Below are 72,089 nucleotides of genomic sequence, written 5' to 3'. Positions count from 1 at the left end.
CACTACCAACTCTCCTCTATGGGAGCGAAATTTGGGTTCTGAAACAAAGAGATATCAGCAGATTAAGAGTAGCTGAAATGAAATATCTGCGACGAACTGCAGGATACACACTTCTGGGCCACAAGAGGAACGAGGATATACTGCAGGCACTCAACATGCAACCATTAGAAGAAAAAATTACAGAATATAGAAACAGATGGCTTGAACACATTTCTCGTATGGAAGCTGGCCGGACACCCAAGAAATGCTGAAATACCACCCTCGAGGACGACGACGACGACGACCTGGACGTCCACAGAAACGTCTATTGGATCCTGTATAGCTGGAACCGAAACAGGACTACAATGGCCTAATTTCGTGCCTGGAATAGGATGATGATGAATAATAATACTAATAATTAATATTAATAATAATAATAATAATAATAATAATAATAATAATAATAATAATAACAGGGAGCATCCTAAATTAAATGAAGCACGATCACTTAAAATAACATTTAAAGGAAATCTAATTTGTATCTTAGCCCTAAGTTCCAACTAAAACCCACGAGTATGATATGTTCATACCTGGACAAGTACCTTTCAACATTACACTCATTTCGCTGTCAACTCACTCACTGCACTGGAACTACGACACATTTCACTGATTCTATCCTGATTTCATTAACACTTCAAAAACATTTCACTGTTCAAATACTTTGCACTACCACTATAAACTATAAAGCTTCACTGACAGAAACACACTTCACTTACACAACACTTCACACTTCACTGATACAACACACTTCACACTTCACTGATACAACACACTTCACACTTCACTGACACAACACACTTCTTCACTGATACAACACTTCAATAACAAACATCAATTATACCCTTTAAATAGTGTGTATAATATACTACCCCCTATTAGTAAAGTAAAGGAAAGTAAAGTAAAGTAAAGGGGATTCGGTAAAAACGTGCAAAAGTTAAACAGGAAATAAAGGATGCACTACACTGTCCAGGTTCAATTCCCGGTAAAACCCAGAATTTTTTCACTTGTGGCGCACAAAGTTGCAGTGGGAGTTTTTCTCGGGATTCTCCCATTTCTCCATATTAGGCATCTACACATTAGTACGGGTAATTTGTTATAGAGTTTAACAAAGAAAGAAGTGGGGAAACAGTACGGACTTACGCATAAACTGCGGAGAGGGCTGCATCATATAGAAATATGTTTGGTGCGGAAAAAAGAAGCAAATAATAGATGGAATGTATAGCGTAATGTGAAGATGCGTTTGATATCGAGAGGCAAGAGATTGAACTCCAAAGTTCGGAAAAATGCTCACTGCATTTACAATCAGATCTCATGCTTAATTGGGAGAGGTGTGACTATATAAATAATTGTAGCAAAAATAGTAGAAAGGGTTTATCTCAGTTAAGGTTGGGTGCATAGAAGGGTCATAGAATTTTTACCGCAAATATCCATTTGTGTAGTAAAGGAGTCATTCTAGGGCACTGTAGGAAAACAGAGATCTTCGAAGAAAATATCTACCACCCTCGATGCTAGATCGGAACAGGGGTTTGCTTGAATGGCTTCTCCTGATGGGGACTAGAGAATACGAACAAAAGATTGGGTTGAATAATTTCGAGGGAAAAATTGTTCCGGAGCCGGGTATCGAACCCGGGACCTTTGGTTTAACGTACCAACGCTCTACCACTGAGCTACCCGGGAACTCTACCCGACACCGATCCAATTTTTCCCTCTATATCCACAGACCTCAAAGTGGGCTGACAACAGTCAAGCAACCAACTTCGAGTACACACTAACTCCGTGTGACTTAAATTGTGGTTTTCTGTTAACGAACAGTGACGTGTATTATGCAAATCAAGATTTCAGGTATAACTCCCTGTAAAGTTGATTTGAATAATTTCGAGGGAAAAATTGTTCCGGAGCCGGGTATCGAACCCGGGACCACAATTTAAGTCAAACGGAGTTAGTGTGCACTCGAAGTTGGTTGCTTGACGGTTGTCAGCCCACTTTAAGGTCTGTGGATATAGAGGGAAAAATTGGATCGGTGTCGGTTAGAGTTCCCGGGTAGTTCAGTGGTAGAGCGGCTCCGGAACAATTTTTCCCTCGAAATTATTCAAATCAACTTTACAGGGATTTATACCTGAAATCTTGATTTGCAAAAGATTGGGTTGTTTCTCTTGAATGTGAGACAGCTTAGAATAAAAGCTGTAGCAGTATATGACACGAACTGACGAAGGTATTACACGGATAATGTTAACTACTGAATTATTCACTTTTATATTTGTTAATAAGTTAGGAGCCACCGGCGTAGCTCAGTCGGCTAAATCGTTTGTCTACAATACGTGGGCATAACTCAATTATAAACAAAACGGTCTTTAGAGAGTTTTGAACCTAGAGAATTCATATCTTGAGTAAAGTAAATTATTTTTTCTGTTCATTTTTGTTGTTCCTTTATCTCTAATATGTTATATGAATTTTCTGTAATATGTTTTACTAGAAACAGTGTGTGTTCGATATAAGTGAACTGAAAATCAAGAGCAGAGTCGTATAAGTGTAAATTTTGAATGATCTAAATTAAGTTGCTAGATTTTAAAGGTGGGAATACTGATCAATTTAAATGGGGTCGAAAGTTAAATTATAAGAGCGTCTACAAAAGGTAGCCTATATCTGTAATGACTGTAATTGTGGCACCGGATACAAAATTGTGAGGTCCACATTACATGGATGTGAATGTTGACCTCAGATATATATCACATCATATCATATCATATCATATCACATCACATCACATCATATATCATATCACATCACATCACATCACATCGCATCGCATCGCATCGCATCGCAACACATCACATCACATCACATCACATCACATCACATCACATCACATCACATCACATCATATATCATATCATATCACATCACATCACATCACATCATATCATATATCACATCACATCACATCATATATCATATCACATCATATCATATCATATCATATCATATCATATAATATATCATATATCATATATCATATCATATCATATAATATATCATATCATATATCATATCATATCATATCATATCATATCATATCATATCATATCATATCGTATCATATCACATCATATATCATATCATATATCATATCATATCATATATCATATCATATCATATATCATATCATATCACATCATATCATATCATATATCATATCATATATCATATCATGTCATATCATATCATATCATATATCATATCATATCCTATATCATATCATGTCATATCATATATCATATCATATATATCATATCATATATCATATCATATCATATCACATTATATCATATCATATATCATATCATGTCATATATCATATCATATCACATCATATCATATCATATATCATATCATGTCATATATCATATCATATCATATCATATATCATATCATATCATATATCATATCATATCACATCATATCATATATCATATCATATCATATATCATATCATGTCATATCATATATCATATCATATCATATATCATATCATATCATATATCATATCACATCATATCATATATCATATCACATCATATATCATATCATATATCATATATCATATCATTTATCATATCATATCGTATCATATATCATATCATATCATATATCACATCATATCATATCATATATCACATCATATCATATCATATATCATATCATATCATATCATATCACATCATATCATATATCATATCATATCATATCATATCACATCATATCATATCATATATCTTATCATATCATATCATATCATATCATATATCATATCATATCATATATCATATCATATCATATATCATATCATATATCATATCATATCATATCACATCATATCATATATCATATCATATCACATCATATCATATCATATATCATATCATATCACATCATATCATATCATATCACGTCATATCATATCATATATCATATCATATCATATCACATCATATCATATCATATATCATATCATATATCATATCATATCATATATCATATATCATATATCATATCACATCATATCATATCATATATCATATCATATATCATATCATATCATATATCATAACTTATCATATCACATCATATCATATCATGTCATATCATATATCATATCATATATCATATCATATCACATCATATCATATATCATATCATATCATATATCATATCATATATCATATCATATCATATCACATCATATCATATCATATCATATATCATATCATATCATATATCATATCATATATCATATCATATCATATCATATCACATCATATCATATCATATATCATATCATATATCATATCATATCATATATCATATCACATCATATCATATATGATATCATATATCACATCATATCATATCATATATCATATCATATCATATCATATCATATATCATATCATATCACATCATATCATATCATATATCATATCATATATCATATCATATCATATCATATCATATCGTATATCATATATCATATCATATCATATCATATATTAATAAGCTGAACCTTCCTCCTGTGACTCTGAATAAAGCGATCATTCCATTCACTTCAACTGTAAAAAACCTGGGAGTTCATTTTGAATCTAACCTTACCTGGGACACGCATATCAAACACACATGCAAGAAAGTATTTTCCACTCTTCACTCATTAAAAAGATTGTACTACTATCCAGCTAAATTAAAGCAGATTCTTATTATGCCTCATTTCGATTATTGTGACGCTTTATTCAGTGATCTCAGGGTGGATTTATCCCAGAAACTGCAACGTGTTCATAATGCGTGTGTTCGCTTCATTTGTAATGTCCGCTACTACGATCACATTTCGCCTCCTTTCGATAAATTATTGTGGCTCAGGTTAAATGAGAGAAGAAAGTTACATTCCCTTTCTCTCTTATACCGAATTTTGCACATCTCTACTCCCTCTTACTTATCTGTCCGATTCCACAGTCTTTCTCGGTATCATAACTTAAGTACTCGGTCACAATATGATAACACGCTAGAAATACCACTGCACACATCATCTCTTTATTCTTCATCTTTCACTGTTGCTACTTCTCGTCACTGGAATTCTGTGCCGCCTGAAGTCAAGGGCTGCAGAACTTTAATTTCCTTTAAATGTAAATTAGAAAAATATCTTATGATGAGATGCCAGACCTAACGCGTTGCAAATATTTAATGGAATGTGTTACACTGTATTTTTTTTTTTTTTTTTTTTTTTTGCTGTGTAATCATGTAAATCGTGTTCATTTATCACTTAACGCCAATATGTATCCCACTGTGCTTTTTTTATTATTAATCTATTTTTGTGTACATTTTATTCAATTGTCGGTTTCTGGTTTAATTATGTAAGTCCTACTTAATTGTAACCTAATACTAATATGTATTCCAATATGTTTATTTTTATTTCTACTGTGTACATTTTTTATGAATTATCGGCTTCTGTTTTTATGTGATTCGTATTTGATTCTAACAACATTAATATGTATTCCACTATGTTTATTTTTATTTTATGAGATAAATTTTTATGTAACTACCTCTTTTGATCTCATTATGTACCTAAATTGTATCAGTATGTAATTACTTAATTCCGATCCAGTTTTATGTTCAGCTATGTAAGCAAGTTTTGATCCTGGTTGAGTGTAAGAGAAGGCCTTACGCCCTTAACTCTGCCAGGTTAAATAAAGCCATTGTTATTATTATTATTATTACTTACTTACTTACTTACAAATGGCTTTTAAGGAACCCGAAGGTTCATTGCCGCCCTCACATAAGCCCGCCAGCGGTCCCTATCCTGTGCAAGATTAATCCAGTCTCTATCATCATATCCCACCTTCCTCAAATCCATTTTAATATTATCCTCCCGTCTACGTCTCGGCCTCCCTAAAGGTCTTTTTCCCTCCGGTCTCCCAACTAACACTCTATATGCATTTCTGGATTCGCCCATACGTGCTACATGCCCTGCCCATCTCAAACGTCTGGATTTAATGTTCCTAATTATGTCAGGTGAAGAATACAATGCGTGCAGTTCTGTGTTGTGTAACTTTCTCCATTCTCCTGTAACTTCATCCCGCTTAGCCCCAAATATTTTCCTTAGCACCTTATTCTCAAACACCCTGAACCTATGTTCCTCTCTCAGAGTGAGAGTCCAAGTTTCACAACCATACAGAAGAACCGGTAATATAACTGTTTTATAAATTATAACTTTCAGATTATTATTATTATTATTATTATTATTATTATTATATATCATATCATATATGAATTTTCTTCACAGCATTTGTATTGTTGTTTCTACCTCTAATACACTCCATTATTTATTGAAAATTGCTTTGAGTTTTGTTTATGTTATTTTATCTCTCTTTTTTAAATTTTAGTCAGATACTTAGTGGCTCTTACATCGTCGTCTTCCTAACAAGTATTAGGCCAAGTGGCCTCTTAGGGTCTCAAACTAGAATTTTCAGTCCAACTTAGTGGCTCTTACATAAATCTTTAATTAACAAAACAGTGTGAAGTCTCTTCAGACCAGTGCAAATATTCCTTGCATGGTCTGCCACTATGTCTCTTTGTAAATACACTCTCCAAACAGTGAATGCTTCTACGAAAAGTGTAATAGGGATTGACATGCAAGGTATGAAATTTTAATTAATAAAAAGTGGCTACTTAGTGACAACTCATGTATGTGTTTTTGTTTGAAACATAATTATAGGATATGGGTCACTGCGCTTGTCCATGCAAGCATACAATGCAATATGCAACTCTGAAGCCTGAGGGAATGTTTCATTTACGGATAGAAAGCCAGGGATATAAAGAGCAGCAAAGCGACACACGTGAAAAGTAAAATAATGCACGAGGAACATCAAAGGAGATATTTTATACCATTTAACAGTGATGTTTCATTCCTCAGTCACGACGCAGTAACTGGAGTTGTGTATATTTCTTTCCCCGGAAAAGATTTACAGTAGAGTAAAATACAGCTACATTACGGGCATTATTTACAACACACTTCCTTCTCTGAAAGTCTACACATTTTGTCACATGGTCAAAAAAATAGGGGACGTGAAGTTTTAAAATGGAGTTCCAGATTCTAATACCTAATATCATAATCGTTTCTTTCCCTTTCACACAATAAGATGGATGGGAGCCTATAGAAATAGCCCATAATTGGGTTACAGGTAGCATTGGAACAAACTTTGTGCATTTAGGTACCCACAAGGGTGTATTGTTTCTTCTAGGAGTTAAGACGGGAGTTATACCTTTCATTTATTCATTCATCGTGTTCTCACCAAAGGCAGGTCTTTCACTGCAAACCCAGCTTTCTCTAATCTTTCCTTTTTTCTGCCTTTCACTTTGTCTTCGTATATAATCCATATGTCTTAATGTCGTCTATCATCCGACATGTCCACACCTGTGTAGTAACGGTCAGCGCGTCTGGCCACGAAACTAGGTGGCCCGGGTTCGAATCTCGGTCGGGGCAAGTTACCTGGTTGAGGTTTTTCCGGGGTTTTCCCTCAACCCAATACGAGCAAATGCTGGGTAACTTTCGGTATTGTACTCCGGACTCATTTCACCGGCATTATCACCTTCATTTCATTCAGACGCTAAATAACCTAAATGTTGATACAGCGTCGTAAAATAACCAAAAATTAAATTTAATCATCCGATATCTTCTTCTGCGCCGAACTCTTCTCCCGTTCACCATTCCTTTCACTGCATCCTTTAGTAGACAGTTTCTTCTCAGCCAGTGACCCAACCAATTCTTTTTCCTCTTCCTCATCAGTTTCAGTATTATTCTTTCTTCGCCCATTCTTTCCAACACAGCTTCATTTCTTATTCTGTCTGTCAACTTCACACGCTCCATTCTTCTCCATATCCACATTTCAAATTCTTCTATTTGCTTCTCTTCACGTCGTCGTAATGTCCATGTTTCTGCCCCATACAATGCCACACTCCATACAAAGCACTTCACTAGTCTCTGCCTTAGTTCTTTCTCCAGAGGTCCGCAGAAGATGCTCCTTTTTCTATTAAAAGCTTCCTTGGCCATTGCTACCCTCCTTTGACTTCCTGGCAGCAGCTCATGTTTCTGCTTATAGTACACCCCAAGTATTTGAAGCTGTTCACTTGTTCTACTACCTCATTTAGAATTCGCAAGTTTACTGGTACCTTCTTTATTTTTTCCAATAACCATGGTCTTCGTCTTGTTTGCATTTATCTTCATCCCGTACTGCTCACAGGTGTTATTTAGCTCCATTGGCAAATCCCTCAGTATCAATATTTATAGGTACACACAGTGAGGAAAACTATGATTAAAAAAACTCAAGTTATCACATTATAGATATACCATTATCGGGAAATATGATGAAACGAAAGGATAAATTAAGTTAAATATCACTAGAATATAAAAAAAATGTAGTGAATACGTAGAAACATGCAATACAACACTTGTTATAACAGTAAGTTAGTTTAGTCATAATTAATATTTAAGGAGAAAAATTCGCTCCGGCGCCGGGGATCGAACCCGGGTCCTTGGTTCTACGTACCAAGCGCTCTGACCACTGAGCTATGCCGAATTCAATCCACAGTACCGGACCGAACCCTCCTCCTTCAATGTTTCCCTTTCTGGCCTGACTCCAAGTTAGGCATATATGTTGACGTGTATGTCCAATGTCAACTGTCATTACACTAAGAGCACACTCAGCTGCAGTGCATATATTTGTACATGTCAGTGTGAACGTAACTGCGGAATCCCGGCCAAACAAGTCACTCAGCTGAGTGCGCTCCTAGTATAATGGCAGTTGACATTGGACATATACGTCAACATATATGCCTAACTTGGAGTCAGGCCACAAAGGGAAACATTGAAGGAGGAGGATTCGGTCCGGTGCTGTGGATTGAATTCGGCGTAGCCCAGTGGTCAGAGCGCTTGGTACGTAGAACCAAGGACCCGGGTTCGATCCCCGGCGCCGGAGCGAATTTTTCTCATTAAATATTAATTGTCAGTATTACAGATATTATTCTGTAGGACAAATTAATAGACTTATAATAAACTCGTCATAAGATAATTTTCTAACTTGGATTTTGAAAGATTTAAAGTTTCGGTAGCCCTGGACTTCAGTGACGAGAGCTAGCAACAGTGAAAGCTGAGGAATACAGAGATGATGTGTGGAGTGGTATTTCAAGCGTGTTATCCCCGTTGTGAATGAGTATTTATATTATAATAGCGAGAGTGAGTTTTAAAACGTGCGAATAAATAAGAGGGGGATGAAGTGTGTATAATTCGATATATTTATTTTTATTTTATTGGGTTATTTTACGACGCTGTATCAACATCTAGGTTATTTAGCGTCTGAATGAAATGAAGGTGACAATGCCGATGAAATGAGTCCGTGGTCCAGCACCGAAAGTTACCCAGCATTTGCTCGTATTGGATTGAGGGGAAAACCCCGGAAAAAATCTCAACCAGGTAATTTGACCCACCGGGATTCGAACCCGAGCCACCTGGTTTCGTAGCCAGACGCGCTGACCGTTATCCACAGGTGTGGACTAATTCGATATAAGAGAGAAAGCGAGTGCAACCAAGGATTTACTGTTTTAACTATGCTGCAAACATCATCCAGCCTAAATGGAAAGAACATCCACAATTTTTTTATCCTTCCTGTCAAATTATTGAAAATGGACTTCACTTGTTTTGAGAGAAAGCTCTTCAATTATTGACATCGTCAGTTAGAATATTTCTACTGTAATTATTTCGGAAACTCTTCTGAATAATAGATTTGCTTACTTACATTCTTTATTCCAAATAACATTATATTTGATCTCGTAGCCCTTTTGAATCACTCGGTATATATTATTGTGTGCTAGTACACAGGGAGCCAGAGGCTCTCGACAGCGTAATGGCCAATTAATTTGCCGATAGTTCCGTGTGTTGATTCTACTAGTTGCTTGAATAATGTGGTTTACATTGTGATGAACTGACTTGGAGAACTTGCTGAGTAAACAAATAGCGAGAACAATCATCGTGTTATCGTTTGCTACTTGAGTTCTGAAAATTAACTCTTGCACTAAGTCGTTAGTCAACACTAACAAACAATCGCAGGCAACCCAGGAAAAGTGCTCTTGACGAAATGACCAACAATCACTTCAGAGTACATTTCAGTTAATTAAATTGTGTTCATTAGGTTCATAGCTTCCTACAAAACATCAAAGGCCAGTTTGTTATCAGTCAAGAGCTATTTCATTCTGCTTCTTTCGTTCTTTATTTCTTCTGACTGTCCAATTCACTCTGCTATCAGGGCTGGATGTAAATATAGTGCTGCCCATAGGCAGTGTTAAAATTTACCGCCCCCCACAAACATTTTATGAGAAGCTATTATGCAGGTCATGTTTAATTTAAATTAGTTTTAATTGAAATGTTACAATTGTGGAGGTCAGAAGCAAAAGGGTGTAAGTTCACTTAAATATTTTTCTAAATTATAGACATCAGCTCAAAGAATTTGAGTGATCACAAGGGTCCTGAATACAATAAACATGTACAATAATGTGATGTGATACATTAAGAAAAAAGATGTTAAGTGGATTAATTGAAATAGAGATGATTATGTAATATTTGAAGAGAAACCTTGATAATATTTATAAGGATAGGCATTACATAATCAAAAGGGATGTGAAGTTCCTTAAGATAATTCCATGTGAATTTTGTAATAATGCCAAACAGCAAACCAATGACAGACCATTGTTTAAGAGGGACGTTGTACTTTTAAGAAAGATAAGACAGACAAGGTTCATATATAGACTTCTTCTCAATATCAACTTCGGTGGCCTGTCGTTTCATTATATATTTTTTTAGAAAACATGGTTGAAAGTATTTACGCTTTTGTAAATTCCGTCAATTTTTTTTTTTTTACTGTGTGATGTGGTTAATAGTAATATGCGTTACAAGAGCGGTATGTTGAAGTTTTCATGTTCGAGGAAAAGTTTGAAAAAGCGAAACGTAGTTGAGCTTTTTTAATTTCCGAGAATTGAAAGAAAACATACCGATCGTGTATCGTACATTATTTTGTGCGAAGATCGTTTATTACATACCTGAAAGAGGAATTTCTAATTAGTTGCAATGAAATCTCCATCTTGGTTTCTGTTCAATGACGGCAAATTTGCAAAACAAAAATATCTATCTTCAACATTGTTGCTTTAAAATGTTTTCTGTGTTTACTATATTCCACCAGGCCGTGATATACGTCTGTCTTTTTTTCCCCCCAGTCTATGGAATCTTGTTGATTTTTTCACGGCTTCCTTAATGTTACTTGCATCACGAATGCAGTAACTTTAGTGGAGTTGTAGAGCTTACTTAATTTTTGCAAATATTTAAAAACAATAATTAACAGTGCAATTTAGGTGAAATTGCAGTGGTAAGTTTCCAATTTATAATTATTACTATATTGAAAGTCTCTAAAAATAATATGTTACAAGCCTAAAGCAGTAAAATCAATATGTCATTTAAGGTTGTAAGAAGAGGGAAATTGTTATGTGTGTTAGGTTGGGAATACTGAATGTGGAATTTTAGACTTTCCGCGGATTGGTTTTGTGCGGAAACCAAGCAAATACGCACGATCTCGCACAAAAGATATATTCATATGCCACTAAAATTTGAGATGTTTTAGCCTGCTCTGAATGCACTTAACTCATGTTCTTAGAAATGTCGCTTGTACCGTTGTACCTCTTTGCTTCTGACCCCCTCAATTCAGAAAACAATAAATTACTGGAATCAAAATACATGCTTCTTACTTGTGAATTACATATAAAGATTTTCTTCGCACTTTCTTCACTGATGATGCCATCAAGTCGATCTGACGAAGCACATCAGACTCGATGCAAAGAGACATAAATTCAAACTTATTCATTATTGAAACAAACTTGATTTGTGAAAGTCAGGCTGTGGTTTATTCTTAAGCATTGGTTTTGTTGGTGGTATAATTATTACGAGTGGGGGAGAGTCGGGTAGTATCGGACATCGGGTAATATCAGACAGTGAGTTTCTTTCATGTACCACACGATGATAGTACCTGATTGACATGGTTACGTTTCTGTGATGTCGCATAGAGAAACGTAACCATGTCATTCAGGTACTACCATATGGTGGTAGATGAAAGAAACTCGCTGTTCGATACTACCCGATGTCCGATACTACCCGACTCTCCCCTATTTCTTACTTCGATAGCAAGTAGACCTCTGATCCCGGTCTAGCCCTGGCCGACTCATTCTGTAGCATTGGACTCTAAACCTTCAACATGCTCTCCTGTAAAATTTTGTCTTTGTGGCTTAGGACTATATCATTCTCACCCCTTCATTTGTCTAATAAAATATGGTTTCGTTTCGTTAACATGTGAATTAGATATACATATTTTTGCGTAAGGACATAATTTATTTTATGCTCGACCATGCCGAAATGTAGTAATTATACACCTGGTAGCAGCCCTTTAATTGACCTCATTAAAGTACACCTATTCATTAAAGTTCAGGTGTTCCACCAATCAGAAAACACCATTGTAGCAATATGAAAGTGCAAGTATCGATTATTCTCGGATATGCAATCGAAAGACAACTAGAGAAATGTCACGCAGGCTGGAAATCCAATACTGTCGCAGAAGGTTATGTTCTGTTACTATAATAATTAGCTTTAATTGTAAATAATATTCAAATAAAAACAATTTGTCATCTCGTTTTTCAGTGTCTAAATCAATTTCAAGGTTATATCAAGATTAATGTTCATTTTACTCTCTAGATTATATCAAGTCAATGACATTTGTTCCTCGAAAAAAAAATCAATACTTTTGCGTCTGCGCACATCTCACAATTTACGAGATATTGCACAAGGTCAGTTCCGCTCCCCAGTTAGATAAGAATAACATGAATACTTCTGAATAATTTCAAGTTAGAAATATGGTCGATCTTAAAAAGTCGTATGAAACTTGCCCATAATGGTAATTAAGACGCTCGTATGAAAAGTATGAAACTCGCTTGCACTCTTTTCATAAACATACTCGCGTCTTAATTACTACCATTATAGGCTCGTTGTATAATGTACTATAATTTAAGAGTACTTTATTAAAACGTTTGTTCCGATCTTTGTGTCCCGACGTCACATCGCACCCCGACCTCCTGATTGAGGCGGCCGTGTCATAAACAAGCAGATGTGGGAAATCTCCGAGGAAGCGCTGCAGCACGTAGCGGCCAACCAGCACGCACAACTAATTATTATTCTCCGAGGTCCATTCTTGCAAGATAGAAGCTGCAGTCATTGTTTCAAATCGTGGTGGGGGGAATTGCCTTTACTGGATGTCGTTCAGCAGAGTGGACAAGTGGTTCCCATCCTCCCTCAACATGCATCCATTCACGTCCTAAAAGGATTTCAACGTATAAAAAGTTCCCGTTGCGGTACGACGGGGTCAGCGTACAGACTAGAACAAAAGTTCGGTCCTGTCTCAAGACTGAAAGCGTGTTTGGAGAAGAATTATCTTTATGTTATGTGTGTTCAGTATTACGGAGAATAGGTTAATAAATAAGCAAAATAAATGTCAAAATAAATAACTGTATATCCGAAAGAAAATTAGTTAATCATGGAGTTCGACAAGGTTGTCCACTATCACCAACTTTATTTAATATTTATATAAATGAAATTATTTTAAAATTGAACCAAATCTACACATCAGGAATCAAAATAACCAGTGCTCTAACATTAAATACCTTACTCTATGCCGATGATCAAGTCATAATTTCGAATTCAGAGGATAATTTACAAAGAGGATTGTATACATTAAATAAAATATTAAAAGATTTTGGGATGGAAATTTCAGCACAAAGATCAAAAGTAATGGCATTTTTAGGACAAGACCCAGTCAGAAGTAAGATAATACACAATAACCAATGCCTCGAACAAGTGCAAAATTTCACTTATCTGGGTTGTGAAATATCTTATCAAAATGAAAAAGATGTGAACAAGAAAATTACCAAATTTACACAAATTCTAGGAATAATAAACAATACATTAAAAGCTAAATTAGTACAAAAATCTACAAGAATAAAAATATATAATACACTAGCATTACCCTCCCTTTTATACGGAAGCGAGATTTGGACATTAAAGAAAAAAGACATGAACAGAATCAAAGCAACGGAAATGAAATTTTTCAGGAGGACAGCAGGATATACTCTTTTAGACTGAAAAAGGAATGAAGAAATTTTAGAACAATTAGAAGTAGAGTCAGTAGAAGAAAAAATCAGCAGATACAAATTCAATTGGCTAGATCATGTAAGAAGAATGTAAAATTCAAGAATCCCAAAAATTATGATGCAGTATAAACCTAGAGGACATCGTCGACCAGGAAGACCTTTAAGAAGACTGCTAGATGGGGCCGAAACAGGTCTACAGAGGCCTAATTCGTGAAGGATGAAGATGATGATGATGATGATGATATTTTTTGTGCGAGATCGTGCGTATTTGCTTGCTTTCCGCACAAAACCAATACGCGGTAAGTGTGAAATACTACATTCAGTATTCCCAACCTAACACACATAACAATTTCCCTCTTCTTACCGCTTAAGCGTCATATTCATTTTACTGCTTTAGGCTTTTAACATATTATTTTTAGAGACGTTTAACATAGTAATAATTATAAATTGGAAACTCACCACTGCAATTTCACCTAAATTTCACTGTTAATTATTGTTTTTAAATATTTGCAAAAATTAAGTAAACTCTACAACACCACAAAAGTTACTGCATTTGTAATGCAAGTAACATTAAGGAAACCGTGAAAAAATCAACAAGATTCCAGACTCATCATAGACTGGGGAAAAAAAAAGACAGATGTATATCACGGCCTGCTGCAGTATAGTAAACACAGAAAACATTTTATAGGAACAATGTTGAAGATAGATATATTTGTTTTCCAAAGTTGCCGTCATTGAACAGAAACCAAGATGGAGATTTCATTGCAACTAATTAGAAATTCCTCTTTCAGGTATGTAATAAACGATATTCGCACAAAATAATGTACGATACACGAGCGGTATGTTTGTTTTCATGTTCTCGGAAATTAAAAAAGCTCAACTACGTTTCGCTTTTTCAAACTTTTCCTCGAACATGAGAACGTCAACATACCGCTCTTGTAACGCATATTACTATTATGTGTGATTCAAATCATAACGCTTTTAGTTTCTGAGTTTAAGTCTCAGAAAGGAAGTTTAAATTCATTAGATTGATGCATAAGTTTGTAGCGTGTTTGTCATGACAACACTGCGTTGTTAGGAGATTGTTTATCGTTTGTCATTTGTCATTTATTACTTGGAGTATTACGCTTGTAAATACGCCTTGAATTTTCTCGATTTCAAGAAAGTTTGTGCTATTTATGGATTAAAGAAGATGGAGTGTCAACTGGAAAAAAAAAACGCTTCCGGCATATTTTCTGTTTGAGTTTAATAGAGGAGGAAAGGCAGCGGAGGCGACTAGAAATATTTGTGCTGTGTACGGCAAGAATGCCATCGGAGAAGGCACTGCAAGAAAATGGCTCTGTCGTTTCAGCACAAAACACCCCGTACAAAAGTTAGTACATACTGTAAACAGTGCAGAAATCTGGTAACATTGTAAGAACGGACATGTCCACACCTGTGGAGTAACGGTTAGCGCGTCTGGCTGCGAAACCAGGTGGCCCAGGATCGATTCCCGGTGGGGGCAAGTTACCTGGTTCAGGTTTTTTCAGGGGTTTTCCCTCAACCCAATATGAGGAAATGCTGTGTAACTTTCGTACTGGACCCCAACGCACTTCACCGGCATTATCACCTTTATTTCATTCAGACGCTAAATAACCTAGATGTTGATACAGCGTCGTAAAATAACCAAATAAAATTTTAAAAAAATATTTCTACCCAATGCTAATACTCCTAACACTAATACTGCTACTTCTACTACCGCCACTAGTACTACTGTTACTATTACTAGTCTACTACTATTACTACTACCACCACCACCGTTACTATTCCTACTACAGCTGCTACTAACAATATTATTTCTACTACTACTACTGCTACTACCACTAGTGCTGCTGCTATTATTACTATTACTACCACCACCACCATTACTACTACTATTGCTACTACTACTGCTACTACTACTACTAGGCCACTACTATTACTGCTACTACTACTGCTACTACTACTACTACTACTATTACTGCTACTACTACTATTCCTACTACTACTGCTACTACTACTACTAGGCCACTACTATTACTGCTACTACTACTGCTACTATTACTGCTACTACTACTATTCCTACTACTACTGCTACTACTACTACTAGGCCACTACTATTACTGCTACTACTACTGCTACTACTACTACTACTACTACTATTCCTGCTACTACTACTATTCCTACTACTACTGCTACTACTACTACTAGGCCACTACTATTGCTGCTACTACTACTGCTACTACTACTACTACTACTATTACTGCTACTACTACTATTCCTACTACTACTGCTACTACTACTACTAGGCCACTACTATTACTGCTACTACTACTACTACTACTACTACTACTATTCCTACTGCTGCTACTACCACCACCACCATTACTACTATTGCTACTATTACTACAACTAATACTACTACTGCTACTATTACTACAACTAATACTACTACTGCTACTACTACTACTACTACTACTATTACTACTACTATTGCTACTATTACTACAACAATACTACTACTGCTACTATTACTACAACTAATACTACTACTGCTACTACTACTACTACTACTATTACTACTACTATTGCTACTATTATTACAACAATACTACTACTGCTACTACTACTACTACTACTACTACTACTACTATTCCTACTGCTGCTACTACCACCACCACCATTACTACTATTGGTACTACTACTACAACTAATACTACTACTGCTACTACTACTACTACTACTACTATTCCTACTACTGCTACTACCACCACCACCATTACTACTATTGCTACTATTACTACAACTAATACTACTACTGCTACTACTACTGCTACTACTACTACTATTATTACTACTACTATTGCTACTATTACTACAACAATACTACTACTGCTACTACTACTAGTGCTACTACTACTACTACTACTAGGCCACTACTACTACTGCTACTACTACTAGTGCTACTACTACTACTACTACTAGGCCACTACTACTACTGCTACTACCACCACCACTGCTGGACCCCGGCACACTTAACCGGCATTATCACCTTCATCTCATTCAGACGCTAAATAACCTAAGATGTTGATAAAGCGTCGTAAAATAACCTACCAAAAGAAACGGACACATTGAGAAAAGGGGAATGTATGAGAACAAAGGCAATACATGAGAACGAGGCAAATACAAGAAGAACAAGGGGAAGTCAAGGAGAGCAAGGACAATGGGCCTATATGAGCAGAAAGGAGCCACGGGCGTGGCTCATTCGGTTAAAGCGCTTACCTGCCGGTCTGAAGTTGCGTTCGGGCGCGGGTTCGATCCCCGCTTGGGCTGATTACCTGGTTGAATTTTTTCCGAGGTTTTCCCCAACCGTAAGGTGACTGCCAGGTAATCTATGGCGAATCCTCGGCCTCATCTCGCCAAATACCATCTCACTATCACCAATGTAATCGACGTTAAATAACCTAGTAGTTGATACAGCGTCGTTAAATAACCAACTTAAAAAAAGAAGAAAGGAAATACACGACAACCAGGAGAATACAAGGAGAACAAGGGAAATATATAAGAAAGAATAAAATACACGATAACAAGGAGAATACTAGGAGAACAAGGGAAATACAAGGAGGACAGGGGGAACACAACGAAAGGAAGGGAAATATATGAAAGCAAATGGAAGAGAAGAACAAGAGGAAGGCAAAGAGAACAAGGGATCATAACGAATACAAGGAGAACAGGAGGAAGAGAAGGAAAACATGGGGAACACAAAGAGAATAACGGGGAATATATTATGAGAACAATGGGAAAACAGGGATAGCAAGGGGAAGGCAAGAGTAACTAGGGGAAGACAAAGGGAATAAGGGAAATGTAAGAAGAATAAGGGGAAGGCTAAGAGAACAAGGAAAATTTAAGGAAAACGAGGGGAATATATGGAGAACAAGGGTAATACAAGAGGACAAGGGAGATGACATTTTTATATGACGGTGAATTTGCAAGTTAACCCGTAAGTAAGAAGAAAAACGTAGTTGTATGTCAAAATATACACACGCCAATAGTTAACAGGCAGGTAAAACATTCTTCAAGAAGTGATATTAAAGGATTTTTGCGACTGTGAATGCATGACATTGAAATACATTAGCATCGTGATTCAGTACAGTCTGCAGAGTACCGCGACATGCATCTCGTCCTGCGTTAGTTTCCAGAGTCGCTGCGATAGACTACGTAGGACGTCGCCATACACGCCAGAATAGACAAGAAAATTAATCTGTGTTACATCTCCTTTCTTCTCCAGTGCTGTTCTTGGGAAGCATTTTCCGAAAACTCTGTATATAAATAATGTGCAAATACTGAGTGTAGATTTTTATTTTATTGGGTTATTTTGCGAGCTGTATCAACATCTAGGTTATTTAGCGTCTGAATGATATGAAGATGATAATGCCGGTGAAATGAGTCCGGGGTCCAGCACCGAAAGTTACCCAGCATTTGCTCGTATCGGGTTAAGGGAAAACCCCGGATAAAACCTCAATCAGGTAACTTGCCCCGAACGGGATTCGAACCCGGGCCACTGCTTTAGCGGCCAGACGCTCTGACCGTTATTCCATAGGTGTGGACCTGAGTGTAGATATGTACTTACAGTTCGTCTCTTCCATAGGCCTTCTCGTCCCTGAACAGCGCGACGATTTTCGTCACTGAGACGATGAAAGCTGGCACTCCGTAGCCTACGAGCTGGTACCAGCGTCGAAAATCGCGGCCGGTGTCGAACACACGCACCACCATCCGGTACAGGTGGTGGCCCTCCACAGTCATCCAACAGAAGGCGGCCAGGAACAAGTAGTGCAGGACAGCGGCCACCAGGGAGCAGGTGACCTGCAGCACAAGGAAGTCAGCACTGAAACTTATTGCGAGGTAAGGAACGAGGAATGCATCAGATATTGAGACATGTGTATAAAGTTTGAGTTAATTCTCCGAGAACCTACACCTAAACTCGCTTTCATAAGTGAATATTCTACTTTTAAGATGAGAAATCAATATACGAAAAATCCTATATGTTATCGAGTAATTTACTTTCGTTTAAGAGGCTTTGAACATGTAGTTGATAGAGAAGATTATTAATAGGGACTGTATTCTGGCTCAGTCCGTACGGAGATAAAGTTAGTGCTTCATAGACTACATATATTGACGTGCGGTTATGTTTGACGCGTGGCACAGGTACTATCAGGAAACACTTGAATCTTGCTTGTGCTGCAGTTGACGTTCTATTCATAGTTCAAAACTAGATGTCGCGATTGTTCACAATGCAGTACAGTGACAAAGCCTGATCCTACGATGACTTTTTGTACATTTTAAATTATTTATTTATTTATTTATTTATTTATTTATTTATTTATTTATTTATTTATTTATTTATTTATTCATTTATTTATTTATTTATTTACTTATTTACCTATTTACTTATTTACTTATTTATTTACTTATTTATTTATTTATTTATTTATTTATTTATTTATTTACTTAATTATTTGCCTACTTACTTATTTATTTATTTATTTATTTATTCATTTATTTATTCAATTGATTTACTTTTACTGGTAGAGTTAAGGCCATAGGTCTACTCTTCCACTTAACCAGCATAAAAATACATAGCAAATATTATAAATAACAGCAATACAGAAAACAATGCATTATAATAATAGTAATAATAACAACAACAATAGGCCTAATATTAACAATAATAATAATAATAATAAATAAAATGATAATTATAAAAAAGAGCAAAATGTATAGGTAAATATATATATATATATATATATATATATATATATATATATATATATATATATAGTTACATGTAATTCCAAGAGTTAAACAATTACAATTTACTGTTAAATAAGACAATATGAACCAAAAGAATTATTAAAATAATAAAGGAAAATTTATATATTAAAAATAAAAATCATATTCTATTAAAGTATTGAAGAAAGATAATATTCTAAAGACGAAAAAGTCTTTTTGACATGAATAATTTGAAGAGAGAAATTGTTCCGGGACAGAGTATCGATCCCGGGACCTTTGGCTGAGCACGCCAACGCTCTACCGACGGAGCTACCCAGGAACTGCACCCGACACCGTTTCAGTTTTTCCCTACTTGAGATGTGTGGATATAAAGGGAAAAATTGAGACGGTGTTGGGTGCAGTTCCTATATTGATCAAATACTATTTTCGTTTACTTGCTATGCACTTTGTAGCTTTGGACCATTACTGCTGACGTCACACCCGACTATTTAGTCAGCTTTCTAGTTCACTTCAGCTATAAATGTAGCTTTTGGACACGGCCTAAGCGAACGTCAATTACTTGGAAGAATATGGACCAGATATTTTCTCTTTTAGAACTCCAAACTCTTCACCAGGTTCGAACTACGACTCTCGAATCTAATGCAGGGTATGATAATCTCTGGATGAGTGAACCGACTGACGTTCACTTTTCGTGCGTTTAAACAAAAAGTGGTTACAATGCCTGCCTGACGGGGTTAGTTGTGGCGCTACAAGGATAACGAGCGGTTCGCACTTGAACTTGAATTAGACTATTAAAGTGGACAGTGCAGGGATATTCCAAAGGAACTTCAGGGGCTATATTTCGACGCTAATAGCTTGTAAGGTTTAACGTGCCATTGGCCACATCCACCCCACAAAACTTTACTAATTGCCTAAATCCTCCCTCTCTCACAGTCCATGGTCGGAGTGTTGTGGTCAACGAACTTCCGCTTCCAACAGACCACTCAATCTCTTTTAATTACAGATTCCGGGAGAAAACGCGCCAATTGTGTGGCAACACATGGCACTAGATGTGATATCAAAGATCATTTTCTAAATGTCTTCGCTTTAACTCTCTCTTTGCACGAGGTATGAGAGGAAGTGTTGAGATACTCCAAGGAATCGATTTGGAGACTTCGCAGAAGGCTTCCATGTTATCAGCAACACTATGTATGTATATATTTATTTATTTATTTATTTATTTATTTATTTATTTTTATTTATTTATTTATTTTACGACGCTGTATCAACATCTAGATTATTTAGCGTCTGAATGATATGAAGGTGATAACAGCGAATAGGGATTATAAAGAATGGACACTGAGCGTTTTCCTGTGTTTTGTTTCTATGTGCGCCAGCGGCTAGTTCCACTTTCAAGCGCTAGAGGTAGTGTAATCGAGCATACGCTAAGATAACAATTGAGAATAGAATTAAGGCACAGGATCCAAACATCGCCTACCTTATTGCATAATCCAGTAACGCTTTGCTTCAAATAAATTCAAGTTAACAGCTTTTCCTTATTTCTCAGTGACAAACTAGTTGTAATAATAATATTTTATATTTCAGATATCATAAATTATATTGTAAAATAATATAATACATTATAAAATTAAGTATCGAATTCGTTTAATATTTGTATATAATATAATATAGGTATATGGTTTTACTTCTCATAAGAGTTTTGTTTTTCCATTTTCAGCGCTATCAAATCATTACATATTTTAATTGTTGTTGGGTTCAACGTCTCAACTCTCATTATAAAGGAACTCTAGAGTCTAGACATTACAGTTAATGAAGGATTTATTATTTTATGGATTCAATTTATTTTATTTGAGTACATAATGTACCTATATGTATTAATTATATGTGTTATATTTCCGCTGTGTCGACTGCTAGCTGGTGTGATGTCAGCGCCAACTCTAGGGAGAAAGCAGAATCTGACGCTCTAGCTGGCTTGAAGGTCATTGAAATCAGTCCGGCTACATCAAAGGTACCGACGCGAAGTGTCCATTCTTTATGATCCCTATTCGCTGGTGATAATGCCGGTGAAATGAGTCCAGCATTTGCTCGTATTGGGTTGAGGGAAAATCCCGGAAAAATCCTCAACCAGGTAACTTGCCCCAACCAGGATTCGAACCCGGGCCACCTGGTTTCGCGGCCGTTACTCCACAGGTGTGGATGTATGTATGTATGTATGTATGTATGTATGTATGTATGTATGTATGTATTTACACTGCAAATGGGTAAATACCCTGTAACAATGGTAATTAATTACACTCAATAATGACAATTAATAATAAACACAATTAATAAACACATTTAATAATAATACAATTAATAAATTACAATTAATAATAAATAATAATAATAAAATAACAATAGTATAATAATATTAACAAGAAGCATCCTAAATTAAACGAAGCACAATCACTTAAAATAACATTTAAAGTAAATCTAATTTGTATCTTAAGTCCGAATTTAAACCCACGAGTATATATGACATGTTCATAGCTGCACAAGTAGCTTTCAACACTACACTCACTTCGCTGTCAATTCACTGCACTGGAACTACGACACATTTCACCGACACTATCCTGATTTCACTAACACTTCAAAATCTGCCACTATAAACTATAAAACTTCACTGACACAAAACACCTCACTGACAGAACACACGTCCCCACTGATACAACACTTCAAATAACAGAACTATAGTGAGGTTCGTGTAAAATCAGTTCCTAAAAAATAATATGGCCGTCTTTTCAATGTTGCCAACTGTTACCATCACCAAAGCAGGTGAAATCCCAATGCAAGTGTGAAAAATCTGGGTGTCCATATCGATGAACACTTAAACTGGGTCACAAGAATAAAAAGAAGTAAGAAAAAGTATTTTGTGCGAGATCGTGCGTATTTGCTTGGTTTCCGCACAAAACCAATCCGCGGAAAGTCTAAAATTCCACATTCAGTATTCCCAACCCAAACACACACATAACAATTTCCCTCTTCTTACCGCTTAAGTGACATATTGATTTTACTGCTTTAGGCTTTTAACATATTATTTTTAGAGACGTTCAATATAGTAATAATTATAAATTGGAAACATATCACTGCAATTTCACCTAAATTGCACTGTTAATAAATGAAAAATCATTACATAACCTTACCGTTTGTTTTAAGTTCGCATTTATAGACTGGGGGGAAAAAAAGACAGACGTATATCACTGCCTGCTGGAGTATAGTAAACACAGAAAATATTTTAAAGCAACAATGTTGAAGATAGATATTTTTGCTTTGCAAATTTGCCGTCATTGAACAGAAACCAAGATGGAGATTTCATTGCAACTAATTAGAAATTCCTCTTTCAGGTATGTATGTAATAAACGATCTTCGCACAAAATAATGTACGATACACGAGCGGTATGTTTTCTTTCAATTCTCGGAAATTAAAAAATCTCAACTATGTTTCGCTTTTTCAAACTTTCCCTCGAACATGAAAACTTCAACTTACCGCTCTTGTAACGCATATTACTATTCTATACTGCAGTCACTTCGAGGAATAAAAAATTTATTTCCTTTTAAATTAAAACAAATCTTAGTCCATACACCTTTGCCACAGTTCGACTATTGCGACGTTCTATTAAGATATCTTAGTTATTACCTGACTCAAAAATTATACCGTGTCCATAATGCCTGTGTTCGGTTTATATGTAATATCAGTCTCTATGATCATATCTCACCGTCTTCCAATGAATTGTCTTCGCTCCAGCTGGTTGACAGACGCAGTTTGCATTGCGTTTCTCTTCTCTATCATATTTTGCATACATAAACCTCTGATTAACTTGCATCACGATTTCATAATCTGTATACCCGGTCACTACACGACACTCTATTATCAGTCCCTTTCCACAGAACTTCCACGTATTCTTCGTCATGTAGCACGCATGGGCGAATCCAGAAATGCATATAGTGTGTTAATTGGGAGGCGTGAGGGAAAAAGACCTTTGGGAAGGCCGAGACATAGATGGGAAGATAATATTAAAATGGATTTGAGGGAGGTGGAATATGATGATGGAGACTGGATTAATCTTGCTCATGATAGGGACCAATGGCGGGCTTATGTGAGGGCGGCAATGAACCTCCGGGTTCCTTAAAAGCCAGTAAGTAAGTAAGGAATATTATTAATTTTATCACCATGCAATCTCACCGCACTTGTTGTTTGAAACTTTCTTTCATTCTCTTTCCATGATAAGAATGTTTCTCTTTTCAAACTTGAAAATTTATTATTACCTACCATTATTATTATTGTCATTATTAATATCTTTATATTTTTTAGTATTTGGGTAAAATATAATTTCTCTTCAATAGTTCATTAATCATTTTTTGGGGAAAAAAGAGGATTCTAAAACATATTTTTCCAACAGAGTTATGGCTGTGGAAATGTTATGAACCCCTGACATCTAGCAATACCACTGGTTTCTCGGAGACAGTGATAAGTATACATTTATGTCGACTAGGAATATTATTAATTTTATCACCGAGCAATCAACCGCACTTGGTGTTTCAAACTTCCATTTGCCCTCTTTTCATGAACTGGGTAAGTTTCCCATGGCAGACCGTTTTTGTGGTCCACGCTCCATTATTCCACTCAATAATTACAGCTCGTGAGTGTGGTACAATGTCTATTTCTCTCCGCCGCTCTGCGTTTCCGCGTAAAACGAAGTTTGAGAAATTGCATTTAAAACGAAACTCCACTTCATAAAGGAATAGATTCCGAGAATTCTCCAGAACGCAGGCAGGCTTTGTAATTCGATCTGGCTAACTGATACTTCGTTCACATCGCAACATCAAATTGAGCACTTTGTTATATAATGCAAGTTATTTTCTACTCCACTTTCTAGGGTGCTGCTACTTCGTCTACTGATTCGCTACAAATTCGTGGTCCTGTTTCTCTTCTATGAGGATCCAGATGCTGAAAACAGTGGCTTGAAAGCTTTAATTAAAGTTTATCTAAATAGAATGTATATATATAATTTGAACTGGTAATGGAAATTACGGGAAAACGGCTGAACGGATTTTAATCAATGAGCCCTCATTTTGAAGCTTGGAACTAAACGTTTTTCAGAAAAATAGTAGTTTTCAGTGAAATGTCAGTTTTTCAACATAATTTTCCTATTTTCCAAAATCCATCTATCGTCAGTTTTGAGAACTAGCTAATTGCATTTCAGAATAAAACAAAACACACACTTCGGTAAACAATATTACACGAAGGCCATGATGTGCAAGAATGCTGACATATTTATAGCTCAAATTAAAATGGTTATTAAAAACTTAACTTACTAAAAATAATTTACAGGTCTGATTCTGTGGTGTGTAATTTTCTGGGTACGGCTGTGTATTGGATATTAAAAACTACACAATTTGAGGTGGTTTGATGACATTATTACCATTAGAAATGAAATATTATTGTAGTTAATGCCATGATGTGACTATTTTTCATTAATTATACATATCAATGCTATAATGATGATATGAAAGTGAAACGTTTTGGGGTTATATAAGTAGACGTAGAGAATAACTTAAATTAGATTTTGATTTCTATGTTTTACTTAGTGGCGGCTATATAGTATATATATATATATATATATATATATATATATATATATATATATATATACTCGTAGTATATGTTACTGAAAGCTATAAAACTTACGTAAGATAATAATATTATTAAAAATCAAATATTTTTATAGTTATTAATCAAGTGGGGTTGGACCTTTTTCATATATTTAATGGCGGTGTGGTGTAGATATTTATATGCGTGGTTCTCTTCAGTATTCGCTCGAGAGAGTGTATCTTTCATTATTATGTAAGCAAATAACTTTCAGGATGTCTGGTATTCTTCATTGAAAATAAATCTGAAAAATGTTTATTTGAACGTCTAATGAACTTAGTTTGCAGCATTTGCTGCACAAGCCACTAGTATATATGTAATTTTATGAAATTTTAAATAATATAGAACAATTGTAGTTTTCCTCGTTGTGTACAGTGATTACCAGAGACTGGAATTTCTCTCCCTAGGTATGTTTTGGGTTATCATGTAAACGCTCCCCCGCTGAAAAAAATCTAAAAATGTTTTCATAATTTAAAATAATAAGTACTGGGTTTTCAAAAACATTAAAATTATTTATTGATGTACAGATTATATATATTAAGCATGCCAAATTTTGTAAGAAATGCTGCTGGTTTACTGTATTAATATTTTTTCCATGAATGAAACAACATCTAAAATTTCAAACAAATTTTTGGAAGTGAATAAATTAGATATTTAATAAAATTAATGCATAGAAATGTTTTTCTATGTCTTATGAATATAAAAACAAAAAGGGTAAAGGTAACGCCGCAACATGCCATGAAGGCAGTTGGGGGGCATAGAGGTAGAGCCCCATGCTTTCCATGACCTCGACACTAGAATGAGGTGGTGTGGTCGGCACCAGGCTCTGACCGCCTTTTACGCCCGGGAAAGACCCGGTACTCAATTTTATAGGAGGGTGAGTGAACCTCGGGGCCGTTCTGAAAGTTTGGCAACGAGAAAAAATCCTGTCACCACCTGGGATCGAAGTCCGTAGCCAGCTGCTATACCAACTGAGCTACCCGGCCACCACGAATGTAGCCCAAAAAAATGAAGGAAGCTTAAGAATTGAGATTTTTACTCAAAACTTGGGTTTGAAAATATTTCTAAAATAAATAGAAAAAATCAACAATCAAAAGTTTAAAACATTTGGGAGTTTAACATTTGGATTTTGTCAGTCCTTTACATAGTAAACATCTCTCAAAATATGGTTGAAAAAATATGATCAAAAAAAAAGTTATCGTTTTAGTGGAGTGTTCCCTTAATATACTATCTTAATGAAACATTACATGCATGTAAAATTCTCTCATGTAAACAACACAGTAAAATCTTTAAGATAGAATAAATTATTTATTTCTTAATAATATTGATCAAAATTTTTTGAAAATATATTAGTGTAGAAAATTTTAAATGTTTTTAAAACTAACATGTTAGGTAGGCTTATAGATTTTACTATATATTGTATAAAACTTACTTACTTACTTACTTACTTACTTACTTACTTACTTACTTACTTACTTACTTACTTACTTACTTACTTACTTACTTACTTACTTACTTACTGGCTTTTAAGGAACCCGGAGGTTCATTGCCGCCCTCACATAAGCCCGCCATCGGTCCCTATCCTGAGCAAGATTAATCCATTCTCTATCATCATATCCCACCTCCCTCAAATCCATTTCAATATTATCCTACCATCTATGTCTCGACCTCCCCAAAAATCTATTTCCCTCCGGTCTCCCAACTAACACTCTATATGCATTTCTGGATTTGCCCATACGTGCTACATGCCCTGCTCATCTCAAACGTCTGGATTTAATGTTCCTAATTATGTCAGGTGAAGAATGCAATGCGTGCAGTTCTGCGTTGTGTATATATTGTATAAATGTTTATTAAAAATAAATATAAAGAAAAATTACATGATAATTCAAATATTTGAGTAATTCATCATTCGAACGCTGCCCGGCTAAAAAGATTCTGAAAAATTTTTCATAATTTAAAGAAAAAATAACTGGGGTTTTCAATATAACATAAATAAATAATTTTAATGTACAAATAGTGTGTATTAAGCAAGCCAATTTTTGTTTCCAGAGGATCTATAGATTGTGACAAAAAAAATGTTGAAATAGAGTAAAATTATTCTAGCGAAAGGTCTACCTACCCCTTTAAGCTGTTTAGCTTTTGGCACTACAAAAGACGTCGCGGTGATATCCCTGACATCAAACCAAGTCTGTGAAGAAGATTCTGGCAACAGGATGCTGCAACGTTTTCCAAAGTAGTGAAGGAACCACGGAGAATACCATAAATCATCATTCAGAAATCCGATCGGCTGACAACATACCTCGACGCCATGTTGTAACACAACTTTCAGTCAGCACACAAAGTTTAAACTGTTCTTGTCGCTATAAATACTTGCACAAGATATATTTCTCACTGCCTGGGCTTGCATGCTGCCAACTGCAAGGGTTTCCATGGTTACATATTATTATTTCATAGAATATTTTCCGAACGAATTTTATCGGAGTTGGTGTCAGGTCACACCGCTAGCTGTGGGTTCCAAGGTTGTACCCTCATAGAGAACTGAGGACTATGCATTTTAAAGAGCGATAAAATGTTTAACATTGTCTTTCTCCGGAATGAAGCAAAGCTGGGAGGTCTATAGCGTAGATTTACGATAGGTGAAAGACTCTGATCCTGATGAAGGGCTACAGGAAAAATTTGTAGGTCAATTCTTGCCCGCGTTAAATTTCGATTCTGAACAACTTCTACGATCAAAGGCCCCGACATATGAAATACTACTATTACTACTACTACTGCCAATATGTCTACCCAATGCTACTACTTCTAACACTATTACTGCTACTTCTACTACTACTACTACTACTGCTGCCTGCTGCTACTACTACTACTGCTACTACTACTGCTGCTACTACTACTACTGCTACTACTACTACTGCTGCTACTACTGCTGCTACTGCTACTACTACTGCTAATATGTCTACACAATGCTACTACTTCTAACACTACTACTGCTACTTCTACTACTACTACTACTGCTGCTGCTACTACTACTACTGCTGCTGCTACTACTACTACTACTATTACTACTGCTACTACTACTACTGCTGCTACTACTGCTACTACCACTGCTACTGCTCCTACTACTACTACTACTACTACTACTACTACTGTTACTACTACTGCTGCTACTACTACTGCTACTGCTACTGCCCCCACTACTACTACTGCTGCTACTACTACTACTACTACTACTACTGTTACTACTACTGCTGCTACTACTACTGCTACTGCTACTGCCCCCACTACTACTACTGCTGCTACTACTACTACTACTACTACTACTACTACTACTACTACTACTGCTGCTGCTACTACTGCTACTGCTACTGCCCCCACTACTACTACTGCTGCTACTACTGCTACTACTACTACTACTACTAATACTGCTACTGCTCCTACTACTGCTACTACTACTACTGCTGCTCCTATTACTACTACTGCTACTACTGCTACTGCTCCTACTACTACTACTACTACTACTACTAATGCTGCTACTACTACTACTGCAACTGCTCCTACTACTACTACTACTTCTGCTACTGCCACCACAACTACTACTACTGCTATTGCTGCAACTGCAACTGCTGTTACTGCTACTACTACTGCTACTACTATTACTACTACTACCACTACTACTACAACTAATACTACTACTAATACTGCTACTACAACTAATACTACTACTGATACTACTACTGCTGCTGCTACTACTACTACTACAATTAACACTACTACTGCTACTACTATTACTACTAAGACTACTACTCCCTCTACTAATACTCCTACTACTACTACTACTACTACTTCGCTGCTGCTACTGCTAATATTACTAGTACTACTACTCCTGTTACCATTACCCTGTACTACTACTGCTAGTGGACGATACAATTAATACATGACGGAATATGTCAAGCAATCATTTTAAAATTGATAACAGTATACTGCAGTAGAATGAACAATCTTTATTTGCGGATTACCAAGTAATAATGTCTGATTTGGAGGACAATTTACAAATTGGTGCATACTATAAATTGTACAAAACTGCTAAAATATTAAAACTTAGTTCTACTGTACCGTCTTAGGAAACAAAAATTTTTAATAGCCTCCCTATCGATATAAAAAATGAAACTCAAAACATAAAATTATTTAGGGCCAAATTAAAGAAATACCTAATTTCTCACGCCTTCTATTCTGTGGGTGAATTCATGACAATCAATAACACTTCATGAAATTGATACTAGAACTTTGTTTTGTACTAGTAGACTATATTGTAAATCTCGTCTGTACAGTATATATTTCATCTAGACTGTGACTATAAATTAAGATTTTATAATAGTATTAAGTTTCTTGACTTGTTCCATATTCTAGCGATGATATAATGTTGTAAGTTAATTCTATCGTGTTGGAAAACAAAAGCAATACCGTTGCTCTCAAAGAGAACCAAGAAATACGATAATATCCAAAACAATAAAATTCAGGAAATGTCCATTTCGGAAATTTGGCTTTCTGAATTTGCATTTCGAAAATTGTATTCGGAAGAATGATCGGGAATTTAGTATTAGATATTGTATCCTCATTAAATAATTTACTAAAAAACCTTCCACATAAGGAAGCCATGAAGGACATTTTATCGTGTTTTAAAATCCATTGGCTTTGGTCGTGAACCTCGGACTCAGCAGCTACCATGGTAACTGCCAGAGGTTTGCATCGGACGTTTTCGCTCGAGCGCCAAGTAGTTCATAGCATAATCCGATAGGTAGCGTACATGCGTGATGGGTAAAATTGTCACGAGCTATAAATCCTCGAACAGTATAAGCCGAGCGTTAGATATTCGTTCTTGTTACAGTGATGAACTGTGTAGTAACATCATAAATGTTTATCACTTCAAAACTTTGCAGTGTTTAACTAACCTCTCCATAGTACAACTACAAAATTTGCTTTAAAATGTAATATAAATGTTGTAGGTAAATGTGTGTTTTTTTTTTTTTTTTTCACACAGGAGTGATTTTGTTTTTGCCACATCTGATAGATGTAATTGGATGTAAATGTAATTATTATAAACGGAGAACACAATCACGATAATGCAATAACTGTATCAAGTTTTCTAGTAATAATAATAATAATAATAATAATAATAATAATAATAATATCTAATAATTAGTGTATCAATCTTTGCGTCTGTAACAGTTGTGCAGCATGATTATTCGTTTTATTATATTTTCTGTGACGTTATCTCTGTACTAATATTCTTATTAATCTACTGTTATATCAATAATATTTTGTAAAACTTTTCTACATTGTCGCAGTATATAGGCGGAACACTATGTATGGACCTATCATATTATATATGTGGTAAATCAAATATTGAATAATTATTAATTAGCAATAATAACTGTATATCATACTATTTTATTTATAACTTCATGTTCCTGTTTTGGTACGTTCCATTGACTGTTCCATTAAACGTTTGTCATAAACGCAGAAAAGAAAGCCTTATTTTTACCGTGTGAGCAAAACATATGTGTATCTTATCTGTCGCCTTCCATACAAGATAAGACATGTCGGTGAGATGACCTTGTACTGTGCTTCTATTTATTACGAGCGTATCATGACCGATCGTATCTCACTCGAGGGTGCGACACTCGTCCAAGTTCAAGCGAGCGATTTAACTCCAATGCAGCACTCTTGTAACTACTAGACTACGAAGAACAAGTCAAAGTTTACACACCGCTATCTAAAGTCCACTTGAACTTACTTACAGTTACTTGATTATAAAATGGGTCCTAGCCACGCCTAACCTGTGGATGGTGTTACGGGATTCGTGATGGCTTAATCGATCCTGGAACTGCTTTCATTCCAGTACTTTGGTTGCCTTTGATCCTATTTCTCGTAGGCGCTATTGAATGCTAACGCGTCATTAACAATTAACTATGTAGGGACAGACACTTGCTGCATAGGGCGGACGAGAGCTTTTCTGTAAGAAGTTTACGGTTGGTTGGACGGCGATAGAAGAAGACAGAAATTCCTAAATTTTCTAAAGATCTCCTTCACTTACACGCCCTTCTGCTAAGATTGATTTGATCTCCCTGTCTCAAGGGTGGTGCACCTTCTCCATCATCAACTTCAAGACCTGCTCGCGGCTTCTAAAATTACTTTCCAAGGCTTGCTAACACAAGTAGGGTCTCCGGCGAAGAGAGGATTCGTGGAAAACGCTCGCCTGCTTTACACAACACAAGCTTTGCCTTTCTGCTGTGTTTTACTTTGATGTTTATTTTTAATTATATCATTTGAAACTCGATTCTGTTTTGTACTTACTTACTTACTGACTGTTAAGGAACCCGGAGGTTCATTGCCGCCCTCACATAAGCCCGCCATCGGTCCCTATCCTGAGCAAGAAGAATCCAGTCTCAACCATCATATCCCACCGCCCTCAAATCCATTTTTATATTATCTTCCCATCTACGTCTCGGCCTCCCTAAAGGTCTTTTTCCCTCCGGCCTCCCAACTAACACTCTATATGCATTTCTGGATTTGTCCATACGTGCTACATGCCCTGCCCATTTTCAAACGTCTGGATTTTATGTTCCTAATTATGTCAGATGAAGTATACAATGCGTGCAGTTCTGTGTTGTGTAACTTTCTCCATTCTCCTGTAACTTCATCCCTCTTAGCCCCAAATATTTTCCTAAGAACCTTATTCTCAAACACCCTTAATCTCTCTTCCTTTTCAAAGTGAGTGTCCAAGTTTCACAACCATACAGAACAACCGGTAATATAACTGTTTTATAAATTCTGACTTTCAAATTTTTTGACAGCAGACTAGATGACAAAAGCTTCTCAACCGAATAACAGGCATTTCCCATATTTATTCTGCGTTTAATTTCCTCCCGAGTGTCATTTATATTTGTTACTGTTGCTCCAAGATATTTGAATTTTTCCACCTCTTCGAAGGATAAATCTCCAATTTTTATTGTTCCATGTAGTACAACATTCTGGTCTCGAGACATAATCATATACTTAGTCTTTTCGGGATTTACTTCAAACTCTATCGCTTTACTTGCTTCAACTAGAATTTCCGCGTTTTCCCTAATCGTTAAATGAAATTACGCAGCAAATGAAGCCTTTGTAATGAGGAATATGTCCACCTATCACTAATTTTATTTTAAAGGTACTCACCTCATCGAAATTAATTATGCTTTTGTCCAAAAAGAAGAGCGTCACTAGATGGCCAGCAACAAGACAAGAACACAAGTTCTTCCCAATGCTCGTTCTTTCTCCCTGGATAGAGCTGAAAAATAAAAAACAGTGTCAGCACTAAAGAATATTTACATAAATAAATAGACTTTTTTCTGACATTAAAGATGTATACTCAAGAAATAATTATCTGATGTTATCAACAAGAATCTCACCAGAAGTTTTGATTTATCTAGAGAAAATCAAAACTCGAGTGGGATTTAATTGACTATTACACGATTAGGAGAAATTATATAAAGATTAGAAGTAACAAAGTACTCCAATACAAAAAAAAAATGTTATTTGACTTACGAAAATACAACTGCCTTCAAATGTATTATTGTGCCATCTCAACATTACAAATATTACGCTAGATGCATGCTAGATAGCAGTACTGTGTTATGATTAGCTGTTTTCTTGTTATCAGTTGTGCCAACTATGGAATCTTCATTGAACTTTGTGGACGGTTACTAGTCAAGAAGGCTTTGTTGATTCAATTTCATTTTTATTAAAATAGTTGCATTCCACTTCAATTATCCGGATTCCAGTAATCAACGTCACTTGACAGATGATTTTCAATAAATCTTAGTATTAAACAATCTCTGATACGTGACTATCCATAATATCATATAGCAGAAGCTACAACATAGCCTAAATGATATAAACAAGTGTTAGAAAAGTTTTAATTAGGGATGATGAAATAAACAAGTACATGGTGTATTCCTCAACTTATTCAGGATTTCCGAATGGTGCTCTTCATTTATTTGTAAATAGGGTTTCAGGGAAGATGCATAGCTATGACCAGTGATCTTTATTAATTCTTGTTCTTGAATGCCAATGCGAGTCATATTTGAAAGTGCTGTGTATCGACTGGAGTGGTTTGTAATATTCTGTTTTTTTTTTCCTTTTTTTTTTTTTTTTTTGACGTCCAGACCAGCGCAGTTTGAAATGTTGGCAAACAAAGAAACAAATGCTAGGGACGCGATAAAATTAAACAAATGCTAGGGACGCGATAAAATTAAACAAATGCTAGGGACGCGATAAAATTGTGCGATAAGCAGCCATGATGGTTGAAAGACGTCCTTTCGTACCGTTTTATTGGTCAAAAGTAGTATGACGTAGTAAAAGTGTAATAGTCTATATAAATGCTTTTCTGTTTGCGGATGATCAAATAATAACTCAACAAAACGAAGTACTACAGTTACAGAAGTACATGGATATTTTAAACAATTTTATGCTCGACCATGCCGAAATGTAGCAATTATACACCAAGTAGCAGCCCTTTAATGGACCTCATTAAAGTACAACTATTCATTAAAGTTCAGGTGTTCAGCCAATGAGAAGTCAGCTTTGTACCGTTATATCGATTATTCTCGGATATGCAATCGAAAGACAATTAGCGAAAAGTCACGGAGGCTGGAAATCCAATACTGTTGCAGAAGATTATGTTCTGTTACTATAATAATTAGCGTTAATTGTAAATAATATTCAAATAAATTCAATTTGTCATCTCGTTTTTCAATTCTAAATCAATTTCCAGGTTATATCAGAGTAATGTTCATCTTATTCTCCGACAAGGTCAATGACATTCGGCCTCGGAAAAATCAATACTTTCGCGTCTGCGCACATCTCACAATTCAGATCAGTTCTCATATAACCATAAGAAGATCTTATTTTAAATAATTTAAAGTTAGAAATATAGTCGAGCATAAAAAGTCGTATCAAACTTGCCTATAATGGTAATTAAGACGCTCGTATGAAAATTCTGAAACTGCTTGCGCTCGTTTCATAAACAATCATACTTGCGTCTTAATTACTACCATTATAGGCTCGTTGCGTAATGTACTATTAAAATTTAAGTTAAGAAAACGAAAATATTGATCTTTAAAGGGAAATATCTAATCAGATCAAATAATTGCAATAGAGAACTTATAACATGCATCAGATTTTGGCTGTAAAATAAGCTACAATAATGACAACAATAACGATTAAATTATTACGAAGTGCGCCAAAGAAACTGGAGATTTTGATTTTGTTGTTGATAATACATGGATTATTTTAGTATGCCTAGAGTTATTGTCATTGTTTAGACTGATTGTTGCAAGTTATTTAACATGGAGCATTGGACTGGTGAGCAACGAGGATTTGCTGTAAAATCTTATCTAAATTGTTCATGCGCAGAAGCTGTTCGTAGGGAGTTCCCAGCTTTAGGTGCTGACGCTTTATTCACTAAGAGCGTATTCCGAATCTCAGCGCTGAGCAATCTGATGGCATCACGATGTTTCGAATTTCAACGATGACGTCACTGATGCTCCACCGGTGTCGCACCGGCGCCATCAGTTTGCAGAGGTGGTGGCAGTCTCCATCAGCCGTCATCAGTGAATCTGATTGGTTCTTGTATAGGGCGGGAATTAGCAGACGAATAACATCGTGCACTGTTGTGTCATGGCTGTGTGTTCTACTGTATTGTTTGTAATGAGCACAACGTAAAAACAATATGTTAATGGCTTATGAGCGAACATGTCAACAGACCAGTTATTACTACCGGTTCAAGAAATAAATTGTTTATGCTATGGCATAACGAGATGGCAGTACGGAAATTTCGTAAAATCTTGCTAGCGTAGCACAGACAACTTGTACAGCCGTCATGATAGCCATCGAACCTTCCACCAATTTTGTTCCCATTTCGCTGCAGCGTGACGTCATTGTTGTCCACCAGTCCGGTGAGATTCGGAATACGCTGTAAGCCACACAGTTCCGATGACGGATGGAATCTCTCTCATTTTAAGTTCTATCTACTGTGCTCGTCTCTGATGGCCTAGTCTCACGTACCATATCACTCACCCTAGTACACGACATAACTCTTCACAGATACACGTCATGCATAGAGTGGCTTGTCGAAAAGGTGTACAATTTGAAAATGGGTTACAGTCCTGCCATCTATCCGCAATATGTGGAACCCGAATCACGTAAGTGAAGTGGGTAGGCATTAGATACACATAAACTCATTTCGAATAAACCACGCACTCGTAATTGTACTTGTATATTTCGCGAAAAAAAAGTGCGCGGTATATTCGAGAAAATACAATAATATCCCAAATTTTCGCTTTTGTAAGTAACTTATTGCAGTTTCCATAAACTTCGAAGCAATTTCATAATATTTGTGCCAATTTTTGTGTGTCAGTTTTCTGAGTACTGATTATATAAAGGATTTTCAATGTATTCTTATTACGAGCTCTAACTTTTCTTTCTAGAAGAAAGCGTCAAATAGATTCTAGCTTTATATTATCACAATCATTACCACAATGTCCCTGATTGTAATGGTAGCTTCCCCATAATGTGTTGACATTAATTTTAAATGTGTCTGAATTGATATGACTATAATACCCTATTATTGGAAATCGCTTTTGGAACTCAGACTTGAAATAGCGACATTTACTGCATGAAGATATATTTAATAAAATTTTATAGCCAATAACTCCAGCATAACTACGCAAATAAAATGTTTATGTTTCCCTAGAAACGGCTGTATGGGTGCAAGAGAAGAAAACAGTGTCTCCTTTTCTGTACATTATGCTTCGTATTACCAATAGAACAAAGTAAATAGAAACGTCTAAACATTTTTATTATATTGTCATTGTCCCAGTCTACCGGCGACGTTCGGGAGTAACAAATTTGACTCGTAATCTGATGATTAGGCTTCGAAACTTCGGACCCAATAGAGCAGTTCAGTGGGAAATCCGCATAACGGCGTACTGAGTATAGTGGTAAAGCGTACAGTGGCTGGGGGTACTGTAGATTGAATGCCAACAAATACGCAAAGAAAAAAGCTCTGGATTTGAAGGTTCTGACGAATAATTTGGTTTTCATACAAACCTATGTTAAAACTGTGTCTGAAACTATTACAGGGTTAGAAAAGTCAGAGCAAGAGATGCCGGAAGCCCTCAAATTAGTTGAGGAAATGACATACAGAATTAATGAGACACCAAGTACACCGGTTACTGAACGTGTAAAACAGAAGTGGCAATCAATTTCATGTAAAAATATCGGATATGGAACATTGTGTAATATAAACAGCAAATTAGTGGACAAGAGTCACCCGAGAATAAAAGACTGTCTCTTAGAGACTGCAATGATGTTAGGTTTCTTAGTTTTGTTCCTATCACATCATGCGACGTAGAGCGCAGCTTTTCACAGTACAAACTGTGTTTGGCAGATAACCGAAAAAGATTTACGTTTGAGACACTGAAAATGTATCTTGTAGTACATTGCAATTCGGTACTGTAACTGCATTTCCTAAAGACGACCAATAGGATGAATGAAGAAATTAAAATTGCTACATGCTTATTTCGACCATTAACACTGTGTATAATTAAACAGAAATGCTTATAAAAGACAGGAGAATAAATGCTTTTCACATCCTTTGACATTGTCATTGTGTAATGTATATTTACTTTCAGAATATCCATATGTGTGTTTTTCCCCAAACTACCGTACTCTACTCTAAATATCAAGGTTGTTACCTCAACACATCTCTATCTTTCACTACCTGCAGCAAGTCAATAATCTATAGTACATGCACAGTAAACTTATTGTATCGGGTCCCAAGTCTCGAAGCCTGCTTATGATGCAAATGATCTTGTTTTGTCTGTTTACTTGCATGGGCATTTCGACGTTTACCAATCAATTATAAGGCGAATGTCAGATAATCTTATAGAGAATCATGTCTCGTCTATCATCAATTCATCCGATAGTCAACCGGTGTTACACAACCTTTACATTGACACAGTAAAATTAAATAACCGTAAAAAATCTATGTATGCAGTCATACGTATAGTTAGGTAAGTTTAACATGTTTGTAGAAATGGAAAAATTAGATATGAGCCAAGGAAAGGCACTTCCTTCCTTCCTTCCTTCCTTCCTTCCTTCCTTCCTTCCTTCCTTCCTTCCTTCCTTCCGCTGACCGCTACAGAGGAGATGATACCGTGTTCTACTGCGCATACCAATGTTTGGCTCACGTCTTACTTACAGGTCTCTCAGCAGACGAGTAGACTGATATGCCCCTAGTTCTTCTCATATCAGTATTGGAAACCCGAACTAACCTTAAGATTTCGCCACAGTCTATTTTTAACATTTGATGATGATAGATGAAGTGAGGGGGAGGTGAAGATTGTTGGTGGGATTATAGTGGAAAACGGGAGTACCTCTAGAAAACAGTCTTGTTATGTCCACCACAAATTTCATCTCGTCCTTGCCGCCAATCGAACCCAGGTCGTCTGGATGGAAGACTAGCGCTCTAGCACTTAGCCACAGACGCGGGCAATACACAGATACGATATTGACTGCAGAGAAACATGCACGGTCTAGATGAGATTCGAACTCTCCGTCGTGAATTCCGCTCAGCGTTAAACTGAGGACATTAGTCGTTACATCGCGACCGGCTATATCTGTTATAATCAAATATTCAATAATGTAATGTACAACCTCATCAATTGATACAACGTCGTCTATTATCTGCATTACTCGTACTACTACCCCAGTAGGTTGTGCGTATCCAGAGATTCACGGATTATGTGTAATTAGAGCCCCGTGCATGTGCGACCACTTCTCCTACACCTTTGCTGTGCGGGTAACAAGAACAATAATGTGCAGGCGTTCTCTGACTTGGACAATAGTAATATGCGTTACAAGAGCGGTATGTTGAAGTTTTCATGTTCGAGGAAAGGTTTGAAAAAGCGAAACGTAGTTGAGTTTTTTTAATTTCCGAGAATTGAAAGAAAACATACCGCTCGTGTATCGTACATTATTTTGTGCGAAGATCGTTTATTACATACCTGAAAGAGGAATTTCTAATTAGTTGCAATGAAATCTCCATGTTGGTTTCTGTTTAATGACGGCAACTTCGGAAAATCAAAATATCTTTCTTGCTATAAAATGTTTTCTGTGTTTACTATACTCCAGCAGGCCGTGATATACGTCTGTCTTTCCCCCCCCCCCAGTCTATAAATGCGAACTTAAAACAAACGGTCAGGTTATGTAATGATTTATTTTTCATTTTAATATTTTAACAATATTATTCATATAACATATTGCAGTAATAACATCGGCATTTGGAATCTTGTTCATTTTTTCACAGCTTCCTTAATGTTACTTGCGTCACGAATGCACTAACTTTAGTTGAGTTGTAGAGTTTACTTAATTTTTGCAAATATTTAAAAACAATAATTAACAGTGCAATTTAGGTGAAATTGCAGTGGCAAGTTTTTAATTTATAATTATTACTATATTGAACGTCTCTAAAAGTAATATGTTAAAAGCCTAAAGCAGTAAAATCAATATGTCACTTAAGCGGTAAGAAGAGGGAAATTGTTATGTGTGTTAGGTTGGGAATACTGAATGTGGAATTTTAGACTTTCCGCGATTTTGTGCGGAAACCAAGCAAATACGCACGATCTCGCACAAAAGAACTTTCTTGTCCTTGCCGTTGCTACTTCTTCTTCTGCAAGGTTAGGCTATAAAGTCTGTTACGTTGCTACTTAATAAATAATATTCATCATCATCATCATCATCATAATTATCATTGCCATTATCATATTCATTTCGGCATTTAGTACAAATGGTGTTGCCTGTTGCATTTGTTTAAATGAGCGCTTCTACGATTTTAATCATTACTAACCTTAAAGTAATGTTATAAACTTCAGTTATTACTGTACATGTTTAAAGACAGGACATGGGAAATTCATGCACGAGGAATCAGTTTTTTTTTTCAAAATGACCACCACGAATGACAATACAATGATTTAAACATTCTTTGAAACTCTCAATAACTCTCTGGCACATGTTGTCAGATACAAACTCAATGAAGTTTCTTCTCCACGTCTCTCTTCAGCTCACAGATGATTGTAAGGGTCCCTTCAGATGAGGGTGCTAACGCGCGTTATGACGCTCCTAAATTTTTGTAGAAAATGTTTCACTCTTCCAGTGTACATGGACGTAGAATTTTGGTAAATTTGCTCATACGTAGAAAGAATAGACATGGATAAATATATAATAGGATGCGAACCTGCGGTCAGCACCATCTGGCGGTGGGGGGGCTGAAATAAGATGATCAGCGCCCAACATCGTAGGTGGTGAACATTAGAACTACGTGTTGGATACATTACCCAGAGTGCTCTATTTATCCGTTCGAGATATTGCTCGAAGACTCGACGAGGAGCCAAGATGGCAGACAGAAATTTGCTAATAAGTGAACATAAAGTGATACGTGTGTGTATAAGCAGTGTATGTTAAACAGTGATGTTTATGGACGTTGTAAAAATAGTGTTGTTGAAGTTATTGTAAAGTAATAGGAATATAATAAATTGAACTATCTAAGTAGTTCTTGCAGACTTTTCCATTGTGCTGTACAATAAATACCCAAAGAATACAATCCCAATTATCTAACCTTTTGCTTTATTTTTTGTCTCTGTCTGGTTATATTTTAATTGGGTAGTGTAAAATAGGTCGTCTCTTTTATCTTCCTGTTGGCTCTGGTAAGAATTTTCAATAGAAGGTCTTTTTTTTTTTAAATTCGTCAACTTTTGGATACAGTATCGAAATCTTGGGTGATCTCCCGACTGTTCCTAATTACTGAAGGTCCTGTGAGGAATAAAAATGTAAATGTTTTATTTTAAAGTGGGTTAGTTTTGAATATCGATGAGGGTGGGAGGGAATACTTTCTGCACAGTTTAACATTTTCGTCACCAGGTGCGCTGCTAAATGCATGGAGTAATTACTCCTTTCGCTACTTGATGAGCTGCTAGTTGTAATAACGCCCCTCCCTCCAGCAGGTGGCAGCAAGATTATTTTCTACAACAGCGCCTCTAGTATGTGTTACGGGGAAACTCGGTAAGTTTCGCATCCTATTATATATTCATCCATGGAATAGACGTAAAAATAGAAGAAGAGTTAGAGTCCGTCCATTAGTTTTGTAAAGACAGAATCGAGGACTATTCCATAGAGTGTTTGATGATTCACATCAGGACAATAAAAATATTAATTCAAAATTACGCAAATGAGGAACGATATGGCATAAAACATATTTTTTCTTACTTTTTAAGAATTCAAAATTAAATATAATAGGCACCAAACATGAAACCAATTATAGCACGTACGAATAATTCAATCAATATACTAGAAATAGGTGTCTGTAGTGTAATGGCAAAGTCAAAGGCCGTGATGTAATTGAACTCAGGTTCGAACCTGAGATCAGCTAATTTTTCGTCTCTTTGTTAATATTTTATTTAGTACATTATTTTAGATGCGTTACTTTATTGTAACGTGAAATAAAAAGGATTTTACTACATAAATAATATATCGTAATTCGCACTAGCCCAGCAATTTTGTAGTCTATGGTTATATTATTATTATTATTATTATTATTATTATTATTATTATTACTGGTATTATTACTATTATTATTATTATTATTGTTATTATTATTATTATTATTATTATTATTATTATTATTATTATTGAATTTCCAAGTTTATAGAACCCTATTTTACCCGAAGGTATTATTATTATTATTATTATCATTATTATCATTATTATCATTATCGTCATTCTATATTATTCTGTCGTAACATATTTTTATAATTAAGCCTCTACACTGTCATGACGGTGTAGGGAATTGGTGGCCTAACAGTCGTCCGTTAGCAGCGCCACTAACGAGCCATTAAAAGTGGTCTCGCCTGAAAGGACATTAAAACTATTAATGAATGAATGAATGAATGAATAAATAAATAAGTTAGTAAATAAATAAGTTAGTAAATGGGTAAATAAATAAATGGGTAAATAAATAATTAAATAACTAGGTAAATGAATAAATAAATAAATAGATAAGTAGATAAATAAATAATTAAATGAATGACTGAATAAATAAACAAATAAATACATGAATAAATAAATAAAAAATACGTAAGTAAATAATTACAAATACTAAATAAATAAATAATAAATAAGTAAAGAAATAAATAGGTAAATAAATAATTAAATAAGTAGATAAATGAATATATAAATAGATAGACAATTAAAAAATAAGTAAATAAATAAATGAGTGAATATATAAATAAAGTTAATTAGTACATAAATAAATAAGCAAGTAAATAAATAAGTTAGTAAATAAGTAAATAACTAATTGATAATAGATAAATATTATATAAGTAGGTAAATGAATGAATAAATAAATAGATAAGTTGATAAATAAATAATTAAACGAATGACTGAATAAATAAACAAACAAACAAAGAATCAAGTAAATAAATAAATAACATAAACTCCCAATCTTGCTGTGTTCTCCAACAATACCATGAACAAATGACTAATAGCTTCTCAAAATTAACAAAATAAAATCGTTCCTATTTTATTGGCGTTCTCTGTACTACATATTTTGATTTATTTGTGTTTATTTGTAATAATAATAGTTGTAATAATAATAATAATAATAATAATAATAATAATATAATAATAAATCAATAATAAAGGTGACACTAACAATAATGTTAACATCCTGTACTGAAATCTCTGCTGCTAAGCCTGGACTGAAACATTTGAAATCTGGATAGCGTGCGGTTGAATCAGTGCTTAGCTTAACCTGACAAATTAATCAGTTATTTACAACATAACTATTTAGGTCGCAAATTCGGATTCTATTAATTAAATAATAGACTGAATGAGACCGTTAACCACATTGCACATCGCCGCAGGGCAGGGCAGGGGTTAATCGCCCAATTATATCTGTTATCGATAGGTCAGGTCCCTCGCGACAGCGGGGATCAAAGTGGCCGAATTAAATTACATGAGCACTGTGTCATTGGCGCTTTGAGCATCTTCCGTCGACAAGCGATTATATTACACGCTGTTTGTGTCATTCACCAGCATGCGATCAGCGTCATTGAACATCGATGTTACGTGAACAGAGTATGTATAGGAAGAAAACATATTTTCTGCTTTTAATGAAAATCATATATGAATAGATGAATAAACAACTTATTTATTTATTTGTTTATTTATTTAATTACTTATTTACTAATTAACTTATTTATTTATGCACTCATTTATTTATTTACTTATTTATTTTTTATTTATTTACCTATTTATTTATATATTCATTTATCTAGTTACTTAATTATTTACTTATCTACTTTTTTCTTTACTTATTTACTTATTTATTATGTATTTATTTAATATTTGTAATTGTTTACTTATTTATTCATTTATTTATTTGTTTGTTTCATTGTTTGTTTCTTTGTTTGCTTATTTATTTATTCAGTCATTCATTTAATCATTTATTTACCTAATTATTTATTTATTTACTTACTTATTTACTAACTTATTTATTTACTTATTTATTTATTTATTTATTTACTTATTTACTAATTAACTTATTTATTTATTAATTTCTTTATTTACTTATTTATTTTTATTTATTTATTTAGCTATTTACATATTCATTTATCTGGTTATTTAATTATTTATTTACCTACTTATTTCTTTACTTACTTATGTATTTACTTATTTATTATTATTTAATTATTGATTTATTTATCTAATTATTTATTTCATTATTTATTTACTTATTTATTTCTTTATTTATTTACTTATTTATGTATTCATTTATTTATTTATTTATTTATTTGTTTATTCATTCAGTCATTCATTTAATTATTTATTTGTTTATTTATTCAGTTATTCATTTAATTATTTATTTATCTACTTATCTATTTTATTCATTCATTCATTCATTTACATAGTTATTTAATGATATATTTATCCATTTATTTATTTACTTTTTTACTAAATTATTTATTTACTTGCTTATTTATTCACTTATTTATTTATTTATTTATTTATTCATTCATTCATTCATTCATTCATTTATATAGTTATTTAATTATTTATTTACCTATTTGTGTATTTAGTTATTTATTTATTTATTCATTTATGTATTCTCTTACTTATTTACTGTTTATTTATTATTTATTTATTTATTTATTATCTTGTTTATTAGCAATATTATCATTACCATTATTTTATTATTATTATTATTATTGTTATTATTATTATTATTATTATTATTATTATTATTATTATTATTATTATTATTATATACATTCAATCTTTTGATACACAGAGTTCTGTGTCATTCTGTCATAGAAGTCACGGTTCATGAAATCGTTCCTTAACAATCTCTAAATTCTTGGAAGGGTTTATATCTCAGACAGTGCCTCAGTATTGAGTTTCTCTCAACAGGCAGAATTCCCACTCAAGGTAAACCTGATACTGATATTGGATGCCACCGTAAGTAGGTCAGTGTGAAAGTGGGTCTATAAAGCCGAACTTATGTTACAGAGTGCATAAAATAATACTGTGACGCCATGTAACTCTTCAGCGAATATTCTTTGTTTGTCGGTAGAGTAGGACGAAAGAGCCGAATCTGAGCATGTAATATTAATATTTTGTATGCTAATTTTTTTTTATCTTTGTAGAGTTTTGCTTCTGTTTAAATGATTATTAATGTATACTTGAGTACAAAATATATTGTTTTTGCTTGTTTCATGGCGACACGTCAATAGCAAACTAAGGAGATCCCAGTGGCTACTTGCTATTTAAAACATTTCTATATGGCGTAATTGATTTCGTTTCCTTTGAAATTTGCGATGGTAAAATGATTGGTAGGTTCAGTGGTCCGTCAGTTCGTCGATTGTTCGTGGTCAGTTGGACTGGTCAATTGATCGGGTGCTTGTACGGTTAATTGGTCGATTGATCGTTCGGTTGTACGGTGGATTGTTCGATTGATCGTTCGGTTGTACGGTGAATTGGTCGATTGATCGTTCGATTGTAGGTGAATTGCTCGATTGATCGTTCGGTTGTACTGTTGATTAGTCGATTGATCGTTCGGTTGTACGGTGGATTGTTCGATTGATCGTTCGGTTGTACGGTGGATTAGTCGATTGATCGGTTGGTTGTATGGTGAACTGGTCGATAGATTGTTCGGTTGTACGGTGGATTAGTAGATTGATCGATTGATCGTTCGATTGTACAGTTGATTAGTCGATTGATCGTTCGATTGTACGGTTGATTAGTTAATTGATCGTTCGGTTGTACGGTGGATTAGTCGATTGATCATTTAGTTGTACGATGGATTAGTCGATTGATCGTTCGGTTGTACGGTGGATTAGTCGATTCATCGTTCGGTTGTACGGTGGATTAGTCGATTGATCGTTCGGTTGTAGGGTGGATTGGTCGAATGACCGTTCCGTTGTACGGTTGATTAATCGATTGATCGTTCGGTTGTACGGTGGATTGGTTGATTGATCGTTCGGTTGTAGGGTGGATTGGTCGATTGGTCGTTCCGTTGTACTGTTGATTAGTCGATTGATCGTTCGGTTGTAGGGTGGATTGGTCGATTGGTCGTTCCGTTGTACGGTTGATTAGTTAATTGTTCGTTCGGTTGTATGGTGGATTGGTTGATTGATCGCTCGGTTATAGGGTGGATTGGTCGATTGATCGTTCGTTGTACGGTTGATTAGTTAATTGATCGTTCGGTTGTACAGTGGATTAGTCGATTGACCGTTCGGTTTTACGGTGGATTGTCGATTGATTGTCGGTTGTGCGGTCGATTGATCGGTTTGTTAGCCGATTAGTTAGAGGTAATATAGATAGAAGCACATTGAAAACACCTGTAGATTGTTTAATCGAAGAACAAGAAAAAGGATAAAATAAGATGGATTATGAAGTGACTGTCGTATTTCGAGCAAGCTGCTGAAAACAGTTTTTCATACTGTAAATCTGGCTTGAGCTTCCTGGCGTTGAAAGATATGGCACCATCCGTTCTGACAGTACTTTCAAGTCGCCCAGTGGCACGTTCGAGTCGATGAAGACGTCGATACGGACTTACAAAAATAGTCGTTCATTAGAAAGGAGTTGCCGCTTTGCGTGCTTGTTATGCTGTAAAGAAAATTGAATAGACTGTCTGAGCGGGAATGAACTAATAGGATTAGGAAATATACGGAGCCGTGGAATGGAGACATAAGTCTGGAAATTGATGCGTTACCGCTCAGCCAAAAATTGTGTTGCGCTCATTTAAAATGGAGGCCTTTGCTTCTTAAGTACAGGGTGTCCGCGAATGTAGTAACCTGCCATTGCTGTAATTTTGCCATTATATTTATTACCATGTACTTTCTTATTTTTCTTAACATGCAGTGACCTCTACTGGAATATTAAGCATATTCAGCTTTTATTAGTTCTTCGTAACGACTGGCTTCTATGAGGTTCATAAATGTTCAATTCTGAGGTGAGCTGTGGAATTTCAAAATGTTACATTTGTGCGGATAAAATTTCTGTATATATGAAGGACAAAACTAAAGTTCTTTATATAATTTATTATCATAATACACTGCTCTCTTAAATTGACTGAGCATATTGGGAATTAAATGAATTGCTTTCCCAAAACACGCTATGAATTTCTTCATATAAAACAATTTTTATCACGAAAAGGAAGCAAAAACGAGCAAAATTGCATTAAACTTTTTTGTTTGAAATATCTCAAGGAATAACCCCCTGAAATTAATGACATTACGTACGGTTCACCTGTATACTAGATGAGTAAAACGTGTGACACACTCTTTGTAATAATAATAATAATAATAATAATAATAATAATAATAATAATAATAATCAGTGGCGCTACAGCCCGTGAAGGGCCTACACCGACCAGCCGGCTGCTGACCTCACGCCCACATGCCGAAGCAGAGGTGGGGATCATCCAACCAGAATGGAGGTATCGTGTGGTTAGCACGATGATCCCCCCAGCCGTTATAGCTGGTATTCGCAACCGGATTTCGCTACCTATCGTAGCTCTCCAAGTGCATCACGATGCTGGGTGGGCACCGGTCCCATACACTGGCCGAAATTTCATGAGAAAATTTCTTCCCCCATGAGGATTCGAACCAGCGCGCATTCCGTAACGCGAGTCCTAGGCAGGATGCCTTAGACCACGACGCCACGGCGCGGGTCACACACTGTTTGTAGCATTCCTATTTTTAAATTCTCAAAGAAAATGTACATAAAAGTTATCGGGGATGGAACTTGTTTTCAAAAATTAAAACTTTCATTTATAAACAGTGTACCAAAGAGCTTGTTTTCCAATGGTAGCATGCACTTACTTTTTTATTTTTTAATTCTTCAAGTACAAGACGTACAAAAAAAATATATTTTTAAAAATAGATTATTATTTTGTAAAACTTGCCTCAAATTCATGATTCGAATGTAAGTGTACATAATAAAGAAGAATGCTTTACTTACTTACTTACTTACTTACCTACTTATCGCTTTTAGGGAACCTTAAGGTTCATTGCCGCCCTCACATAAGCCCGCCATCGGTCCTTATCCTGAGCAAGATTAGTCCAGTCCCTACCATCAAACCCCACCTCCCTCAAATCCATTTTAATATTATCCTCCCATCTACGTCTCGGCCTCCCCAAAGGTCTTATTCTCTCCGGCCTCCCAACTAACGATCTATATGCATTTCTGGATTCGTCCATACGTGCTACATGCCCTGCCCATCTCAAAGTATATGAATTTATCACTAAGGAGAATGATGTAGTCACGAATTATTTTAGGTAATTTTTACACTTTATGAACTAAAAACAAAGTGGGAAGTATGAGGATATTAACAATAATATAATAGGCTGTCTTGATCCTGGAGCTGAATATCGGACTTAAGGGAAAAATTAATTAAAAGGACATTTCCTTTTCTTCTATGGTGGTAATAGACTAGACTAGGTTAGATTAGATTAAATTTGTTGCATCTACCTTTAGGGCTTGCGAAAGTCATTCTGCACTGATACCAATTTTATTAAAGTGTGAAATATATTTTGTTGTTAATTCGAACTTGAAGAGCTCATTTAGGACCGGTTTCACCAAATTTACTTAACTTTAATTGTTACTTAAAGTCTTCTTAATTGACACTTAAAGGGACAATGCATTTCACCAACACAAATTGGGCTTTAAGCTGTCATTAAACCACGTTTAAGTAATTGGTCAATATTTGGTCATTTAAATAAATAATCCTGCATTAACGACAATAATTGTTATAATGACGAGGACAAAGATGGATCGGTGTCGGTTAGAGTTCCCGAGTAGCTCAGTGGTAGAGCGTTGGTACGTTAAACCAAAGGTCCCGGGTTCGATACCCGGCTCCGGAACAATTTTTCCCTCGAAATTATTCAAATCAACTTTACAGGGAGTTATACCTGAAATCTTGATTTGCATAATACACGTCATTGTTCGTTAACAGAAAACCACAATTTAAGTCACACGGAGTTAGTGTGCACTCGAAGTTGGTTGCTTGACGGTTGTCAGCCCACTTTGAGGTCTGTGGATATAGAGGGAAAAATTGGATCGGTGTCGGTTAGAGTTCCCGAGTAGCTCAGCGGTAGAGCGTTGGTACGTTAAACCAAAGGTCCCGGGTTCGATACCCGGCTCCGGAACAATTTTTCCCTCTAAATTATTCAAATCAACTTTACAGGGAGTTATACCTGAAATCTTGATTTGCATAATACACGTCACTGTTCGTTAACAGAAAACCACAATTTAAGTCACACGGAGTTAGTGTGCACTCGAAGTTGGTTGCTTGACGGTTGTCAGCCCACTTTGAGGTCTGTGGATATAGAGGGAAAAATTGGATCGGTGTCGGTTAGAGTTCCCGAGTAGCTCAGTGGTAGAGCGTTGGTACGTTAAACCAAAGGTCCCGGGTTCGATACCCGGCTCCGGAACAATTTTTCCCTCGAAATTATTCAAATCAATTTTACAGGGAGTTATACCTGAAATCTTGATTTGCATGAAAGATGGACTTCATACTTGAAAATGATTTCTTACCAAGATGGGCGAGGATAATTTCCGAAAGAGAAGATTATTTTAACACAATGGACGAAAAAGATTTGCAAATGCGGTTTAGGCTAAGCAAGACGTAACTATTATATTTTCAATAGTGCTGAACGTGATTTAGAATTACCAACTGATAGTTAAATACTTCATAATATTATTTAAATAAAGCTTATTACAAGAAAAGTTTAATCAATCCTCGGTTGCCTGAAATACTTCAACTAGGCCTATATGAATAAAAAATGTATCAAGTAGGCCCAGTATTACATTTGAAGGCTTTGGAATAGCGCAAATCCATGAAGTCTTTCTATTTTCCTAGTTGAATGATATTTCCTTGCATCTACGAGTATTTTCAGATTATCCCGTTTTGTCTTCAATATTGCTGAAGACACTGGGATGAGGTTTTTTGTATTGAAATCTCCTTTTTACTTATTTTCAATCTTTTTGCTTTTCTTCTAAAGTCTGCCCATCCGTCTTTTTGTTTTCGATGATTTTAATATGTTTTGAGGTTATCTCTGTTTATGAAGACATTTTATTGTTGTAATGTAACAAATGAACTCACAATAAAGTTAACTGCTTGCATTAACAAGGCACGTGGCCTTCGAAATTAAGATTTTACAATGATTCCGAAGGCCGTGGTGACTTAATTTGGAATTAAATTAATTGAATTTATTTTAAATGCGTATTAGTTTGGTGAAATGCAAAAGAATTAAATATGATTTAACTTCCGTATATAATATATATTATTTTAATGTACCGAAGTACATATGATATTTCCATGCAGATATTCTGCGTCATCATACGATGAAAGAGTAATGGAACGGAGAAAAATTCTCTCCGGCGCCGGGATTTGAACCCAGGTTTTCGGCTCTACGTGCTGATGCTTTATCCACTAAGCCACACCGGATACAACTCCGACGCCGGTTAGAATCGTCTCAGATTAAGCTCCAACTCTTGGGTTCCCTCTAGTGGCCGCCCTCTGCACTACGTCATAGATGTCTATGAACGCAGGACCGAAGTCCACACATGTGCTGAGGTGCACTTGATATGAGTGACTAGTTGACCGGGATCCGACGGAATAAGCGCCGTCTTAAATCACGAAGTGATTTACGCATATCATATATATTATTTTAATGTACTGAAGTACATATGATATTTCCATGCAGATATTCTGCGTCATCATACGATGAAATAATATATATGATATGCGTAAATCACTTCGTGATTTAAGACGGCGCTTATTCCGTCGGATCTCGGTCAACTAGTCACTCATATCGAGTGCACCTCAGCACATGTGTGGACTTCGGTCCTGCGTTCATAGACATCTATGACGTAGTGCAGAGGGCGGCCACTAGAGGGAACCCAAGAGTTGGAGCTTAATCTGAGACGATTCTAACCGGCGTCGGAGTTGTATCCGGTGTGGCTTGTGGATAAAGCATCAGCACGTAGAGCTGAAAACCCGGGTTCAAATCCCGGCGCCGGAGAGAATTTTTCTCCGTTCCATTACTCTTTCATTCCGTATATAAGCTAAATTACAATTAATTAATTGTTGATTAGTAACATGTTGGTGAAATCGGCCCTAAGTGTCAAAAATGAAAACTCTTTACTGTGTTTAACGCACGGCCTGCTGGATCGCATGCTATGGCAAGATGCGATCCAGCAGGCTGTGGTTTAAAGTTCTCATTCAAGTATTAAATGTGGAACATTTTCGTCTCCCTTTCAAGAGGAGAAAGCTCTTCTTTCTCAGTATGTGTAAGGAATTTCTCACTCCACAGTGTTACCAACTGAGCTAACTCGATCCCAAAACAAATTGGTGGTATGCGGAATCATTTGACACTAATAAATTGATTTGTAATCCAGCCGTTTAGGAATTTCAATTTCACTGCTCTTATATTTCTCGAGCAATTATCTCGTAGCACAGTAAATCACGCGTTACATTGGGTTTGCCGGACCGTCGAGCAAATACTGAACGGATATCATTACACTATCAGAAAGCAGAGGTGAAAAATGGTGGAATGGCAGCTTCCTCCCCTCCAGACATCACTGCCAACGAACATGTCCATCAGCTGGAAAATGTTACTATTTATTATATCTCTTTAGTTCACTGAGATCATATAGGCGAATAAAATTTTGTAAATACAATAATAATATTTGTGCGAGATCGTGCGTATTTGCTTGTTTTCCGCACAGAACCAATACGCGGTAAGTGTGAAATACCACATTCAGTATTCCCAACGTAACACACATAACAATTTCCCTCTTCTTACCGCTTAAGCGCGACATTCATTTTACTGCTTTAGGCTTTTAACATATTATTTTTAGAGACGTTTAACATAGTAATAATTATAAATTGGAAACTTACCACTGCAATTTCACCTAAATTGCAATGTTAATTATTGTTTTTAAATAGTTGCAAAAATTAAGTAAAGTCTACTACTCCACGAAATTTATTGCATTCATGATACAAGTAACATTAAGGCAGCCGTGAAAAAATCAACAAGATTCCAGATGCCGATGTTATTACTGCAATATGTTATATAAATAATATTGTTAAAATATTAAAATGAAAAATAAATCATTGCATAACCTTACCGTTTGTTTTAAGTTCGCATTTATAGACTGGGGAAAAAAAAAGACAGACGTATATCACGGCCTGCTGGAGTATAGTAAACACAGAAAACGTTTTATAGCAACAATGTTGAAGAAAAATATTTTGGTTTTCCGAAGTTGCCGTCATTAAACAGAAACCAACATGGAGATTTCATTGCAACTAATTAGAAATTCGTCTTTCAGGTATATAATAAACGATCTTCTCACAAAATAATGTACGATACACGAGCGGTATGTTTGTTTTCATGTTCTCGGAAATTAAAAAAGCTCAACTACGTTTCGATTTTTCAATCTTTTCCTCGACCATGAAAACGTCAACATACCGCTCTTGTAACGTATATTACTATTATATCTCCCACTAAATGTGGTGTATCTTAGTAGTTTCAACTGTACTGTGTAGATGGCAGCTCCTGCCAGTATTTTGTGAGAGATATAACAATTCAAATATGTAATCTCTGTTGGGCCAAAGTTATCCTTAATGGGTCAGTGTTATCCGTTGACGGTACTGCATATCTAATCAAAAATATAGTAAACGAGAATTGCGCACAAACTGTGCAAAGAGTAGATGTAAATATAATCTTAGTTGTCCTTGCTATAATCAAAAATGAACTTCTTGTATACATCATAAACGAAAACTGTAAGAAATTGTACTAAACGAATTTGTTAAACAAAATAGTGTTTAATAATAATAATAATAATAATAATAATAATAATAATAATAATAATAATAATAATAATAATAATAATAAATTATTATTCCTATACTTAAGCACAGAATTTATCGTAATTCTCAATCTTTCACAATCTATACGTCTCGAATCTAGAATCTTTCTCCTGCAGATATTAAAACATGTCAGATGCTATCGTCTTTCAGAATGAAAATGCACAATTACCTATTCAACAGGAATAGTGAATTGCATTCGACATACTATTATAATTCATAAGCAATATTTAATAATTTGACTTTTTCTCAGTCTAGTTCACTGAATTGATTTTCTCTTAATGTGTTAAACAGTGATTATGCTATATTTAAATACGGTATCTAAATAATTGTTTTTTACAAATGATAGTTCTAAGTAATTATCTTCACATTTCTAATATATTCCGATTAACTACTACATTAGATAAGTTTCAATAATAATTTTTGTTCGTGTCTATTAGTTATGCGGTAAGTCTATTAAATAATTATTATAATTTAGAATGCATAAATCAAAATAGGAATAATTGTATTAGTTAATACGTAATATGTTCTTGTTTTTCATACTAAAAAAATATGTATTTTTGGAGAGAAGGTGAATATCAATAATACGTGTTCCTTATTTTCCGTCTTCAAATCCGTCAATCTACTCTAAGAACGATATGTAGGTAGAAGCAGATATTGAAATACGGACAATAATTGACTCTTATACATACCATAAATTGAAATAATTGCGCCCACACCTGTGGAGTAACGGTCAGCGCGTCTGGCCGCGAAACCAGGTGGTCCGGTCGGGGCAAGTTACCTCGTTGAGGTTTTTTCCGGGGTTTTCCCTCAACCCAATATGAGCAAATCTGGGTAACTTTCGGTGCTGGACCCCGGACTCATTTCACCGGCATTATCACCTTCATCTCATTCAGACGCTAAATAACCAAAGATATTGATAAAGCGTCGTAAAATAACCTACTAAAAATAATTGCAAATAGTCTAGTTGTAATACAACACACAGGAGACCGAGTAACATAGTCAGTACAGCAACTGGCTATGAATTGGAAGGTCCCGGGTTCAATTTCGGGTGATGGCGGGATTTTTCTCGTAACCAAAAATTTCAGAACGTCCCCGAATTCCACTGAGCCTTCTGACAAATTGAGTGCAGAGTCTTTTCCGAGGCGAAAAGGTAATTAAAGAGTGGTGACGACGAGATTAGCCTTTCTCATTCAAGTGTCGAGGTCATGAAAGTATGGATCTCCACCTCCATGTCCCTCAACCGCCCTCTCGGCATATAAAAACTCTAACTACAAACCCTGTCGATTACTATACTATACTGCAACATTCCATAGTTTTCCAGAAACATTTTTATTTTCCACTTATTTAGTCGTCATAAACAGTTTTTGATAAACTTTTACATCGCACTACAATTGGACAATCCAAAACATAGGCATGATCATTGACCAAGCACCAGTGCCGGATTTAGGCCTAGGAAACCTAGGTATTGTCGGACCATCAGATCTATGCCCCTTCAGCGCTGTCGTCGTTCTTGGAAAAGTTAACGCCACTACTCACCCCATTCCACCCGTTTCTCTCCCACTACGTCAAACAGCAGGCCACGAACCTTGTCGAATAGGGATGTTGCTAAACTTCCGTCAAACAGTGCCATGTCTCTTGAATATTGCTTATAATACTGTAAGGTTAATTATTACTTATTCATAATTTAATTTAAGTAGTCTAATGACGCTGATTGACTTATGCAAAATGCTATTACTTGCTTAATAATATTTCTTTCGCCACTCCGTGCTACAGTATTCATGTTGAGTTGACAACACTGGACTGCAAGTGCAAATAAACTGTCCCGCAAGAAGGCTCAAAATTGTGAGTAGTGGGGGAGAGAAAGAGAGAAATAGGAATACAGGGAGAGAAATGAATTGCCGAGGCTGAAAAGGAATTAAGGTTCAGTTCGCATATCTTACGGGGGCACAGATCCGATGGTCGGACTATAGTTCCCTAGGACGGTAATTTCCAGGGAGCGGCATTTTCTCTCTCTCTCTCTCTCTCTCTCTCTCTCTCTTTTCTCTTTTTTTTTCATTTTCATTTTACAATGAAATTTGTTTTTAAAACACTTGTTTGTAAACCTTTTCTTAAGTTTGTTCTTGAACACCTTGTGGAAGTCGGATATTCTTCTGTTATCGTTTTGTCGTAGTCCTGGCGAGAGTAAAAGGAAAGTGTGCAGCTGCATAGTTATGTTGTAATGCCGGTATCACTGCTTAAATTTAACTGCTTGTGTAAGCTTGAATGTATTGTTGAAAATAAAATTGGATGTGTCGTTGCTATATTAGCCATATGAATAGTAACCAGAACTCTCAGTTACATTTCCAATATAATATATCGTCAACAATACTATTTATTCACTTTCTAACATGTGCACTATATAATTCGATATGAAAGGTTTATTCTGCAAAGAGTTGGAGTTTATTCTTCAATTTACTTTATACTTCCTATCAGGGCCGAATGCTAGTCACGAAAGTTAGGCTTGCTCTGTTATCCATAGGGGAAGATGGGAGGATATAATAATTCATAATTCATAAAAATAATCAGACCCACATAGCATAAATAATTGATTTTATAATTATGAAATCATGATGAGTCATGGATCATATTCGCTTATCAGATGTAGAAGTTCGATATAATATAACAAACATGGCCAACAAAACAGTTTATTTAGCTTTTTTTCGACCCTGCCAACTAATGCATATTGCTGTGTTGAGATGCACTGAACGAGCGCACATATTCTCTATTATGTATGTCTTCTCTTGAATAGTTCTTCGTGAAAATGGATTTAATAATAAGGTTTCAATAACACACAATTCCGAACTCATTCCAATACTTCAAATTAATGTTTAAGAATTAATAATACATGCAGCAGCTAACACATGCATTCCGCTCATACAATTACATTGCACTCGCAAATCATAGCACATTCCCGCTGTCAATACTGGTCTGTGTAACGTTAAATAGTCGTTGGTGTAGCTCTCGGACCAGAGCTTCAAACAACACATAACAGAAGCATGTGCGCCTAGGACGGACTAAGGAGGAAGGCACTTGCGCGCGCATCACATTCTCGCTATTTCTACGTCTTTCCTGTAGCTCCGAGAAACGAGCAAGTGTTGCGATACTTGCGGTGTGCAACCTGCGGATAGTATTATGCCTATACAATGTTCCAAAAATCAAAATAAATTTTAATATACGTAATCCCATTTTGAGAAATACACATTCTACGAAAATATTGGACTTGCGCAGCAAGCATAGCATGCCCTGAGAAATCGCCCCTGCTTCCTATTGATGTAAGGAATACTCGTAATAATTATACCATCAACAAAACCAATGCTTAAAAATAAACCACAGCTTGCCTTTCACAAATCAATTTTTCTTCAACAATGAATAGCTATATCACTTCTGAGGTTCAGACCTGTCTTCGGACAGTTGACTAAACAACAACAAAATGAATAAGTTTGAAATATTTTTTGCATCGAGTCTGATGTGCTTCGCCAGATCGACTTTGATGATATGAAGAAAGTGCGAAGGAAATCTTTATACTTCACAAGTAAGATAAAAGTATTTTTATTCCAGTAATTTATTGTTTTCTGAATTGTAATATTTCATTAAAACTAATCTATACTAATAATAAATCTGTAGCCGAAATTTTTCTGGTAATTTTCGATTTTCCAAAAATAATTGGTCCTAACATATATAATTAACCACCCTGAAACCGAAAATCCCTTTTTTTGAAATTTTTGTTTGTATGTCTGTCTGTGTGTTTGTTACCTTTTCACGCATTAATGGCTGAACGGTTTTCGATGAGAATTGGAATATAAATTAAGTTCGTTGTAACTTAGATTTTAGGCTATATGGCATTCAAAATACATTATTTAAAAGGGGGTTATAAGGGGGCCTGAATTAAATAAATCGAAATATCTCACTTATTATTGATTTTTGTGAAAAATGTTACATAACAAAGGTTTCTTTAAAAATAATTTTCGATAAGTTTTATTCCTTGAAAAATTTTGATAGGACTGATATTTAATGAGATAAATGAGTTTTAAAATTAAAATAACTGCCATCTAAGGCCGTGTAATGAATTAAAAAACAAATGACTTCGTCTATAAGGGGCCTTGGACAGCAACAATCGAAAGCTATGAAAGATAGCCTACAGAGAATGTTTCTGTGTTTGTATGACGTAATATCGGAAGCTAAATTAACCGATTTGTATAATTAATTACTATTTCACCATTGGAAAGTGTAGTTTCTCTAGATGGACATAATGCTATAATGTTATTACAGTAACTTCTGCTATAATATAATATAATATAATATATAATATTATATAATATAATGTAAGTTATTTGAAGGGTTCAGAACCATAGTGGGCCAAGCGCCATTTACTGAATACGTAGAAAACAAGGGTTAAAATTAAGTTATTACAATAATTCAATGGAAACCTTAACAAGTAAAGTAAAATAAAATATACACATTAAATCTAAATGGTGTCAATCTTCATTAAACTATGGTTGCATGTAATAAAAATTAAGAAACAGGTTAAAGGAATTGTCATTGCACCAAATGAGTTACTCTGGACCAAAATGATAGCATTTTAATTATTTGGATGCAATTTAAATTAAGTAACATATTAAACGATTTATCCTTCCATCAAACACGAATGTTCCCTGGATCAAATGTCCTATTTTAATTATGTAATTACTTTATATTTATTTCTAAAGGGTGCAGCGGAGCGCACGGGTACGGCTAGTTTAGACTAAACATGACCTGTATAACAGCTGCTCATAAACTGTTTGTGAGAGTTGGGGGCGGCACTATACCTAAACCCGGACCTGCCAAGCACCTTGAAACTACTTGTCGAGGAATAACAGGTGAATTGAATTTTTGTTGATACTGTACCTGCAGACTCGGAAGACTAGGAGCGTGAGGAAGAGACATAAGACGCTGGCCCCACTGCACGTCCACGACAGAACTTGCAAAGTCGTGTCTTTCCCCTGGGAAAAACAGTGACAGGTGAAAAAAAATCACTTATTGTTAGGAATTTAGTGTCGTGACCAATACTCACAACGCCTGCACAGCGGTCAGAACTTTGGCACATCTCAAGCAACTTTATGGCGTTACAGAAATATCGCCCTTTCCTCAGAATGTAACCTTTTTATTTATATTTTAATATTAGTCACAAAAAAGGATTACTGAAGATGGGAAGCTATCTATCTACTCAACTCAGTATCGTGGAATAGGAGATAAGAATTAATTAATAAAGCAAAGTACATAATATGCATATCTAGATACTAAAATGACTAAAATCAATCCAGAATACTTAGATATAATATTATAAATGTTCTCATTTCAGTCTGATGATAGAAAAAAATTGAAGTTTCCCTCTTGTAGTGAAATCCTGAACTACAGATATATATTTCAGTTCTCGCCTGACCAGCGAATAGGGATTATAAAGAATGGACACTGAGCGAATTGTCCTGTGTTTTGTTTCTCTGTGCGCCAGAGTGTAGTTCTACTTTCAAGCGCTAGAGGTTAGTGTAATCGAGCATAGGCTAAGATAATAGTTGAGAATAGAGTTGAGACACAGGATTCAAACATCGCCTACCTTATTGCATAATCCAGTAACGCTTTGCTTCAAATAAATTCAAGTTAACAGCTTTTCCTTATTTCTCAGTGACAAACTAGTTGTAATAATAATATTTTATATTTCAGATATAATAAATTATATTATAAAATAATATAATACATTATAAAATTAAGTATCGAATTCGTTTAATATTTGTATATAATATACGAGTAATATAGGTATATGGTTTTACTTCTCATAGGAGTTTTGATATTCCATTTTCAGCGCTATCAAATCATTACATATTTTAATTGTTGTTGGGGTCAACGTCTCAACTCTCATTATAAAGGAACTCTAGTGTCTAGACATTACAGTTAATGAAGGATTTATTATTTCATGGATCCAATTTATTTTATTTGAGTACATAATGTACCTAGATGTATTAATTATATGTGTTACATTTCCGCTGTGTCGACTGCTAGCTGGTGTGATGTCAGCGCCAACTCTAGGGAGAAAGCAGAATCTGACGCTCTAGCTGGCTTGAAGGTCATTGAAATCAGTCCGGCTACATCAAAGGTACCGACGCGAAGTGTCCATTCTTTATAATCCCTATTCGCTGGCCTGACGGTGAAAAATCAAGTACCGGTACTTATTACAAGTCAACCTATTGCCGAAAAATTAATTTATGTAGTTAAAATAGGGTAAGCGAAGGTATTAACACCATCAATTCAAAAAATGGCTTACAACTCACCTTAAATGCGGACAATAATATTGTTTTTTAGATATTGATCATTTTATAGCCTTTCCTATAGTTCAGTAAAGAAATAAATAAAATACGTAATTATGTAGAGGAAACATCTGAATAACACGACCAAATAACATATCATCTCGTAATTGCTATGGTAACGAATCGTTATTTAGTTAACTGAAATAAATCGTTGTAAATGTGTAATATACTGAGATTGTACATTAAAAAGTAGTAATTGCGATAAGGTTTTACAACAGTACAAGTAAATAAAAGCATGACGCATATTGGCGCTATTATCTGCAGCGAAGGTAATAACGCCACTGTCGTTGAGTGGCGCAAAACCGTCTTCACATAGGCTAGTGAACAAAGTACAGTTTTCTTTGTGCTACTCATGTGACAGGTTTCATCGTACCCAAGTCCTGTCGAGTATCCATAAATTAGACACGATTAAATTAACCGCTATTATTACATACTAAATCAAAGTTTATTTTTACAGCGAGATAGCGTTTTTACCTGCAGTCGCAAATTATGTTTTAAATAGGTAATTACTGTAGTATAATATTATACATTTAAGCAACACCTTTCTACTGTATTTAATATTGCCTGAACATATGAACGAATTTCTCATAACATTTTATCATTCACTATATTTCAAGTTTATTAGTAGCATTAGCAATGGTATTATTATTATTATTATCATTATTATTATTATTATTATTATTATTATTATTACTATTGATCAGATATTTTTTATTCGACAGATAATGGAGAAAAAATGGGAGTATAAGAGTACAGTGAATCAGTTATTCATAGATTTCAAAAAGGCATATGACTCGGTTAAGAGAGAAGTTTTATTATGATATTCTTATTGAATTTGGTATTCCCAAGAAACTAGTTCAATTAATTAAAATGTGTCTCAGTGAAACGTACAGCAGAGTCTGTTCTGTCAGATGCGTTTCCAATTCACTGTGAGCTAAAGCAAGGAGATGCACTATCACCTTTACTTTTTAACTTTGCTCTAGAGTATGCCATTAGAAAAGACCAGGATAACAGACAGAGCTTGGAATTGAACGGGTTACATCAGCTGCTTGTCTATGAGGATGACGTGAATATGTTAGGAGAAAATCCACGAACTATTAGGGAAAATACGGGAATTTTACTTGAAGCAAGTAAAGAGATAGGTTTGGAAGTAAATCCTGAAAACACAAAGTATATGATTATGTCTCGTGACGAGAATATTGTACGAAATGGAAATATAAAAATTGGACATTTATCTTTTGAAGAAGTGGAAAAATTCAAATACCTGGGAGCAACAGTAACAAATATAAATGATACTCGGGAGGGAATTAAACACAGAATAAATATGGCAAATGCCTGTTATTAATCAGTTGAGAAGCTTTTGTCATCCAGTCTGCTGTCAAAAAATCTGAAAGTTAGAATTTATAAAACAGTTATATTACCGGTTGTTCTTTATGGTTGTGAAACTTGGACTCTCACTTTGAGAAAGGAACATAGGTTAAGGATGTTTGAGAATAAAGGTGCTTAGGAAAATATTTTGGGCTAAGAGGGATGAAGTTACAGGAGAATGGAGAAAGTTACACAACACAGAACTGCACGCATTGTATTCTTCATCTGACATAATTAGGAACATTAAATTCAGACGTTTGAGATGGGTAGGGCATGTAGTAGCACGTATGGGCGAATCCAGAAATGCATATAGAGTGTTAGTTGGGAGGCCGGAGGGAAGACGACCTTTAGGGAGGCCGAGACGTAGATGGGAGGATAATATTAAAATGGATTTGAGGGAGATGGGATATGATGGTAGAGACTGGATTAATCTTGCTCAGGATAGGGACCGATGGCGAGCTTATGTGAGGGCGGCAATGAACCTGCGGGTTCCTTAGAAGCCAGTAAGTATTATTATTATTATTATTATTATTATTATTATTATTATTATTATTATTATTATTATTATTATTATTCCGTAATTCTATGAGAATTTGCACTAAGCTCATATTCGTGCATTCATGGACTACACACTAGAACACATGATTGAGCTCCCATGACAGAATCATCACAGTGACGGCTATTGATGTTTCACAACATAGACATCACATTCAGAGCTGACAAATAGACACAACCTAAATCCGATTAGAACACTTGACGGTGAATTTCATGCAAAGTCGAAACTATATTCTGATCGTTACGTATAATACGGTGGATTAATAATAATAATAATAATAATAATAATAATAATAATAATAATAATAATAATAATGATAATAATAATAATAATAATAATAATAATAATAATAATAATAATAATAATAGTAATAATAATGCAGTAATAGTAATTTTAATTTTAAATATAAATTATTTCTGGTGATCGAACTGCAGACCACGTAGTTTACAAAAGTCATGCTATTATTGCACGCTCGAATGGAAATATATTCGCTGCAAAACTGCCTCAACATTGTCCCAGGGAAATACAGAATTATAGGTTTACGAAAGACTACTCTACCGGAAACTGTGCACATTTTGTGAAAATGTCAACTTTAAAATGCAATTCGAACTAATGTGACAATTTTCTGTCATTATGGTTCAATAAACCTGTGCCAGACAATAACCACTTTCAAGAAAAGGCTAAACGATTTCTTACGGGCGCAGTCAAATTGAAATTATACTTGTGATCGAGCTTAATAATTTAATTTAATTTAGATATGACTATCATTACTATTACTATTATTATTATTATTATTATTATTATTATTATTATTATTATTATTATTATTGTCATTTTTAGGACAAGACCCAGTGAGAAGTAAGATAATACACAATAACCAATGCCTCGAACAAGTGCAAAATTTCAATTATCTGGGTTGTGAAATATCTTATCAAAATGAAAAAGATGTGAACAAGAAAATTACCAAATTTACACAAATTCTAGGAATAATAAACAATACATTAAAAGCTAAGTTAGTACAAAAATCTACAAGAATAAAAATATATAATACACTAGCATTACCCACCCTTCTATACGGAAGCGAGATTTGGACATTAAAGAAAAAAGACATGAACAGAATCAAAGCAACGGAAATGAAATTTTTCAGGAGAACAGCAGGATATACTCTTTTAGACCGAAAAAGGAATGAAGAAATTTTAGAACAATTAGAAGTAGAGTCAGTAGAAGAAAAAATCACCAGATACAAATTCAATTGGCTAGATCATGTAAGAAGAATGGAAAATTCAAGAATCCCAAAAATTATGATGCAATATAAACCTAGAGGACATCGTCGACCAGGAAGACCATTAAGAAGACTGCTAGATGGGGCCGAAACAGGTCTACAGAGGCCTAATTCGTGAAGGATGATGATGATGATTATTACATAATTATTTTATTGGTGTGAAAACGAAAAGAATTGTCATTGTATTATATTAATCATGTATTATATTATCTTGTATTTGTAGTATTGTATTGCTTTGATTATTGTATTGTATTGTATTGTATTAATTATGTTATATTCATAGCACTGTAATAATTTTTTATCATACTGGTTGAGTGGAAGAGAAGGCCGAATGGCCTTAACTCTGCCAGTTAAAATAAACCATTATTATTATTATTATTATTATTATTATTATTATTATTATTATTATTATTAAATAGGTTTTAATTTGAGAACTGTATGACCAAAAATATTAAAAGCAAAGTGATCCCGAGGTTCGTGAGAAAATTATTTTTATAACCTATACGGATAAAATTGTCATATTTACTTGTAAAACGATGTCGTCAGTCGTGATACCATGGAAACAGAAGTGTAAGTAGTTTTCTATGCGGTCCGTCCCTTTCTATTATTTATTTAATGTGTCTTGATGTTTTCCACACAACAGTCACGGAAATATTGGGTACTGTACCGCCAAGGTGGTCCAGTGACTAGAGCGCTTGACTTAAAATCCTGTGGACCTGGGTTCTATCGCCGGTGTACCCCCAATTTATAAATTGTGTTGGGCAAGCCCGTGGTCCACGTAACACAGAGGTTTTCTCCGGGAGCTCCGGTTCCCCTGTAGCATCCCAACAAATATCCATTATCATATCAACTCATCGCGGATGTAGCGTAGACCAGCCTCTTTTGACGCATCCTGGGTAACGACTCTGTCGGTAAATTGGTCTGAATAACTGGCTTTACCCAGGTATATGTGTGAATGACGAAAAGTCAAATTCCCGCTATTAGCTAAAAAGAAATCTTCTTTTGCCCCGAACTCTTCTACCGTTCAAGCCACCGGCGTGGCTCAGTCGGTTAAGGCGCTTGCCTGCCGATCTGGAGTTGCGCTCAGGCGCGGGTTCGATCCCTGCTTGGGCTGATTACCTGGTTGGGTTTTTTCCGATGTTTTCCCAAACTGTAAGGTGAATGCCATGTAATCTATGGTGAATCCTCGGCCTCATCTCACCAAATACCATCTCGCTATCACCAATCTCATCGACGCTAAATAACCTAGTAGTTGATACAGCGTCGTTAAATAACCAACTAAAAAATCTACCGTTCACCATTTCTTCCAGTACATCCTTCAGTAGGCAGTTTCTTCTGAGCCAGTGACCTAACCAATTTATTTTTCTCTTCTTAATCAGTTTCAGCATTATTCTTTCTTCACCCACTCTTTCCAACACAGCTTCATTTCTTGTTCTGTCCGTCCACTTCAACGCTCCATTCTTCTCCATATCCACATTTCAAATGCTTCTATTCGCTTCTCTTCACTTCGTCGTAATGTCCGTGTTTCTGCCCCATACAATGCCACACCCCATACAAAGCACTTCAGTAGTCTCTTCCTTCGTTCTTTTTCCAGAGATCCGCAGAATATGTTCCTTTTTCTATTAAAATCTATTGAAATCTAATCTATTGAAATCTTTCAAATCCAAGTTAGAAAATAATCTTATGACGAGTTGCCAAACTAACTTATTATAATGACAATGTTGTATTGTATGTTTGTTTCCACGTATTCACATATGTATATATATTCTAGTGGTATTCAACTTATTTTATTTTCTTTTTTTTTTTTCATCATATTTCCCAGTAATGGTATATCTATAATGTGATAACTTGAGCTATATATAATCATAATTGTCCTTATTGTGTGTACCTAAAATTATTGTGTTCATTGTATGCTTTGTACTGCACTATTTTGTTGTCATTATTATTATTATTATTATTATTATTATTATTATTATTGTTATTATTATTATTATTATTATTATTATTATTATTATTATTATTATTATTAGTTTATACTATACATTGGTTAGATCCAAGCTTGAATATGCATCTGTTGTATGGAACTCCATTACTTCCACTGACTCGGCTAAATTGGAGAATATTCAAAGAAAATTTATTTCCTTGTGTTCTTATAGATTTTTACCAAATTCCGATGATTATAAATATGAGATTAACTGCAAATATTTTAACTGCTGCAGTTTATTTGCCAGACGTCAAGATCTTGATTATTTATTTTTTTGTAAAGTCATTAAGGGTGATATTGATTGTGAATCATTCATAAGCAATATCAGTCTTCGTATTCCCGCTAAGGGTTTAAGATTTCATAACATTTTTTATAATAGAAATTCAAAATCTCTCTCCCCGATCTGCAGATGTATAAAATATGCTAATTTGCATGGATTAAGCTTGGATCCATTTAATGTGTAGTATAGGCCTACACCTTTTGAGTTTATCAAGATATATCCTTATTTGTTATTATTGTTAGATATTGCTATTTATTTTCTTGCATTTGGTCAAAGATTGGTGATGACTATTATATTGTTTGTATTTCATCTCACTGCCATTTTCTATCATTCATGCTCATCATCATTTGTTGTTTTGTTTTGTATCGTGCTAAACAGTAATTGGCCTTGTGCTGTTGTTTTGCACGTTAATATTATAAATAAATAAATAAATAAATAAATTATCAATATTATTATTGTCTAATATTTTTACACTTTGTATGTCTCATTTATTTTGACTTACTGTTCACATTTTATTATGCATTTTCCTTTCTTTCTGTATGTTATATATTTTGTCTGATTTGTACTGGCTTGCTGTTTGCATTATATTATGATTATCTGCTTCAGTTTTGCATGTAAAATTGTAGTGTACTTTGTAAATTTGTAGTGTTTTTTGTAACGCAGTTTTACTCCTGGTTGAGTACTAGAGAAGGCCGTATGGCCTTAACTCTGCCAGGTTAAATAAACCATTATTATTATTATTATTATTAGTAGTAGTAGTAGTAGTAGTAGTAGTAGTAGTAGTAGTAGTAGTAGTAGTAGTAGTACAATATGATGACCCACCACGTAATCATGAACGTCCATGAGCACGGCGAACGTAGACAAGTGGTTGCAGACGCACTGCGTGTGGGTCTCGTCGCTGGCCTCGACCCAGCACCCCTCCTCGTCCCAGACGCCCGCCTCCCTGAGAAGGAAATAAAACCAATAAAACATCGGGGCACATAACACGTCAGGATTCCGATTCCGTCTTTCACTGGAAGCCACGGAGCCTGCACATTCCACGTTCTGATTAGCCTTCCCATTGCAGGGTAAATACCTTCCCGCAAGATGCCACTGACAGATCTTTCCTTATTGGCTTAATATTAAAATAGCATGCTGATTAGGTCTCCGGTATGACTGAAGTAGTAGCATTCCCATTTATAAAACTACCAGACCTGACTTGGATGCGAGAAAGAAAACGATCTACGCTGTATATTTACAGATGCCTCAAACTAGGAAGCTGCCTGGAGAGGGGAAGTAGTAGAGCTAACGGAGGGGGCCCACCTAGGCTCCGATATCCAGGTATAGTCATATTATCTGAAAAGTTGACCTCTTGACGATGTATTCAAGATGTACCCTCCCTATGCAGCCTTCTGAACTGTTATTAGAACTGAGCTGTACCGTTCTAGTCCACAGTGCACAGCTGTAGGCGGACAGTGGTAGGGGAGAAGTGCTCTATGGGCCTGCGCGAACGAGACTATTTAAGGGGAGGAGATATTGAAATTTGATTTGTTTTTCCTGATTGATGCATAATTTTAATTTTTTTTTTGTATCTAGAAATATCGTTACAAAAACAATTTCAATTCTAAGTTTTTATTTTTTATTTTACTTGGTTATTTAACGACGCTGTATCAACTACGAGGTTATTTAGCGTCGATGGGATTGGTGATAGCGAGATGAGGCCGAGGATTCGCCATAGATTACCTGAAATTTGCTTTATGATTGGGGAAAACCTCGGAAAAAACCCAACCAGGTAATCAGTCCAAGCGGGAATCGAACCCGCGCCCGAACGCAACTCCGGATCGGCAGGCAAGCGCCTTAGCCGATCGAGCTACGCCGGTGGCTAAATTCTAAGTTAGTTTAAAAAGAAAAATTGGGGACAAATTAAAAAAAAAAATACCAGGAGACTGTAATTCACTCAAATGATTACATCTCAGCCATTTTTAAAGACTATTTCGTTTATATGACGTCATTCCATTTTCGGCCAATGAAATGTAATGAAATTCTGAATTTCAACCAATCACAGTCATACATAGCGATAATTTCTGCAGCTCGATTTATTGCTATCAATTTATCGCATGGTCGTTGTTTTGTTTAGTCAGTGTCGCCAACTGTTTCCACGTAAATCAATGAGCATGAATCCATTGTAGTAAATAAAGTGCAAAATCCTACTTCCACATCTACATCTTCATCTTCTAATTCTTTGTCCGTTGTAGCTGAAGAAAATGACACTCCTTCATAACAATTGTTCATTTAATTAATGTATTAAGCAGGTAATTTGTAATTATGCTATAAAATGTTTAAATTAAATTATGATTTCAGCAGATAATGAAAACGTATTTCTGTTATAATAACAAGAGAAAAGCGCAGTACATGTAATTAACATTTTTAAACCTGTATTTCGCTTTTCTCAATTGGCATTACTGAATAACATTCAATTTCTTTATTGTAGTAATCGCTATTCATCTATTTCGACTTCACAGTATTTGAATAGGTTAAGTATTAATAAATGTGCAGTTATTAACATTTTGTTTGCAAATTTTATGGATATATTATTTACATTTTTATTTTATTCACGAAATAGTCCTAATAAATGCCCTCGCTTCGCTCGTGCATTTATCGGCAAATCTCAGACATCTTGTGAATTACTATAGGTAAATTGTAAATTTCCGTGACATTTTACTCCTAAAAACACATTCTTTAAAATGTATTTATACAATCCTAGCATTAAAACACGCTTGTTATGACGCTATAAATCATGCACAATTGGCCTAATTCTGGCACTGGTGCCAGGAAAGGTTACCTAGCAACTAGTATTCCATGACGTCATCACAACACAATTTTATACAATGTACCTGTTTGAAAAATTAATATTTAATATTTGAGGAGAAAAATTCGCTCCGGCACCGGGGATCGAACCCGGGTCCTTGGTTCTACGTACCAAGCGCTCTGACCACTGGGCTACGCCGAATTCATTCCACAGCACCGGATCGAATCTTCCTCCTTCAATGTTTCCCTTTGTGGCCTGACTCCAAGTTAGGCATATATGTTGACGTATATGTCCAATGTCAACTGCCATTATACTAGGAGCGCACTCAGCTGAGTGACTTGTTTGGCCGGGATTCCGCAGTTAAGTGCACAGTGCAACAGGAAAGCTGCTCTCTGTATTATCTTCCCAGACGACGAAAAGTTTTTACAGAGTAATTACGGTTACCACCAGAGGTGGCGTTGACCTCTGCATTTTAGGGTATGGCACCGTAATATAAGCAAATGAGTTTGTAATGAAAAGTTAGTTTTACATTAGATTTTCAAAAGTCCTCTTTCGAAGTCAAATTAAAGGAAATGAAGACAACTAGAAAATCAGTCTGGATTTACTTCGCTTGGAGGAAGGTGGACATGCAATCGCATCCGACACTCGGCACAAAGTTTGTGACTTGGAAAGCCTCTCATAGTCACGCGATGCAGAAGACCAAAATGGAGTGGTGTGGCGACAGCCCATCCTCAGAAAAATATACGTACATCCATTATTTTGGCTATGCACTTTCTGTGTTGCTACTTAGCGAAAAATGATTATCCTATTTGTTTAAGTGAATCACTGACAAATTCTTGCTTCGAATATTACTATTATTATTATTATTATTATTATTATTATTATTATTATTATTATTATTATTATTATTATTACTACTACTATTATTATTATTATAGCGGCGGCCGGGTAGCTCAGTTGGTAGAGCAGCTGGCTACGGACTGGAAGGTCCGGGGTTCGATCCCAGGTAGTGAAAGGATTTTTTCTCGTTGCCAAACTTACAGAACGGCCCCGAGGTTCACTCAGCCTCCTATAAAATTGAGTACCGGGTCTTTCCTGGGGATAAAAGGCGGTCAGAGCGTGGTGCCGACCACACCACCTCATTCTAGTGCCGGGGTCATGGAAAGCATGGGGCTCTACCTCCATGCCCCCCAAGTGCCTTCATGGCATGTTACGGGGGATACCTTTACCTTTTTTTATTATTATTATAGCAATATCACTTTTGTTGACGTCGTACAAAATTTTGTACAATATTCTTTTGAGAAGATTAACTTCGTATGTAGTTGAAATTATTGGGGATCATCAGTGCGGTTTTCGGCGTAATAGATCGACTATTGATCAGATTTTTTGTATTCGACAGATAATTGAGAAAAAATAGGAGTATAAGGGAACAGTACATCAGTTATTCATAGATTTCAAAAAGGCATATGACTCGGTTAAGAGGGAAGTATTATACGATATTCTTATTGAATTTGGTATTCCCAAGAATCTAGTTCGATCAATTAAAATGTCTCAGTGAAACATACAGCAGAGTCCGTATAGGTCAGTTTCTATGCTGATGCTTTTCCAATTCACTGCGGGCTAAAGCTGGGAGATGCACTATCACCTTTAATTTTTAACTGCGCTTTAGAATATGCCATTAGGAAAGTTCAGGATAACAGGCAGGGTTTGGAATTGAACGGGTTACATCAGCTTCTTGTCTATGCGGATGACGTGAATATGTTAGGAGAAAATCCACAAACGATTAGGGAAAACACGGAAATTTTACTTGAAGCAAGTAAAGCGATCGGTTTGGAAGTAAATCCCGAAAAGACAAAGTATATGATTATGTCTCGTGACGGGAATATTGTACGAAATGGAAATATAAAAATTGGAGATTTATCCTACGAAGGGGTGGAAAAATTCAAATATCTTCTAGCAACAGTAACAAATATAAATGGCACTCAGGAGGAAATTAAGCGCAGAATAAATATGGGAAATGCGTCTTATTATTCGGTTGAGAAGCTTTTATCATCTAGTCTGCTGTCAAAAAATCTGAAAGTTAGAATTTATAAAACAGTTATATTACCGGTTGATCTGTATGGTTGTGAAACTTGGACTCTCACTCTGAGAGAGGAACATAGGTTAAGGGTGTTTGAGAATAAGGTGCTTAGGAAAATATTTGGGGCTAAGCGGGATGAAGTTACAGGAGAATGGAGAAAGTTACACAACACAGAACTGCTCACATTGTATTCTTCACCTGACATAATTAGGAACATTAAATCCAGACGTTTGAGATGGGCAGGGCATGTAGCACGTATGGGCGAATACAGAAATGCATATAGAGTGTTAGTTGGGAGACCGGAGGGGAAAAAGACCTTTGGGGAGGCCGAGACGTAGATGGGAGGATAATATTAAAATGGATTTGAGGGAGGTGGGATATGATGATAGAGACTGGATTAATCTTGCACAGAATAGGGACCAATGGCGGGCTTATGTGAGGGCGGCAATGAACCTTCGGGTTCCTTAAAGGCCATTTGTAAGTAAGTATTATTATTATTATTATTATTATTATTGTTATTATTATTATTGTGGTGGTTGTGGTGGTGGTGGTGGTGTTGGTGGTGGTGGTGATTGTGGTGGTTGTGGTGGTGGTGATTGTGGTTGTGGTGGTGGTGGTTGTGGTGGTGGTTGTGGTGGTGGTGGTTGTGGTGGTGGTGGTGATTGTGGTGGTGGTGGTGGTGGTGGTTGTGGTGGTGGTGGTGATTGTGGTGGTGGTTGTGGTGGTGGTGGTTTTGGTGGTGGTGGTGGTTGTGGTGGCGGTGGCGGTGGCGGTGGTGGCGGTGGCGGTGGCGGTGGTGGCGGCGGTGGTGGTGGTGGTGGTGGTGGCGGTGGCGGTGGCGGTGGCGGTGGCGGTGGTGGTGGTGGTGGCGGTGGCGGTGGCGGTGGCGGTGGCGGTGGCGGTGGCGGTGGCGGTGGCGGTGGCGGTGGCGGTGGCGGTGGCGGCGGCGGCGGCGGCGGCGGCGGTGGTAGCGGTGGCGGTGGCGGTGGCGGTGGCGGTGGCGGTGGCGGCGGCGGCGGCGGCGGCGGTGGCGGTGGCGGTGGCGGCGGCGGTGGCGGCGGCGGCGGCGGTGGCGGTGGTGGTGGTAGTTATCGAAAGAGGTAAGGTTTTAACTTGTTAATTGCATTTAAACAGTGTATACCTATACATCCTACACCACTTATTGCGGTCCACGATTTGAGGAACATCACTGCAGGTATCGTCACGCGAAGTCCCTTGCCAGCCATTCGCACGTAATTGAAGAAGCTGTGCGGCGAGATATGCGTGAATGCGGATCCTAAACAAAAAGCAGGACGAATCCGGGAACAAGCTCAGACGCGCCATAACGAAGCCCCCAGGCGACGACAATCCTAACAAGTTAAAAACTCCCGTCACTTCGCCCGCGCAAAGGAACAAATAATTGTGACAGCGTTCCGTGCACTGTGTTCATGTGACTGAAGCTCCATTGTTCAGAGGACAAAGAATTGTAGTACCTCGATACAGACTTCGTTATCAGTAGAGCCCGGAAGTTAGGCAAAATGCCTTTTTTTTCGGGTGGATATATGAAAGACTCAGAGCTAGTTCCATTAACAACAAATTGAAGTCTTATTAACTGCTAGAATTATTTTAACAGAAGATTTAAGAAAGATGCCGTTTCATCAACTTCTGTTAAGGTTAACAACCGCTTAAATCTCCCGGTTAACAACCGCTTAAATCTCCCGTTAATTCAAGTGATCAGTACTGATCAGTTACATTTTAAGTTACATACTTACAAATAGCTTTTAAGGAACCCGAACGTTCATTGCCGCCCTCACATAAGCCCGCCATCGGTCCCTATCCTGTGCAAGAATAATCCAGTCTCTACCATCATATCCCACCTCCCTCAAATCCATTTTAATATTATCCTCCTATCTACGTCTCGGCCTCCCCAAAGGTCTTTTTCCCTCCGGTCTCCCAACTAACACTCTATATGCATTTCTGGATTCGCCCGTACGTGCTACATGCCCTGCCCATCGCAAACGTCTGGATTTAATGTTCCTAATTATGTCAGGTGAAGAATATAATGCGTGCAGTTCTGCGTTGTGTAACTTTCTCCATTTTCCTGTAACTTCATCCCTCTTAGCCCCAAATATTTTCCTAAGCACCTTATTCTCAAACACCCTTAACCTATGTTCCTCTCTCAGAGTGAGAGTCCAAGTTTCACAACCATACAGATCAACCGGTAATATAACTGTTTTATAAATTCTAACTTTCAGATTTTTTGACAGGAGACTAGATGATAAAAGCTTCTCAACCGAATAACACGCATTTCCCATATTTATTCTGCGTTTAATTTCCTCCCGAGTGTCATTTATATTTGTTACTGTTGCTCCAAGATATTTGAATTTTTCCACCCCTTCGAAGGATAAATCTCCAATTTTTATATTTCCATTTCGTACAATATTCTGGTCACGAGACATAATCATATACTTTGTCTTTTCGGGATTTACTTCCAAACCAATCGCTTTACTTGCTTCAAGTAAAATTTCCGTGTTTTCCCTAATCGTTTGTGGATTTTCTCCTAACATATTCACGTCATCCGCATAGACAAGAAGCACTCTTTTAAAATGGCGGTTAGAAAAACATAATTTTCAAGCACAGTTGTTAAATGCTGATTATTTAAACGGAGAAGGAGAAGAAGAAATTATGACAAGAAGAAATGATTATGCTAATTTATCTGAACAAAAATTTTTGAAGAGGTATAGGATATCTACAATGGTTGCAGAAAAAGAAATAGAAGACAGGTTACCGGGTTTTAACCTCCCATTTTGAACGTTTTTTTAAAAAGTGAGACATTTAGATCTGAGTGTTTTTTTATCCATAATTGTTTTCCCTTCTCTAATTTTTCAATGTCAGAGTAACAAAATCTACATCGACATAAGGCATAGTCCTCCTACTCCTCCTTCAATATATTCATCATGACAGTTTCATTCTTCATCTTCGGTGAGTTCCATGTTCCATTATTTTATTTTATTAATTTTTTATAATATATTTGATTGTTGCCATGGAT

General features: G+C 35.7%; 1 long non-coding RNA gene across 1 annotated transcript; it reads right to left on the bottom strand.

Annotated features, from left to right (window-relative positions):
- Window positions 1–33,026: 33,026 nt before the first annotated feature.
- On the bottom strand, window positions 33,027–65,141 carry LOC138705703 (uncharacterized). The gene is made up of 3 exons (XR_011333735.1): window positions 65,016–65,141; window positions 57,270–57,364; window positions 33,027–33,140 (listed from the first exon to the last, which is right to left on the bottom strand). It is a non-coding gene; the product is annotated as an uncharacterized lncRNA (long non-coding RNA).
- Window positions 65,142–72,089: the final 6,948 nt, after the last annotated feature.

This window comes from Periplaneta americana, chromosome 9 (genome assembly GCF_040183065.1).
Source record: "Periplaneta americana isolate PAMFEO1 chromosome 9, P.americana_PAMFEO1_priV1, whole genome shotgun sequence".
NCBI lineage: Eukaryota > Metazoa > Arthropoda > Insecta > Blattodea > Blattidae > Periplaneta > Periplaneta americana.
This window is presented reverse-complemented; position numbering and strand designations above follow the sequence as displayed.